The following is a 56,359-nucleotide window of genomic DNA, read 5'->3' as shown; positions in this document are numbered from 1 at the left end:
TACTTTAAAACATTTTCAAGAATATTTGATGCCCATGTTCATTAGAGTATTAAAAACATATTAATTTAAGATAGATAGATAGATAGATAGATAGATAGATAGATAGATAGATAGATAGATAGATAGATAGATAGATAGATAGATAGATAATTGACAGTAAAATACGTGATTTATTATTGGGGAGATTTATTTGATATTATGAGGTCCGTTCATGCAAACTATGCTAACAACAACTATAAAGGCGTTTTATTTTCTAAAAATAAGATTAATATGATTATGTTGACAGTAGAACCGACTCTGCGAAATGAATCATTTTTGAAGGAGCCGACTCTCTCTTGACTCGCTCATTGCTGCTTAGGAAGCTTTCCGGTAATTACAGCGAAACCAGACATCAGCCTGAGCCATGCAGGAGCGCGAGCTCGACAGCCCTTAAACCCCCAGTTACGGTTCTGGCGGTAAGTCTGCTCTATTTCACATGGGTATCCATTCGGCTTGTTTCAGCTGGAACAGAACGACAACGCTGCTGTCTTCTTCTTTGGCCATTTTATGGCGAGCCGCAAAAGGACAAGGTGGAAGACATTTTCTGTGTTAAACCCTGCTCATGGATCAGCAGGCTGGATCTGCATGGTCCTGCAGTGTATTCAACCTATTCTGTGTGTGTGATCAGAGATCTGCGTTATGCATTTCAAATCAGCTTTGTTCGTGTTGGCGTCAGGTTTTAGTCCAGCTGCAAACATCCCACGCCTTTGATCAGGAATCTCATCCAGCTGCAACATCCAGCATCATCACCACCATCATAATCATCATCACCTGCCATTCCCTATTCCTAATAGCATCGTTTTTGCTTTGTATTTCATTTGCACCTTTCTGAAGCATTGTTTAAACAGGCCTGTGCTTTTTTATATTTATATTTTCATTCATTCATTTCTGTATTCATTGATACTAATCAGGGTCACAATAAATCCAAAGCCTATCTGAGATAACACAGGGCACAAGGCTGGGATACATGCTGGATGAGACAGGTTCTTGCAGGCCACCAAGCACACACACACACACACACACACACACACTCACATAACCATCTAGACCCAGGGGCAGTTTATTATTACCAGAAGAACACTGGAAAAAACAGAGGTAGTCTAGACACACAACATACAATGGAGGCAATGGAGCTGTAAGAGAGCTGTTTTCATTTAGTCTATTTATATGTATGTATGTATTTATTTATTTATTTATAAAATATTTATCAACTCATTTTCAACTGAGGGGAGGGAAGATTACAGATATATAATTTCCTTCATCCTGTGATCTTCAAAGTGTTTTGCATTTTATATATATATATAGATAGATAGATAGATAGATAGATAGATAGATAAATAGATAGATAGATAGATAGATATAGATATAGATATAGTTTCTCACAAAATTTAGCACACCCCTCAAATTTCACAACCATTTTATTATAATTTTCATGGGACATTACTATAGAAATGGAAATTAAATATACTTTATATTAATTGATGTTCAGTTTGTATAGCAGTACAGATTTACTGACCTCTAAAAAGGACTCAACATACACCCATTATTATTTAAATTACTGGCAACAAAAGTGAGTACACCCTAAGTGAACATTTCAAAACTGTATCCAGAGTGTCAATATTTTGTGTGAGCACCATTGTTATCTACCACCGCCTTAATCCTCCTGGGTATGGAATTCACCAGAGCTGCACAGGTTGTTGCTGGGATCCTCTTTCACTCCTCTATAATGACATCACAGAGCTGCTGGATGTTAGGCACATGGCGGTTCTCCACTTTCCACTTGAGGATGCCCCACAGGTGGTCACTAGGGTTTAGGTCTGGAGACATACTTCGCCATTTCATCACCTTCAGCTTCCTCAGCAAGGCAGTTTCATCTTGGCGGTGTGTTTGGGGTTAATATAGGACATTTGGCTTTGCATTTTTACACGACATACAGATGTTATTACTTAGGGTGTACTCACTTTTGTTGGCAGCTGTATTTTATACATATAAAATAAAAGTGTACATAAAAAACACTTTTTTTAATATTCTCATTAATGCCACAAAGCACGATGAATATAATTAAATGGTAATGACACGCTGTGATTTATAAAATGGGCACATAGCTAAGTGGCCATCTTAGATCTGGATGTGTGGATGAAGCTGAGAAAGTTGAATAGATTTTTGTAAATAATAATAGTAATCGATCCAATTTGTGGAGGATGGAGCTTCCAGGAACGAGGAAAAGAGAAAGGCTAAGGAGGAGGTTTATGGATGTGGTGAGGGAAGACATGCAGGTAGTTGGGTTGAAAGAGGCAGATGTACAGGACAGGGGCGTGTGGAGAGGATGATGCGCTCTGGCGACCCCTAATGGTAGAAGCCGGAAGAAGAAGAATCGTTCCAATTTGCTCTAGAGCAAAAGTAAATAATGGGTAAATTGCTGTCAGAACCAAAACAAACCAGCCTACATTTTCGATTAGGGCTGCAACTAACGATTATTTTGATAATCGATTAATCTGATACATTTTTATTTATTTATTTATTTTTGATTAATCAGATAGGAAAAAATGTTATTTGATGTTTTGCTTATTATAACTATATCAAACTCAAATTCATGGTATTTATTTTAAAGTTGTACTTAAAAAAATGCAAAAAAATGTAGAGTTTATCTATCTTTGTAGAGTTTAACTATCTTTAAATTAGACATTTTAAAGTGGCTGCTTGTTAAAGAGTGAATGGGGATTTTTTTTCCTTTAAACAAATTCACACATGCTTGGTATGCTTCTTTTAAAACTAAATAATAATAATAAAAAGAAAAAAAAACCCAGCATTTAAGTATGCAAGGTTAAGCAATTTGTAACTTGTAAAGCAACATTAGTATTGTATTTTGAAGATGGAAAATAGACAAACATTTTTTAAAAATCTATAAAATACATTATTTTGAAAATGTAAAAAAAAAATAAAATATATATATATATATATATATATATATATATATATATATATATATATATAATGTTTATTTATGAAGATATAAGAATCTAGAATTCTTGTACATTATTATTGTATAATACATTTTTCATACATACATAAATACATAATAACACAAAAATATACAAACAATGAAAACAAGCATTTGAACGTAGTAAAGCTGCAGTAAATCACGTTAGAAAACAGATCAGTTACTTATACTAGACAAATGCTATAAAAAGAGAATAGAATGGAGAAACTCCAAACAGACTTGATTAAAAAGAAAGGAAAACAATCTGCATTGGTGTACAAATGCATAGTCATTCGCTGAAAACCACAACAGTGACTAAAAAATGTGCTCGTTTATCGCCGCTGTTATTTGTTTTAATTGAACCCATCACTGTGGGAAGCGAGCTCATCCTGCAACCTGATGCTCACGAGTCACGACAGAAGAGATCCAGTGCGACTTTCCTGAAGTTACAAAACAAACAGTTTACACAATAGCGCTTTATTAAACTACACTATTTTCACATGATGAGGATTATCCAGTTTTTGCTTAACGTGCTGATGTTTTCGTGACACCAGTGTGTTTTCTTTTCATGTGCTCGTGCATCACTGTGCTGCTTCCGTCCCACACAAGCTCCGCTTTGCATAACTTCCAGGTACAGTTTTCTCTGCGTTCCAGCTGCGATTATCATAAAACGCTCCTATGCCTTGGCTGACTTGGGACACACACTTTTTCCTGATGCAGGTTTACCCTGTACTTTCCGCCAATTTTGCAAGACCGTCACGCTAACCTGTAACTTGACAATTCTTTGGACAATTCATTGACAACAAATTACTTTATCGATTATTTTGATGTTTATGATTAGTTGTTGCAGCCCTAGTTTCCACATTTATATAATAAATCTTTTCTTTTTTTTCTGATATGCAGGAATAAGCAGAGAGGAAAAATGTCGACCCCAGATCCTGCACTAGGACCTTCCCCAGGTCCCGGGCCTTCTCCTGGGCCGATGATGGGGCCTGGACCCTCACCCGGATCTTCCCATGGCATGATGGGCCCAAGCCCTGGACCCTCCACCACATCGGGACACAATGTCTCTCAACAAGGAGCAACTGGATACACACAACAGGACAGTATGCACCCCATGCACAAAGTAAGACCACAATACAGGTTTTTGGATTATATTTGCACTTGTAAAAGAGGCAAAACTTATATCTGTTTTAAAACAGTATTAACATACAGTTCTGTTTATTATACCTTATATGATGTTAGAGCTTGTCTACAAGAAATGTACACATTTGTGTGTGTGTGTGTGATTGTGCAGTCTCTGGAGGGTCTACATGAGAAGAATGTAGCGGAGGAATCTCGCTTTGGGCAGATGAAAGGCGTGTCCATGAGAGCAGGCGGACATGCTGGCATGGGGCCTCCACCGAGTCCTATGGACCAGCACTCCCAAGGTAAAAGCCATATTCTTGTGTGAGATGATGTGAGATGATGGAGTGATTCGAGAATTTACTGTATTCCTATTACTGTATTAATATTTATTATTCATTCATCAATTTCGCAACTTAATTGCATTTCATGTAGTATCACTATAGTGACTGTGTAATAGGTTTGTAAAATGAGTAAATAAGAGTTACAACTATAATATTTCAATATGTAATTGTCTGTTTCTCCTACATCTAAAGGTTACCCCTCTCCACTGGGCTCCTCGGACCACGTCTCCAGTCCTCTTCAGGCCGGCGCCCCTCCGTCCTCCGGTCCTCTACTATCCTCTTCCTGCACGTCCTCCAGTCCACTGGAGGGTGCTGACTCTCAGCCGAGCCGTTCTGGGACTCAGAGCAACACACCTGGATCCTCTTCCAACCCAACACCTTTTAACCAAAACCAGCTGCATCAGCTCAGGGCCCAAATCATGGCCTACAAGATGCTGGCACGTGGACAGCCTCTCCCCGACCACCTACAGATGGCAGTACAGGGCAAGAGACCCATGGCAGGCATGCAGCAAGGCCAGGCTATGCCAAGTCTGCCCCCTGGTGGAGGAGGAGGGCCAGGTACAGGTCCTGGTCCTTTGGGACCAAACTTCAGTCGAGGGCATGGTGAGCAAAGTTCTGATGCTATACACAGTAATATCAAAAACGATATAATGGATCAAAATGTCAAAATGCTGAAATAATGACTGTGTCTTGCATAAGGGTTTACAAAAGCCTTCCCACATGTTAGATGGAATTGAAATATTATTCCACCTGGAGCTTTGACACAGAATCTAAATCACATGGAGGTATGGGCTTTGAGGTCTGGTCCAGATTTAGTTTTTTTGTTTTTTTTTTTAACCAAATTGGATTTCCTTTTATAATGTGTACATCTATTCAACTCTCAGGAACAACTCTTTATGGACTCAGAAGCATTTTTAAACAAATCTAACCCCTGATCAGTTTCCTTTGCTAGCTATATTGATTTCCTCTTGACTGATAATCCACAGGCTTCTCAATTTTATAACGTATTATTAATTCCAAATAAATAATACAATAATTTTATTTCAATTCCAGGTTACAATGTGGCAAACTTTAAGAGGCATGAATCGCAAGACAATGGATAGGATGCACATAAAATTTTTTCATATTTGGTCTATATTCCGACATATACCGTATTAGACATATACATATACATAGACATAAAGTATAACATAACAATAATACGTAATCAAGTGCACTGAGCATTTTGGCTTAATGCTGTGGTGACTTAAGTAAAGGTTCAGTGTGTTCTGGATGCTCCTCAGTGTTGAGTGGTCCAAGTGTCCCCCCGTCTGGCCCAAACACCGTTCCCCCTGCCAATGGGCCACCAAAAACCTGGCCTGAGGGTAAAACACTTTTATTTTCTTGTACAGTAGAGGCAAAAAAAGTTTTAAATTATTAGAAATTAACTCTGATTTCTTCTATCTACTTACTGTGTTTGGTTTGGAAAGATCCCAGAGTATATTTTAATATTGTAACATATTTGCATTGCTTCGAAGGTCCCATGGTGAATGCAGCCACGCCTTCAAATGCCCCTCAGAAGCTGATTCCTCCCCAACCCACTGGTCGCCCGTCTCCGGTGCCCCCTTCTGTGCCTCCTGCTGCCTCCCCAGTAATGCCCCCTCAAACTCAGTCTCCAGGCCACCCCGGACACTCAGCCCAGCCGGCACCCACCATCCCGCTCCATCAGAAACACAACCGCATCACTCCCATGCAGAAACCCTGTGGCCTGGACCCTGTTGAGATTCTGCAAGAAAGAGAATTCAGGCAGGAGACAAGCTTCTTAGAATATAATGTTAACATCAGACCGTATATCGTTCCATATTTCACCTAAAGCCAAAAATACACAAACGGTGTAGTATTTTATTTGTAAAATAGTGTTTTTTCATCAGGCTTGAAGCTCGCATAACACACCGTATCCAGGAGCTAGAGAATCTTCCGGGCTCACTAGCCGGAGATCTACGTACGAAGGCCACCATCGAGCTCAAAGCGCTCCGACTGCTCAACTTTCAGAGACAGGTTTGCCTTCGATGGTTAATTGGTCAAATGTAGGATTTAAAATTTTTTTTGTGTTTATTACTAATGTAGTAACGAAACTGAAATTCCACTGTGCGTGTGGTGTAGTTGCGTCAAGAGGTGGTGGTGTGTATGAGGCGTGATGCGGCTCTTGAGACGGCTCTGGATGCGAAGGCTTACAAGCGCAGTAAGAGACAATCCCTTCGCGAGGCTCGCATCACTGAGAAACTGGAGAAGCAGCAAAAGATTGAACAAGAACGCAAGCGGCGGCAGAAACACCAGGTAAGCAACCAAAACAAATGCAGTAAACACAATATAATGCAATGTTTACCATAATTATCAGCATTGATAAACTATAATTACCAAAATCTAACACATTAAATAACTATTAACATTCACCAATGTTTCAGTGTTTAACCTGCATTGACCTTCATAGTGTTTATTTAAATTAAACTAAATATTACATCTGTAAAATCTGTAGTTACTTTTAAATTTTCTAAATACTGTATATCAATGTTTATTGAGACTCAATTATATATATATATATATATATATATATATATATATATATATATATATATATATATATAGTATGTATATTTTTGTATATTAGCTTGATTTATTTTATACATTTTTCTTTGCACTTCTGGTTAGATGTTACCTGCATTTTACTGGCCCTTTACTTGTACTCTGCACAATCACAATAAAGTTTAATCTAATCTAAATCTAATCTAAATATGCATATCAAATGTTTAGTGTGCAGTCTGAATTTCCCTTGATTTCTTGTTTTCTTTCAGGAATATTTAAACAGCATCCTTCAGCATGCCAAAGACTTTAAAGAGTACCATCGCTCCATCACTGGAAAGATCCAGAAGCTGACCAAAGCTGTGGCAACGTACCATGCCAACACGGAGCGAGAGCAGAAGAAAGAGAATGAACGCATTGAGAAGGAGAGAATGAGAAGATTGATGGTAAAAACACGCATACAAGTATACACTTCAAATATGACATATGTGTAGCATTAATACAGTAAATGCCTTGGTTTTTTTCACTCTCCAGGCAGAAGATGAAGAGGGTTACAGGAAGCTGATCGATCAAAAGAAGGATAAGCGTCTGGCCTACCTGCTGCAGCAGACTGACGAGTACGTGGCCAACCTAACTGAGCTGGTTCGCGCTCACAAGGCAGCCCAAGCTCTGAAGGAGAAGAAGAAAAAGAAGAAAAAGAAGAAGAAGCTAGAGAATGCAGAAGGGCAGCCGTTAGCTTTGGGACCAGACGGAGAGGTGGGTGAAGGTTCATCTGTTTTAAGGTTAAATTTCCAAAATATGTACGTATGTATTTTCTCAGTGCAGGCGTATTATAAACTAGAGGTCGACCAATAGTAGATTTTACTAATACCAATAGCTAGGTTGGATTGTACCTTCTGATTTTTAAAATGAATACTGGATAAAAAAACAACACTCCATGTAAAATTGTATTAAACTTTATTCCAAAAAAAACCCCCACTAATAAATTATAAAAAATGTGCTAAATGAAATGAATATGAATGTATTAATTATATGAATACATGTAAATAATTAAATAAATTATAATTATTGAATATAATATAGGGCTCTTCGTGCAGTGCACAGTCTCGTCGTGTGACATCGTAATGACAGCAGACCGGAAGCTGGAAAAACTATCTGTATGGATTTTTGCTGATAGTTGATAGTTCCAGCAATCGACTATCGATGCTGATTATCAGTAAAACCGATAGTTGTAGCCGACTTCTATTAGAAATGTCCGCTAATGTGCAGTGAATAATAATTACTTTGATAACTGGTGAATATACTAAAAGATCGATCAATTTTGCATGTAGACAGTGTCATAGGATATTATACACATTTTATAAATTGATAGACAGCTAGATAGATAGATAGATAGATGGATATACAGTATATAAAAGTATTTTATGTAATCATAGCAAACTATCGGAAATGATGTGAGTTAAAGTACAGTGCACACATTGTCAAAGTGCACATTGTGACCAGTGTTACAGCAGAAAAGAAATAATCATCAAAGTTGCAGTTTATGTCATTTGGCAATAGTGGATGTTGAGCTAATACTAAAACTGGTTTGGTGCAGTTTAGTGAATCCTATAACAGACTCAGAGCCGTGTAGAAAATTCTAAATCTGGTTTAGAGCAATGTAGAGTGTCCTTGTGTAGAATATAACTAATTGCCAAAAGTTTGTGGACACCTGGTCATAAGTATAGTATGTGCTTTTAAAGCATCGCATTCCATGTTTAGTCCTAATTTGCATTTATAATTCCCTCCACTCTTCTGGGAAATATTACACTAGATTTTGGAGTGTGCTTGTGGGTATTGGTGTTCATCAGCCACAAGGGTGTTAGTAAAGTCAGGTACTGATGTATGTGAGGTGAGGAGGTCTGGGATGCATTTTGTGTTTAAAGTCATCCCAAAGGTGTTTGAGATCAGAGCTCTATAGCAGACCACTCAAAATCTTCCTCTTCAAACCATGTAAACTATATCTTCATGGAGCTCATTTTTGCACAGAGGCATTGTCATGCTGGAACAGGTTTCAATTTCCAAGTTCAAGTGAACATTAAATTTGATTACACCGCATCCAAAGACGTCCTATATAATTGTGTGCTTCCAGGTTTGTGGTAACAGTTTGGAGAAGAAACACATATGGCAGGAAAGGACAGGCGTTTGTATATAATCACAAACACAAAACATGACTAATCATGTTCCTCATTCAGAGATAGTAGCTACAAAAAAATTTACAGTAGTTGCTAAATAATATGCTTTAATTATGACTGAGTAATAATAAGACACAACAACTTGGAATATTGCATGAATTTTTCCTGATTTAAATCTGGTTTTATTACACTTTAAATTGTACAGTGATCTTATGTTTTCCATAGGGTATATCATAAAGTTAATTTTACACGTCATGATCCGTCCGTGCAACTTCTTTCCCTTGTAGCCGCTGGACGAGACGAGTCAGATGAGCGACCTGCCTGTGAAGGTGATCCATGTGGACAGTGGGAAGATCCTGAGCGGAGTAGATGCCCCCAAAGCAGGACAGCTGGATACCTGGCTGGAGATGAACCCTGGGTGAGCATTTTGCTAGCCTGGCTTGAGGCTTTTTACTCACGTAGCTGGTTTTATAGCAGGATGTCTTTGTTTTGAACGGTTGTTCTCTTATTGTTCACAGATATGAGGTTGCCCCAAGATCAGACAGCGAGGACACCGGCTCTGAGGAGGACGAGGTGAGGCAGCTAGTAGTGTCGTCCTGTATTTTTGTTGAAGTGATAAAATTATTATGCTGACAGGAAAAAAATGCAGTTGTATTGCTATTAAATTCAATTTCTAATGTCCATTTATATTCTCTAAAACTATTTTTTAGATATTCTAATGCAGTTAACATTTTTTTTTCCTTTCTTAAACAGAGAACATCATGACATTAATCGTTTTTTATTCTATCATCAATAGTCATATTTATTAACATTTGTTTTTTACTATGATTTTTATTTATTTTAAATTTTTTTCATATTTGATTAGATTCACAATCTTCATCTCCATCATCAAATTTTTGTTATTTATGTTTCTCCATCATTAAATATTCAGTATATGTGCCAGTCTGGGAAATGGGAAACAGTATATGTCTATAAACACGAATTAAATTTTTAATTCTTAGTAAATAAGTAAGTAAGTAAAACATTTTTTTGTTTTACCTTCTAATTAACTGAAGGAGGAAGAGGAAGAACAGCCCCAGCCATCGCAGGCTCCTGTGGAAGAAAAGAAGAAGATTCCAGATCCAGACAGTGAGGATGTATCAGAAGTGGATGCTCGTCACATCATCGAGTACGAAACCTTCAGACAGGAGAAAGCCGAATAGAAGGCACTTAGATGGTTCAAGTTAAATTAAATGTGATTAGCCATAATTCATCATCTGTCTGTGTGTGTTGTAGGCATGCTAAGCAGGATGTAGATGATGAGTACGGTGGTGCTGCGTTCGCACGTGGCCTGCAGTCGTACTACGCAGTGGCTCATGCAGTCACTGAGAGGGTAGACAGACAGTCGTCCTTGTTGATCAACGGCCAACTCAAACAGTATCAGGTAAAAACTTGAGATAGTGTAACTTTCTTTATTGTTTTAACACCTCCCTGGATAAAATCATGTCAGAAACCAAAACTATATTCCTGAATGATATACAACATAGAAATTACAGTTCTGGTTATTATATTTATATTATATATATATATATATATATATATATATATATATATATATATATATATATAAATATATATATATATATATATATATATATATATATATATATATATATATATATATATATATATTTTTTTTTTTTTTTTTTTTACTGACTTCTGAATTAAAATGATATGTGCTTTATCTAAAATTCGGAAAACAAAGGTCAGTATTATGAAACAAATTCACTTGTTAAGTTAAGAGTTGTAGTGAAAGTGCTTTTAGTATGATACACCGCGTTCCAAATCTACATGAGTAGACTGAATGTGAATAACTGAATAGAAAACTGAATTTGAATAAACTGGTTTGAATAAATTAATATTATGGTATATACTGTATGCAGTATCAGAAATCTTCAACCAGAAAGGCAAAACAGACAAACTAAGAAAAGATAACAGAGCTTAGAACATGTAACTGCTAAATGCCAATAGACATAATGTTGAACATTTGTTTAGCTTATCGCTACATATTGAGGACATATGTATATTGCATAATTCATTTCGTAGACGACGGTATTAGCAAGTTAGCTATAAAGATTAGGCTAATATATCTGTCTGGTAAAACATTTTGCTAAGATGATTTTGCTTTAATGTATAATCTGCTATAATACAATTAACAGTATTCTATTTAAAATCAGATGGATAACTTTATGGACAAAAGTTCACATATACATTTAGTCCAAACTTTCTTTGATAATAGCCTTCACTCTTCTTGGAAGAGTGTATTTGCAGAGATTTGTCATTCACGAGGGTGTTAGTAAAGTTCAGGTAATGATGTAGGTAAGGAGGCCTTGGGTACAGTCAGTGTTTCAGTTTATTCCAAAGGTGTTCAATAGGCTTATGGTTAGAGCTTTATAGCAGGCCACTCAAGACCTTCTACTTGAAACTTCATGGAGCTGGCTTTGTGCACAGGAGCATTGTCATGCTTGAACAGGTTTGGGCCTTTTAGTTCAAATTCACCACATCCAAAGACATCCTATACAATTGTGTGCTTTTAACTTTGTGGTATCAGTTTGGGGAAGAACCACATATGGCTGGAGAAGTCAGGTGTTCCAATAAATTTGTTCCATACAGTGTAGACCCTTTAGACCCTTCCCTTATATCTTTTAAATGTCAATACTCTAATCTGTGATTTAATCTGAATCCTATTCTATTCATTTTATGTATCTTCAGATTAAGGGTTTGGAGTGGCTGGTGTCTCTGTACAATAATAATCTGAATGGAATCCTAGCTGATGAGATGGGTTTAGGAAAGACCATCCAGACCATTGCGCTTATCACCTACCTCATGGAGTACAAACGTCTCAATGGGCCCTATCTCATCATCGTACCGCTTTCGTGAGTCACGCAGTGCTGTTTCAGAACCTTTTGTTTATTTCTTTGTTTGGTGCTTGATTGGAAATTTGTGTTTTTTGGGGGCAGAACTCTTTCTAACTGGGTCTACGAGTTTGACAAATGGGCCCCGTCAGTAGTGAAAGTCTCATACAAGGTAAGTGCGTCTGGAGACGAGCCTTGTATTTGGCCACAAAAATGCTAACGCTATTATGAAAACCTTATCAGACATTTAAAAATGTATATTTACGTGCTTAGGGATCTCCTGCAGCCAGGCGGGCGTTTGTTCCTCAACTCCGCAGCGGCAAATTTAACGTTCTCCTCACCACCTACGAGTACATCATTAAAGACAAACAAGTCCTAGCGAAGGTAATAAAGGAACATTTGAGTGTCCGGGCAGAATCTGAGATGCAGCTGATCTGCTGTCTGGTTTGAACTCATTCTCATGCATTTGTCACTGTGATCAGATTCGCTGGAAGTATATGATCGTGGATGAGGGGCACCGGATGAAAAACCACCACTGTAAGCTGACTCAAGTACTGAACACACACTACCTGGCTCCGAGGCGTGTCCTGCTGACGGGGACGCCGCTGCAGAACAAGTTGCCTGAACTGTGGGCGCTGCTCAACTTCCTGCTGCCAACCATCTTCAAGAGCTGCAGCACATTCGAACAGTGGTTCAACGCCCCCTTCGCCATGACTGGAGAGAAGGTCTGAGTCTTTGGGTTTTTTTTGTTCACTCCAGGCATGACATCATAAAAACAAAAGCAAGCTGGTTTAAAGCCACTTCTACATAAAAGTCTAAAACACAAGAAAACTTTAAAGCAAGTAGAATAATTTAGCATCTACAATATAATTTACTTCTCATTCTTGATAAACCCACATTTGGAGATGTTATGATTCATCTTGCATATTAAGTCACATGTCCTTCTTTTGTCCAATGTTAAGTAGGCTCTGGTGTGAATATTCAAAACTATGGTTGCACTTCTTAACATTAATCAATTTGCTCAAAGAGCGATTTTTCCGGTGCTACTGGATTTATCCCAGTACAACATGAAGCATTTATATACTTTGGCCTTCAAATCATTAAAACCATTTCCTCAACTATGTAGTTGGATAAGAAATAGTGGGTTTTTTTTGTATTGAATTGTAGCTGCAAAACTATGATTGCTAACAAAAGCTTGTACACAAAACCAATGTAGCATCATGCGAAAAACCTTTATGTGCGGGCTTTTACCTTAAAATAGCTTGAGATCATGAAAAAAAGACATTTAACCTGAAATGAACAAGAACGTATTCATTGTTTTTATTTTGTTGTATGAGTTAAACCCTAATTTTTTCTCTTTGCGCTCGCTACTTTTTTCTCACATACAGGTGGACCTGAACGAAGAGGAGACAATCCTGATTATTCGGCGTCTCCACAAAGTGCTCCGTCCCTTCCTGTTACGTAGGCTAAAAAAGGAGGTAGAAGCTCAGCTACCGGAGAAGGTCAGGAGAGCCTTCAGCACGTACACCTTGACATCATTTGTCCTGAAAATATACAAAATATATGAAATGAGCACTCGGTTTTCTAAAATACTTTTCTCCAGGTGTCTCTAAAGTCATAACATTTTATGTACATAACAGCGCTAACATACTTCACAATATACTGTTCCAAATAAATCAAAGCATACAAAGATGCTTACAAAATATGAAAAGTCTGAGCTTTCCGTGTTTTGTTGTATCTTGCCGCAGGTGGAATACGTGATAAAGTGTGACATGTCAGCGCTGCAGAGGGTTCTCTACAGACACATGCAAGCCAAAGGGGTTCTGCTTACTGACGGATCAGAAAAAGACAAGAAGGTAAGTAGATGGGTCATTAGTTCAGACCTTATGATGATATCTTGTATCTGAAATAAGTGCAAGAGATATTTAATTTAAAAAAAATCCATGGAAATTAATCAGCAGCTATGCTATTATTTGAGTTAGTATCACTACTCAAATTTGACACCACCATCTCATCCTGAATTTATTTAATATATTTAGGCAAATTGATGTATATAGCATTACAAGTACAAGTACAACTTATATGCAGGTATTAAATAATAATAAACACATTTCTTCCATTTAAACACCAAAAAAGCAAATATTTATATTATTTTCATACATTTTGTATGTTTCTAGTATAGTCTATGTATATAGTTACATTTACATCCACATATCATGTTACAAACCTTTTTAAGTTGCAAAAGATCTCTGTTACAAAGCACTGAGACTGAAGACTCCTTCCAAAAATAAAAATTAAACACCTTACAGAAACCATATCAAGAAGGTGTTAACACTAGCCAGTATTATTGTCCTGAGCTACTACTAGAGAAAATAAATCAACACCCTTTGACCAATCAGATTTGAGAATTCACCTGCGCTGTGTTATAACACATGTTAAAACACTGTCAAATAATGAAGCCTCAAATAGATGTAATTATAATTCAATGTCTGTAGGCTGTGTGGTTTGCTAGAAGACCCGATACACTGCAATTGCTTTATAGCTAAGTGAATGTGTGTGTGTTTTAGGGAAAAGGTGGCACTAAAACTCTGATGAACACGATCATGCAGTTGAGGAAGATCTGTAATCATCCCTACATGTTCCAGCAGATTGAGGTACTACCTGCATTAAAGCAATCGGTATACTGTTTACCAAAATGATGTATAATCTAGAAGAAAGAGCACTTGGTAGCTTTTCTATCGCATCATGGGAAGTCAGCTGCAAGCTGCTTTAGCTGCAAGTCTTTACATGGGACGTCTACATAAACAATCTTTTTCATATTTAAATGTCTAAGAGCACTGTCTGGCTTCTTTAATGTTCATACTCTTTATTTAACGCAGGAGTCCTTTTCTGAGCACTTGGGTTTCTCTGGTGGTATTGTACAAGGGTAGGTCATTTAAAACATAACATTATATAGTACATAAATAATGTAAGCACTTACAGTAACCTTTTTTAAACCTTTGACCTCTAACCAGTGCTGACCTATATCGAGCCTCTGGAAAGTTTGAGGTGCTGGACCGGATCCTTCCCAAACTCCGAGCAACCAATCACAAAGTGCTGCTCTTCTGCCAGATGACAACACTGATGACCATAATGGAGGACTATTTTGCGTACCGCAACTTTAAATACCTCCGTCTAGATGGTATGACCAGCAGCGTTCATATTTTCATTCTATTTTTCATTTTAAATGTATAATCCTTCTACTTTGTCATTCCCAGTGTCACTCCCTGTCCGAAGGCAGCCAGGCATACAATTCTGAACTACTTTGCAATGACTCATATTTATATTTTCTCTGCAAAAAATTAAAAAAATCATTACATTAAAATATGTAACACATGTTCACCTTGATACTATGATAATCCAAAATTACCACTCTTTACAACCATGGTAAGCAGAAAAGCATCTCAAAAGAGAAGAATAGCAATAACATTAGAAAAATGTAGAAAGTTTTAAAAGCCAGTTCATATCTGAGGAACCAGAAACAGATTTCGGTTAAAAAGAAATGAACATTTTAATTTGATGATTTTATATTAGTAAAATAAAATGCTAAACAAATGCATATGCAGGTTGAAAGATATATAATATATAGTAAAAGATAATAACACCAGGGCAGACAAATCCAAAAGAGTCATCCAAAACAGGAAGTCAAAAACAGATAGACTACAAACGAGATCAAAAACTGGGAAAGAAGCATCTCCACATCAACGTATTTCAAAAAGTGTCATGGCTTGGAAAAAGTCAAAAGACAAGAGTTAATGAAAGTTTATTTTGCTTTATTTCCTTAAAGTAAGGCCCTTTTAGTAGTGTGTGTGTGCATCCATGTGTGTGAGCGCCGCGTGTGTCCGCATGAAATATGGCACACCTGTGCTTAATCAGTTAGAAGGAGAGTCAGAGCAGGAAAGTGTGTTACATAGCGATACATAGCCAATGATACCATACATTAAAGATACATATGAAACACAGATGCGATGTGATACGATTCGCCCCTATTACAATCCACTGTGATCCGATTTCGATTTGAGTCAACACAATGCGATATAAAGCAATACAATGCAATGGTATAGATGCAAAATACCAGGCTTTGCAATTTAATATGGTACAAATAGTTTAATTTTATTGCCTTGGTTTAGACAAACATAAATTAAACATAAATAAAAACATTTTAACCCATGGAAATATGTTAAAAATGATGCAACGTGATACAAATGATAACTTTTATCCGATGCAAATTTTGTTTGCACATCGTTAACTTTTATGGTGATGCACCAATGCGAATCGATTAATCTTACCATCCCTAATGCTCTACCTGTTTTGATGTTTTATACATAGGAACCACTAAGGCAGAGGACCGCGGTATGCTCCTGAAGACGTTTAATGATCCCGAATCGCAATACTTCATCTTCTTGCTAAGCACAAGGGCAGGGGGTCTGGGCCTCAACCTACAGAGTGCAGACACGGTGGTCATCTTTGACAGTGATTGGAACCCTCACCAGGTACCACATTTATCTAAACATTGGGCTTTCTTTTGGTAATAGATGCATAGAGCACATAGTCTGGGTAACATTCTGCTTTGAGACAATGTTCATTGTTAAAAGCGCTATACAATTAAAAAATGAATTGTACAGTGTATTTAGTATAATATAATCTGTATTTTGAATAAATGGAAGTTCCTTAAAAAAGACTTTATTTTTGAGTATGTCATACTCAACTTTAAATGCATACAATTTCCCGTGCTTTTTTTCTATCATTTCCTTTTGTAGGACCTGCAGGCTCAGGACCGGGCTCATCGCATCGGGCAGCAGAACGAGGTGCGGGTGTTGCGCTTGTGCACCGTGAACAGTGTAGAAGAGAAAATTCTTGCTGCTGCAAAATATAAGCTCAACGTGGACCAAAAGGTCATCCAAGCAGGCATGTTCGACCAGAAATCTTCCAGTCACGAGCGCCGTGCGTTCCTGCAGGCCATCTTAGAGCATGAGGAGCAGGACGAGGTCTGAGATCTTTACATGTGCTATCTTGTTTTTTTTTTATTTCTTTTATCTTTTGTTACTAAAATATTGACTGTCATCTATTCAGGAGGAGGACGAAGTTCCAGATGATGAAACTGTGAATCAGATGATTGCAAGGAGTGAAGAGGAGTTTGATCACTTTATGGTTTGCCTTCTTTTTACATATTCAAGTGGTTCTGATTACATAGAGCTGAAATATTTTTTTTTGTGCCTCAACTCTATTGTCCTCATTTTCTTTTCTTTTCTTTTTTTTATTCCTCTGGTTCCACCATGTTTACCTAAATATTTTATTTTATACACCTACAGCACCATTATTAATGAGATGACTCAGTTCATTTCTCTGTCCCAGAAAGTAGCTCCACCTATAGGTGGATTCTCTGCACTGCCAGCCTTTTATAAAAGGCAAAGAAAGCAAAAACTGAGAGTGAAAGACTGCTCCTTTAAAGTAAAGGGTTGTACCTCATTCATGTTAGTTCATCATGCATTAGCTAAAGTGGACAGATCAAATAAAAATTAACTTAATTTAGAAATGTATTAGTAAATGTTGAAATACTAAACTTCAGTTAATGTTAAAAATGGAATCTTACTTTAAAGCTTTGTTTTGTTGTTTAAAAGTCCAGAGCATTGGAATTACATTTATTTATATGTTAGATCTTGCGATAAAGTTCAGTATTATTTTAAATGGAGTGTTATGTTTGTAAGTTTGTTTGTTTGTTTGTTTGTTTTATAATTGGTTGATTAATTGGTTATCGGCTATCGGTTAATCGAATACCATTGCCAGTTGCCTCATAAGAAATATGAGATGAGCAGCGCTTGTGTGTTGCAGCTGAGGGAGGAGCTAAAATTTCTGGGCCAGAAAAATGCAAACAATCTGAAATAAAGTGAGTCACATTATTATTATCTCAATGGTTTCTTTAACATCATTTGATTACGATAGGTCAATATTAGAAGCCACACCTGCAATAAAATGGAATAGTTTAGACTATCATCCCTTTGCGCAGCGTATGGATTTAGACCGGCGTCGCGAAGAGGCTCGGAACCCGAAGCGCAGGCCTCGACTCATGGAGGAAGACGAGCTGCCCACTTGGATCATGAAGGATGATGCTGAGGTCGAGCGGCTCACCTGCGAGGAGGAGGCAGAGAAAATGTTCGGCCGTGGCTCACGCCAGAGGAAGGAAGTTGACTATAGTGACTCGCTCACTGAGAAACAGTGGCTCAAGGTCGGAGGTTACTATGTAAAAAAAAAATGTTTTTTTTCTTTCTGGAAGAGTTTAGAAAGTACTTATTCATCACTGTCTTTCTACAGGCTATAGAAGAAGGCACGCTGGACGAGATCGAGGAGGAAGTCCGCCATAAGAAGACGACCCGAAAGAGAAAGCGCGATCGTGACCTCGATGCCGGTCCATCAACATCAGGGACACGTGGAGCTAGAGACAAAGACGAGGACAGTAAGAGACAGAAGAAGCGTGGAAGACCTCCAGCGGAGAAGATAACACCGAACCCTCCCAGTCTCACCAAGAAAATGAAGAAGATTGTGGAAGCTGTTATTAAATACAAAGAGAGGTGAGAACTAGTCACTTCCTGTGCTTTGACCTGTGCTTGACTTTTTACTAGCTATAGCTTGGACATAAATAGATTTTTCTGAATTTTGCATCCTGATGGCCTATAATTCATAAACCCATGAGTCGTTAACACACTTTCCCTGGTCTCGCAGCAGTAATGGCCGGCAACTGAGTGAAGTCTTCATCCAGTTGCCGTCTCGTAAAGAGCTCCCCGAATACTACGAGCTGATCCGCAGACCCGTCGACTTCCGCAAGATCAAGGTGACTGCACACTCCCACACATTTACATGACTTTGCATTCATTACTAACCTAGAATGATGTGTATTCTAATAACTTTAATAGTTATTTCTGGAATATATATTATATGATTAAAACACCAGCTTGATTTCAATTTAGAAAATGCAGCCTAGAAACCTTTACTTTGTGGATAATCCAGGAATATAAATCCACTAATTTATACTCTCACAACTATACCGGAGAAATTTCTATCAAGGATCTAGACTATATGTACAAAAGATTGCGGACCCCTAACTGTAAGATTCGTATGTGTGTCCTGAACACATGTAGACCCCATTTGCTCTCATAATAACCTCCTGCGAAGGTTTTTTTTGGGTTGTGCTTTTGGGGAATTGTGCTCATTCAGCCACATGGGTGTTTTAGTAAAGCCAAGCACTGACTTAGGTGTTTTGAGGAGACCTGGGGTGCAGTCAGCATTCTAATTTATCCCAAAGTTCAGTAGGGATGAGATCAGCACTCTATAGCAGGTCACTTAAGATCTTCTATGATGTCGAATGTTGAATATTATGAGAGGATTTTGAAGGCATAAACCTACTCAAGAAATTGATTTATCTTAGGAATTTAAGCTTGGAAATTTAAATCCAGAAACTTTCTCTTAAAACAATAAAGTAAGTATTTAAGTGTACAGGTTCAAGACTAGGAATTTAGGACTGGAAACTAAGAATGTAAATTTACATGCTTAAGCATAGCAGCAGCTTTACTTTAGGAAGCTTGAGATTTTAGTCTGAAATCTAGAAAACTAGGTCCTTGAATTATAGTAAAGAAACATGTAACTCCTGTAACTGTCTGTGTTCTGTGTTTTGTGAATTCATGAATTCAATTAAGAAATTTGGCTAAATGATGGTAAAAATTGATAAGAGCTCAAATCTAATCGGTGTGTATTTTGTGCAGGAGCGAATACGCAGCCACCGCTATCGCAGTCTGAATGACCTAGAGAGAGACGTGATGCTCCTGTGTCAGAATGCTCAGACCTTTAACCTGGAGGGCTCACTGGTGAGAAATCACACACCAATACACACATTCCCCTGTCTTGTAAACTGATACAAATATTCACGTATAACTTTCTTTTTTTTTTTTGTGTGCGCACGTTTAGATTTACGAGGACTCAATTGTGCTGCAGTCGGTGTTTACTAGCCTACGACAAAAGATTGAGAAGGAGGAAGAGAGTGACGGAGAGGAGAGTGATGAAGAGGATGAGGAACAGGACGAAGGTTCTGAGTCTGAGTGTGAGTATACGATATTGCCAGAGGTGCAGCGAGGATTAGGTTTTAAAATGCAAAGATGGTGGAAATGTGTGACATGCAATCCATAGGATTAACATCTATTGCACACATGCTGGTCATGTGATCACATTCTTTCATGGAGAGCCACTAAATTCTGGATTCTGAAGTGACCTGATAGCGCTCTATTCCAAAGATTTCAACATCAGTTCCAACATACATTATATATTCTCATTTAAACTGTTATAATTTGCTCCTCAGCAACTTTTCTTAAAACATTAAACTCCAGGTTCTGTGATCTACAGTGCCCAAGAATGAAGATAGTAGAAGTTGGGCATTTTAGCCGACTTTGGAGCTCAGCTATATCTGCATTTTAAATATAATTTCTCTTACGGCAAGCATTTTGGTCCAGCTTTCAGAATAATGTATGACTATAAGTCTGTATGTGTGTGGGTTTGTGTGTGTCTTATGATTGGCAGCTCGTTCAGTCAAGGTAAAGATTAAACTTGGCAGAAAAGAGCGCAGTACCGAAAGAGGAAAAGGCAGAAGGAGGGGAGGAAGAACCAGAGCCAAGCCTGTGGTCAGTGATGATGACACAGAGGAAGAACGAGAAGAGGTGATTTATACGCATCATGCATACATTGCACACATTATACAATACTCCCTCTATATCAAATTTAAATAGTCAGCCAAGACTTATTTTGGTCTTGCACTATAGGGTGAATATCACAATAATGGCGTAAGAAAAAAGACGAGTGCCGTCATAATGTTGCAATGTTTACCTAAATCTCATAGATTAGATTAGATTAGATTAGATTAAATTAAATTCAACTTTGTCATTGTGCAAGGTACATGTACAGAGCCAATAAAATGCAGCTAGCATCTAACCAGAAGTGCATAAGTAGCCTATTTACAATAAATTACAGTAGATAAATAGGGTTTGAGATACATATATATACAGGGATGAGGGTGATTAATGTACAGAAGGTGCAGTAAGTAATAATATATGGTATATATAGTAATATACAATATACTGTGCAAATGATATGCGTATACAGACATGTCAGAAGACAATATACTCAATGGCATGATATAGTTATGTACAAGTATGAGTGTATGTATGATACAGTATATACAGTATAAATATGGGTGGACTGTACAGTAGTGCAAATGTGAGTTATGGATGTTATAAACAAATAATTGCAATAATGTTTCGCTGGAAGCGGCTTAAAAACAAAGCAAGAGCTTCTTAGCTCCTATTTCTCCACATTAAAGAAAAATGAAAAATAGTGAATAGTAAAATAGTGAATATGTTGGACTCAGAGTTCCAGATGGCAGTGCACCTGAGTATGAGTTACAACAGAAAATATGACCCTGCAGTAGGGTCAAAGTTATACTTTAGATCCTTTGAGCAGAATGTAAAGATAAAAACGTGGAAAATCTGGACATATTAAAGAATTAAGAACTATTATGTTGCTGCATCACTCTCATTTATTCAGTGTAAAATCCTGTTTTCTTTTTAATAGACTTCACAACTTCACTGCTAAACAAATGTCTGATTACACAAAACATGACATACAGTCTTGCCAAGTTTGGAAACACCCAGTCTTTTATCATTTTTGAGAGACATATGCACGTTTCTTTTGTTTCTATGCAACAAACTAGATCATTTAACAATTTCAAAATTTACTTTGACCAAACAAATATATAATTGTACAGATGTTACATTTTATTTGCATTAAAAAGTCTTCCCTTAGCACTCTTGGCATCTGGACAGCTTGTTTCTCCAAACATTCAGCTGAAATATTTTGCCATACCTCTAAAACACGCCAAAGGTGTTCTTCTTCTTGGAGATTTTGTTCTGACCTTACGATCCCAGAGAAGTTCAACAGGATTTAGGCCATTCTATAATAGATGACACTTCAGCTGAGTGTTTGCTCATTGGGTCATTGTCTTGTTGTATAGTGAAGTTTGTTTCAATTAGGACTGCATGGCATTGAAGAGTGGAATGTTAGCCATGTTGGTTCAGTATTCCTTTTGACATTCAATCTATATTTAACTTACATGTATAAAATGAGTTAGCATGTTCTCTATATATAACTAATAAGTGTAACGTGAACTTTACATGTACAGTAGCTCATTCAGAACCTATTGTTTGCCAGTTTGATGAAAATTAATACAGTTAAATGACCAAGTTTGTCACATACATACATGTTCCTTTTGTTTATGTCTTTCAAAAATTATAAAAGGGTACTGTATTGAAAACCTGCAATTTAAGTACATATTATGCAGCCAAATGTCACTCGTGATCTCCTGCTCGTGTGTTTCAGGAACGCTCTAACACTGCCAGTGATGAAGACCAAGGATAGAAGACACTAATCAACGTAAACTGTGTTGTTAACGCCTTAGCAAAGTCGCATCTTTTTTTTTTGCGGCAATTATTGTACTTTTTAGTCACGATGAATTATATATTGTATCGATAAATAAATCTGAATTGATACCAGGTTAACCACACACACACACACGCACACACACACACACTGGACATAGCTAGTCTAGCAACTAGTAAATCAAATAGACAGTTGTGCTTATACTGCATGCGCTTTGATGTTGACAATTTGTAGCACACTGCCCCTTTGTGGACCCATTTGTTTTTACAATGAATTCCACATTAGTCGTACTGTATATTGTGTGTATATTAATGATGTATCCTGTCAGCTGTTTCCACACGTGAATTATGTCGCGCTTGTGTTAAATTTGTAGTGCTGTGCCGTCTTCATTTCTTTTAGCGGCATACGATTGGTGAGCGATCATTTACCATTCAACAGCATGCAAATAGGGTTAGCAATTAATCTGTCGTTATATTTCTTTCCCAGCTTGAGGTACTTGTAACTAAAAGTTAAGGCAGCCAACAAGATGGTGTGTAAGAACTTTTGAGCTCCATGTACTGTGTATCGCGTCCAAAAAACGTGTCTGACACACCATTGGCGGTCTTGACGTGTTTGTTGCTCTGGATTAGAGCAGATTTCAGATAAAACAAAAGTTGATGTTGTTTTTCGATTGTGGACAGCATGCTGATTCACTGTATGTTTTGATTTTGTAGAAACGTGATGTCAAGTAGAAGTAAAAAAGAAAAAAAAAAGAAAAAAGCTTTTTGGGGTGTCTTCTCAATGTCATTTTATGGATCTTTCACTGGTATAAAAGTAATCAGACATAAAAGCAACACTGTTTTACTTTCATAACATTTTTACATTTATGCCTTTAAAAGGACATATACAAATATATTTACCAATATATTTATAAAGTGCTATTCTAGTGAAACTCTGGTAAAATAGGAAAGTGTTAACCTGTTTAGAGTAGAAATCTGTTTTATTTGTTAACGATTCATTAAACTTCAGTGTTGCACTCAGGTATGATTGCTTTACAATGGGAATTAAATCCATAGTATTGATTTGGTCAGGGAGTGTTCGTGAACACTTACATAAATCAATAAAATAATGTAACACCGCAGTATTGTAGCTTTGCTGTACCGGGAAAATCCTTGCATTATGTAGAAATTGCCCCATATTACACACATTTTTGTTTGTAATGTATGTAAATGTCCCCCAGGTGGAAATAGGGCCTAACACACACACACACACACACACACACACACAAACCATTAACCATCACAAGACTAACACACCTTCATTCACTTCCTTCCACCCATGGCTTTAGGTGAGACATCAGGATAATCATATGCATGGTTCTAGTACTTTACTATGTAACTTTTGTTAAAAGACACCAGCATCAATATTATCATTCATATCCATTCATTTTTTTAGTTACTAATATTGATCAGAATGTTGGTTGAGAATCTTACAAAAATCCTAACAGAAAATAATAAGAAAACGAACCTTTATTCAATTTATAATATGCTGCTTATAATTTGCTTAAAATTGTTAAGCCAAATAAACCTTTACATGATTTTGTATTTAAATAACAGTGAAAGCCTGTGGTCTGATCTAAACATGAATGGTCAAATGCACAAACATGACAGTATAAAATAAATGTTCTGCATCAAGGATGGGAACGAGATTCTGAAATGTTTTTGTTTTTTTTGTAAATAAGAGTAATATTCATTATAATAGTGTTCGTGGTGTTCGTATCCCATATTGCTTTTAAATACAGGTGAATCTCAATGAATTAGAATATCAATAAAAAGTTGATTTATTTTAGTAATTCAATACAAAAAGTGAAACTCGTATATTATATAGATTCATCACGCACAGACTGATATAATGACTGATATATAAAGTGTTTATTTCTTAAAATTTTGATGATTATGGTTTACAATTAATGAAAACCCAAAAATCATTATCTCAGAAACTTTGAATATTACATAAGACCAATAAAAAGAAATTACTAATAATAAAAAAGATTGTTAACACATTAATATTGGACTACTAAAAAGTATGAAAATGTCAGAACTCAAAACTAGGTCGGGGCTCCCTTTGCATGAATCACTAGAGTGGCATGTGAGGCGATCGGTGACGCTGCTGACTTGTTATGGAAGCCCAGGTTGTTTTGGTAGCAGCCTTTAGCTTTTCTACGTTGTTGGGTCTAAAGTATCTACCTAGATTCTCCATGGGGTTTAGGTCAAGTGAGTTTGCTGGCCAATCAAGCACATTGATACAATGGTCCTTAAACCAGCTATTAGTACTTTTGGCAGTGTGGGCAGGTGCCAAGTCCTTTTGGAAATTGAAATTAGCATCTCCATAAAGCTGGCCAGCAGAGGGAAGCATGAAGCGCTCTAAAACTTCCTGGTAGACGGCTGTGCTGACCTTGGATTTGATAAAACACAGTGGACCAACACCAGCAGACCACCACTGACTGTGCAAACTTTACACTGGACATCAAGCAACTTGGATTCTATGCCTCTCTTCCTCTGGGACTCTGGGACCTTGATTTCTAAATGAAATGCAAAATTTTCTTTCATCTGAAAATACAACTTTGGCCCACTGAGCAACAGTCAACTGTCTGATGAATCTATATAATATACAAGTTCCACTTTTTGTATTGAATTACTAAAATAAATACAACATTTTATGATATTCAAATTTATTTGGATGCACCTAAATTCATATAATTCATAATTTTGTTATTAAATATTCATCTTTGCTCATTTTTATGTCAGTGAATTCAAATGTCGGTCAAAAATCTTCTTAGTTAGCAAACAAGCTAATTTGCCCAATAGCTAGTCAGCAAGCACTATTATTAGCATAATAATATCTGATATTACAGTTACTGGTAATATCAAAGTCACTGGTTGGTCGGTGTGCGTGGGTGGGAATGTGCACGTCTACGTGTATTTGAAGCTTCACTGCTTCTGGAAATACTGTGTTTGGCCAGAAGACCAACTTTCAAGAATTTCCTAAATGTATTTTAAAGACTTTCACAGAGTTAGCTGACGACCTGCTGGAACACCTGACCCATGAGGAATGAAAAAGGACAGAGAGAAGTGTCTGTGCATGACTGCTTCAGATTCTTCTGAAATAGAAACGAGAGAGAGAGAGAGAGAGAGAGAGAGAGAGAGAGAGAGAGAGAAAGAGAGAGAGGGAGAGCGTGTGTGTGTGTGTGTGTGTGTGTGTGTGTAGAAAGTATAGAAAGACCAACTATCAGTGTGTAAAATACATTGAAGACCACTCTTAAGATTTTGAGCAGCTGGGACATGTCTGGTGTTTTAAAATGTCTTCTAATATGTTTGCTGGAGCTACCAGGCTGATGTAGTCATGGAATCTATACAAAGCTATATATTTGTGTATATAACACCTAAGAGCACCTATAAAGATCTATTGTACCAGATTTCAAGAAGCAGTTTATCTTTTCTAGTGCAGATTTCTAAAGTTAATTTCTAAAGGAGACTTAATACTGTTCTGGCAGAACAGAAAAAATCAGAAAAAATCAGAATGTTGACAATATTCAAACACCTTTATTTGTAATATAACAATAACTCTGTATGGTATTTTAAAGGTGGGCTTATAAGTTATATGAATAATACAGAACTGGTAGAGTTTAACATTACACACTGCATCTTTAATATATATTTTTATTAAAACTCCAATGAAAACATTAACAAGTTTCCCCCACCTCTTTGATTTATATTATTAATCTGTGGTGATGAACAGAGCTGTTCTGGCAGCAGGTCGAGCTAATTACACAAAGAAAAAGTGTAAAATAACAGATAAATCAGATAAAGTCTATTCAGTTCATCTAAGAACTTCTTATCTTTTACATCATTTTTACAAGACTCTGAACAATCGACTTTACAAACAGAACCTTTAATGCAATGTATCACATTTGATACAATGTGGTAATGCATGTACTGGACAACCCACTACACACACATAACTTACACAACACACACATTCATCGCTTCTACAATCATTGCCAAAGGGCAAGTTGGGTCGGGCCTTGCCTCATATGTACACACACATCCGATTGTATGGATGTCTTTGTGCATAGTGTGTGTGCATAGAGTGTGATTGAGGGACTCCAGTGTTATGTGGTTTAGCAGCTTTTTCTTCATTCCATAGATGCTTTTCATCATTTGCTCTGTTCCATCAGCAGCATTAGCTCATGGGCTTCTCCTCATGTGCAAATAGGAGCACAAATGAACTTTTAAAAGCACTTGTGTTTTGCAAAGTAATTATAAATATTAATTTGCCCAGAGATTAAGAGACCATCGCACCAAGGTATCATGTAGCCATTTTCAGATGCAGGCTGGGTGATGAAAATTTGGCTTTATATCACACCACCAACTTTGCATAATTGTCATAGGTCCGGACCAGGAGTGCAGCTAGGTATTTTTCCATCCTAGCGAATGTCCAAAATGTGAATTTGTACAATAATCACTTATCTATCTTCCAAATATAATATAATTTTTTCCAAGACAAAAAATATCATCCACATACACAAGTCATAATACATATTGATTTCGGCTTCTGTTACAAGGACAAAATGACTACCTACATCAAAAAAGCAGAAATACAATTAGGCCTGTCTCGAAGATTCCCCCAGATGGAACACCACCTGGGTCTGTTCCCCAACAGGGAATAGTGTTTCTATGGGGGAGGATTTCTAGAACCTTCTAATTGCTTCCTGGTAGGCAAAAAAATGGGTGTCTCTCTCTGGCACAAGTGATGCCTGTTTAGCACAATCAGAATGCTGAGAACTCACTTGGGATTTTGTATTGAAGAAAATTCTGCAGCATTTTAAGATTATTATAATATTTTTTTAAGGGGGATGCAATGAACTTCCACAATTATCGTTATTATTGTATATAATCATAATAATTAAAATAATAATAATAATAATAATAATAATAATACTTCTTTAATGTAATTAAAATGCATTTTTTCTAATATATAATCTCCCCACTTGATATATGTATATCTATAAATGTATAAATACATATATAGGAGCATCTGTCATCATTTACATATACCTTATCTATCCATAATAGTTAAGCGGGCGGGGGGCGTGTACAAATATTATCCCTTCGTGACGTGACTGCAAACCCCGCCCCCCTACCCTGTGTTTCTTCGTTGTAAGACATCACGCCACTGGCAAAGCCACGCCCCCCCCGCCCCACCCGGCGCGCGCTTCCCTCATGAGATGGATGAGGTTGGATGCAGAGCAGCTCTTTGACTGTACCAGGACACTCAGAAGGAACTGCTACTGTAAGGAAGGAAAGCCGTACAAGATAGGCGTACTGTAATATATATTAGCGGTACATTTACAAAAATAAATTAGAAATACATTGAATAATTCGAATAAATAAACCTGTTGAGCGCGTGGGAAGATGCTGCTGAGGGAAAGCTGCGGTGTAGTTTTGAGCTGCATTGTGCTCGGATTCATCTCTCTGCCTTTAAACCGTGAGTACCATTTAATTAGCTGTTAATACTAGTGCCTTATTAATAACTTTTTATAGATATATGACTATGTACTAATAGTTAATGAAATACATATACTATAATGCTGCATGTTGATACTTTTGATTGTGGTAACTGTATTTCTACATTAATTCGATCAGAGCACTTAGGGATTAAATCTACAGAGAAAAGATCCATCATTTATTGTTTACAACACAGTCACAATGAAAATGTGCTTCAAGGGACATTCTCATTAAACTATGCTTTGGGGGTTAATGTTAAAACCTTATGAAAATCAGCCTTAGACTGGAATGAATGGGATTCAGATGGACAGATCTCATTGGCTAGACAGCGGCAGCACGTGACAGCTCATCCAATGAGGAAGAAGGCCCTGGTTTGGTTGTGTTAAGCATGATGCATGGACAACCAGTGGGTGTGATGGAGACCAGGTTCTCTGTGTCCGGTCTCTATTTCTACAGGAATCATTCGCAGATCAGTAGATCCAGCATTAGTGCCGTATATACATGGCATTTGTGCAGTGTCAGTATCTTAATATTAAAGCTCTTTTTTTTAAACATTTTTTAACATTTTATGCATTGCAATTATCTCATTCATACAACTGAGCACCAATGGGGTTAAGAGGCCCAGGACTGGCAGGTTGGTGTGGCTGAGATTTAAATTCATGACCTTCAGATTCAAAGTCTTAACCACTGAGCTACGACTTTGTTTTAAGCATCAGTTGCTCCAGTAGTTACTGTACCACCCAGATAATGCGCTGTCATTGCTTTATTGCTATTCATTCTCTCTCTCTGTCTCTAAAAACCTGTTTTGTCATCTGTAAAAGAAGTTGACAGACTTGTCTGAGCAGTGCTTCCACTTCAAGCATTTCGTTCTTGATGTATTGATAGACAGATACCCAAAACATTACAACACTACAGATGCACTGCCATTCAGAACCTTTTAAATTACATTTCTATAATACAAATCTATAACCATGAGAACAGCTGAGAGTGAACGATACAAGGGATCATTTTTTGGAAAGGAATATTACATGTTTATCGTCATACTGTGAACACACTATAAAAGGGTTAGAGTATGTTTTGCTGTTTTTTTTCTCATGATGGTTATAGAGTGGGTTAGTGGAGCTGTTCTGATTAAAAAAAAAAAAAAAAAAGCCTGTAGTAAAGAGCATGGTTGGGTTTTAAACCTGCCCTGTGGCAGAGAGAAAGACCAGCAGTCCACTTAACATTAACACAGTTCTCATGTAGAGCCATAAAAGGCAGGAGACGAGGCTAAGAGGTTTGTATTGGAAGAAAAATGAGATACAGAAACGATCTCAGACCGCTATAAGTCTGTGATAACTGAGGGCTGCACTGCGATTCTACAGTCACCGTATTGTAACAGTATATAAGTATAAATTTGCGTCTTAAATCAATTTCAATCCTAAATCAGAGATACGGTACTGTACTGTACTAGTCATTCTGATTATGGATTGTTAAGTTACATCACCATTATAATAGAAGAGCTGAGATCAGATATCTCACTGTTGAATATTATAATCTGAATCGTCAGAAAATCTTGATTCATTTTTATTACAGGAGCCTGCAAAGTGATATATTTAAACTTTAAATATCACGTTTTCCGAATGACAAATTTACACACGGACCTGTAGAGTATCATGGAGTTTGCATTGAGGAGTTGTTTATTTAGTATTTTCCTGAAAAATCTCCATTACTGCTTTCAGGCATTCAGTATAAAAATGCGAGAACAAAAAAAGTATTAAAATTAATAAAAATGAGAGCACATCTTGCTGTGCTGGGTTACGATTGCCAAAATACGAGGGCACCAAAAATAACCTTATAAAGTGTTTTGTCTTTAAGGAACAAATAAAAGCTTTTATCACTCCAAGGTTTTAGAAGCTATTTTGGGTTAGTTGAGTTTTCTTGTTTACTTCAATTTAAGACACAGCAGTGTCTTGCCAGCATGGCGTGGTTCTAGTAGGTATGCAAAAATATCTCCTGTTGACGTAGATAAAGTCTGAATGGCGTGTGGAAATTTTGAATTGTAGAAAGAGCGCTCTGTTTATTTTTGACATTTTGTTAAGAACCAGTTTTAGTAACAAACAAAAAAATATAAACCCTCGGACAAGCCCATTTTTACAATAGCACCTTTATGTTAACCAGGTGTGAGTGGAAGTAAAAAAAAAAAGAAACACCGAATGTTTTGTAAGTGACAGCAGAATGCTAAAATTCGTTGACTCAGGTGTAACGTTGCACATTATACAGACTGAAATATTATCTGTAGAAGAAATCTGCCGCTCTAAATGTACTTCATATCTAAAGGTTAGAGCTTATACTGTAGATGATATGTATTTTTTGTTTTGTTTTTTTATGAATAGAGGAATGAACCCCCCAGAGTGGGTCAGATGTGGTGGGTGGGAAACTATTTTTAACCTTTTGCTTCCTGTGTGAGTTATAATCTGGAACTTTTTACCCTTTTTCTCTTTCTCTCAATGTCTCTTCCTCAAGTCTATAAAAGTAGTTTTGCCATGCAAATTCTCCACCAGAAGAGGACAACCCTGGGATCCACATTTCTGCTTTTTAGCGTTATCCTGGTGTGTTGCAATAATGTTTTTTTTATCATTGCAAAACCATTCTGACTAATAACCTGTCTATTGGCAGTTGCCTGAGATTTTACAGGCTGCAACATTGCTACAGCATTTGTCAGTTCCCGATACTGTTTTTATCCCTGTCTTTCCCCACCTCCTCCATTGTCTGCGTAGTATTTGAATTATGCAGAGCATCCTCTGAGACCAATGAGCAACTGGTGGTGTGATTACTAAACTCCTCCTCTCAGCATTAGTCTTAAAGAGGCAGGCAAAAGTGTCATCAGCTGAAGCAACAATTATATTAGTATTGTTAAAACCACACACACACACACACACACACACACACACACACAGGATGTTGTTGTAACCTGGGTATGTCTAACCTGTACTATGAGCAATACCCAGATTTACCCTCATTCCCCTTTTCTCATCTTCTACTCATTTCATGAGACTGGGTTTTTTTGGGTTTTTCCTCTCCCTCTTTCTCGGCCATATCTATCTATTAATCTATTTATGAGTTTTTCTTCATTGTTTTCCAGTATTTTATTTCACCTGTCATACCTTGCTACCTGGTTACATTATAACCACATCTAAAAAAACCATTACAGGGTGTGTATAGGGTGTGCGTATGTCTGAACTTCAAAATCATTCGAGTGTACACAATGCATGTTATCTGTTCAGATAAATTTTGCGGCGCTTCCCATGATACAGGTTTGTGATGTGGGTAATCATTAACCGTTAAACCGTCATTAGACCTTGAGAGCTTCCTAGATGTTTTTTATTTTTTTTATTTTTTTAAAATAAGTAGAAAATATTCTTCTCAGTGTTTTTTTTTTCTTCTTTACGATAATAATGATTTCCATTCATCCCGCTGTTATTATAATTATTATTATTGTTAACCGATACCTTAGAAACAAACCTTTGCTTTACAATATTCTATTGAAGCTGCTTAAATGCAATTTTTCAGGGACAGAAATCATATATTTGGTTCTTAGAACAAAGATTCTTAGCTTTGCTGGGTTTCTTTAAAATTCATTAGTTCAGCAGAGGGATTCGGGTTGATTCAAGAAAGTGCGATGTTTTGATAGCAGGTCACCTCTCATACAGCACAGGATTAAAAAATGACGAACCGTACCTTTAATTTTTCTCTTTTTGCTGTGCTTCAGGTGTGGCTGCATGTAACGAGCGTCAGTTTAAATGTGGGAACGAAAAATGCATCACAACCCGCTGGGTGTGTGATGGGATGGACGACTGCGGAGATGGAACCGACGAGCTCGCTGCCACCTGCGGTAAATCATACACACTATTGTCACAAATAGATCTCACTGCAATGCTCTTTAAATTTATACCTGCATTCAACAATTACTCTTTTAACAATGTCCAGCTGAGAAGCAATGTCTGCCGTCGGAGTTCACCTGCAGTGAGAACCCTGTTGAGTGCATTTCCTCAAGTTGGCGTTGTGACGGAAAGGCCGACTGTAATAATGGAGCGGATGAGCTGGGCTGCGGTATGCTGTGATCCATTATGTCGTATTATAACTATTTAATCGCACGTATACATTTGAGATGTTTCAGTCATGCGGGTCAAATTTGGTCCTGTTTCTGGATCATTGTCATTTAGCTTACTTATGTAAGTACTCATTATGTAAGTACTCATTATGTAATTATAGGTTTAAATCAAAATCCCAAAGAAGTACAGTACTTTTTTTCTGCCAAAGTGCAGACACTTTGTTTCGATTGGCTGGAACGCTTTTGGCCTGCTTGGTAACTTGAGCATAAATATTATACATTTTATGACACGTAACTCTCTTTTATTTGCGCTAATAAGCCTTCTCTACAGCTAGCTAGCTAGATAAATAAAACACCAATACGTAGGTAACACATTCATAATTGTGATCCGAATTTGCAACTGTGTGATTAGCGAATGCTTTTGGAAACGAAATCATTTGTTTCATTTGACAAGTTAACAATAATACAACTATGAATTGTTGAATATAATTTTCTCCGTATTTTAACTCTCCTCAGTCCTGAAAAACTGCACCGCAGGCGAGTTCCGTTGCGCAGACGGCCAGTGCATCTCGTCCTCATTCGTCTGTGACGAGGACGCCGATTGTTCAGACGGGACCGACGAAGCCTCTTGCCCCAAGCCCAGCTGTATAGCTGGTTCTTTCCAATGCAACGACTCGGTGTGTGTTCCTCAGCTGTGGGCTTGTGATGGAGACGCAGACTGTGCAGACGGCTCTGATGAGTGGAGTGAGCACTGCGGGGAGAAATCACCTCCGAACATCTGCAATGGTCAGGAGTTTCAGTGCAGCAACGGACAGTGCGTACACAACATGTGGCGGTGCGACGGAGGCTTCGACTGCATCGACCACTCGGACGAAGCCAACTGCAGTGAGTTCAAGTCTGAGAATATGATTTAAGCATAAAAAAAAATTAAAAACTCTGTTTGTACTTGTTCTTTGTTGTGAGCATGTTTGCTTTCTAAAAGGTCGTTCAAGAAAACATTCAAGTAACCCTGTACATATTTGTTTTCACCGCTAGCTGTGGCCACATGCCGACCCGACGAGTTCCAGTGCAACGACGGTAGCTGTATTCCCGGCATCCGCCAGTGCGATGGCGAGTACCACTGCAAAGACCTGAGTGATGAAAACGATTGTGCCACTGGTGAGCTCATTTTCCCACATTTTTCTTTTCCTAAACAGTAATAGATACCACGGGTTGATATTTAATGCTCCTGCTTCTCTGCAGTAAGTAAATGCGACGGTCCGGACACTTTTCAGTGTCGCAGCGGAGAGTGCATCAGCATCGATAAAGTGTGCAACAAGCAGCGTGACTGTAGGGACATGTCTGACGAGCCCATCAAAGAGTGCAGTGAGTGCAAGCTTTATATAACCATTCACACACCAAAGTGTCCTAGTGTCCTTGTCTGTTAGTTAACAACCTCATATGTGTTTTGGATGTGTGGCTTTTCGGCTGCATTTGTTTGAATTGTGAGTTTCAGTGCTGCTAACGCCTGCCGAAATCGCTTTGAATAAATGGAAAACGTGTCAATTACTAAATAAACAGACCCTTTTTTTTTTTTTATTTGTTTTCTCTTCAGATATCAATGAGTGCCTTGAAAATAATGGGGGCTGCTCTCATACCTGTAAAGACCTGAAGATCGGATATGAGTGCCTCTGCCCTTCCGGGTACCGCCTGGTGGACCATAAACGGTGTGAAGGTAATGGCAGTGTTCTATCAGTCCACATTTGAGATCCATAATATTAAAAATCAGCCATGATTGAAATTGCTTCAGTGTTGCTCCACAGGTTTCTGCTAATTCTTTATTAAATTTAACAGCGAATAAATCAGGACGTTGTGTTTTTGAGCGTGAAAACAACAAAATGAAGAGGTTTCTCTAGGATTTTCATTTGACATCAACTTTGTTTTCTGCTTCAGACATTGACGAGTGTGCTGACCCTGAGACTTGCTCTCAGGTGTGCCTGAATCTTGTGGGCAGCTACAAGTGTGATTGTAAGGAGGGCTACGAGATGGACCCCATGACCAGAGAATGCAAAGCTGTTTCTGGTATGTCTTCATTTAGACATTTTCACAATTGCACATAATACAGGAGTAGTTATGTTTATTGACAATAGAACCGGAAATCATTTGACACCTACCGAAAACCATTAAATTGTCCTAGTAAGAAGTAGCAAAATACTGAGTACTGCAACTATAAAAATTAGGAGGATTGGGGTCAGTTTGAAACATGTATAAGGGAAGTGATCACTAGCTGGCAAACGGTGTGTGTTACTAAAATATAAAGAATATATACTTACCTTTGCAGGTAACATTCCGTACTTGTACTTCACCAACCATCACGAGGTAAGAAAGATGACACTCGATAAGAAGGAGTACACGTGTCTGATCCCGCAACTGAAGAATGTGGTGGCACTCGACATGGATGTGTCCAGTGGGACGATCTTCTGGTCCGATCTCTTCCACAAAAAGATCTACAGGTGAGCGAGTTTTATCGCATCGAGTAAGGAAAGCAATGGAGGAATAGCTTGTATAATGTCATTTGTAAAAATGAAAAAAAAGCTCAACGACCATCAACACTCATCAAATCATAACTTTATCTTTTCAGATCATTTTAAATGTGAATTCGTTCAACTGGTTCATATCATTCCCACGTTTCTGGTCATTAATCTATGAAAAATGTTTCAATCAACAAGCTTCACTAGTTTGTTTAAAGGAATAGATCAGACTGGCGAGCCCTGAATGTTTTTTACAGATCCACAATGCAAAATTGAGCTTTATTTGCTTATTCAAATTTAACACACTTTGATTTATTTTTCAAATTCTGCATTTGTACTTGATGGAATAAACACAGTGTCAGATGCACATTTGACCATTTTGGAGCAGTTCAAGTAAATTTCTGGTTATAAAACACTTTTTCTTCTTTCCTAGCTCTCCCATAGACAAGGCTGCTTATCCATCCAACCACATCACCCTGATCGGCAACCAAAACTCCTCTCCTGGAGGCTTGGCTGTCGACTGGATACATGGCAACATCTACTGGACCGACAGTTATTCTCAGAGCATTTCTGTGGCCAAAAAGGACGGGTCCAACCAAAAGACTCTTATCAGAGACGGGTTGGATAAACCACACGCTATTGTTTTAGATCCAGAGCGCAAGTAAGTTACTGTTCAAGAGCTATAACATTTCCCTTTATATAAGTGGTCCCCAACCCCCAGGCCGCGGACTGGGTCGCACAGTCAAAATACATAACTTACATTATTTCCATTTTTATTGATCATCTGATTCTGAACGATGTTTTATTTTGGAAAATTACCGGATTCTCTTCGCCACATCTGTCTATGACTCACTCTTGATGCATGTCATGATGCCTCGGTCACATGTCTTACCTACATCCACTACCTTCCTAAAGGAGCTGCTCCGGCCGCTAACACATAATACATTAGCGCTAAATTGAAACCCCCAAGCTCGCAAAATGAACAAAAAACCAACACAGTGGATTCACGTTTATTATTATATTTAGAAAATACCAGTTTTTATGCCGGTCATATCATTTTGTTTTGTTGTATTTTTTTCTGCCACACCTTAAAGGCCGGTCTGTGAAAATATTGTCTGACATTAATCCGGTCCATGGCACAAAAAAGGTTGGGGACCGCTGCTCTATATCATTAAATGCGATGAGTGACTTGATAAAGCAGTCTTTCCTAACACACCCGATCCAGTTCCATGAGCTGGATCAGGTTTTTTGGGAGCTGAGGAAACTCAAAACTGTGTGAGAATGCCATTGGAGAGCCCCTTGGTCTATTAGGTTAATGGCTTGTGTATTTTTTGCCACTGTAGCTTCATGTACTGGACCGACTGTGGAAATAAGGCCAAAATAGAGAAGAGTGGTTTGAACGGGGCAGATCGTACTGCTCTGGTCACTGACAACATTGTTTGGCCCAACGGCATCACATTAGGTGAGTAAGCATTTTGCGTTTACTTTAGACCTTAATCATACAATGCCATAATCGAATGAATGCTCTATTGTAGTCTTGTTTTAAGTACTCTATAACGATGATCTGTATTATATTGAGTACTGCTTCTGGCCTCGTTCTGGCTTTGGAAGTACATCTGAAACGGGAGTTTTACATGAAATGGTACATGACAGTCTGCAATATGAATATCTATGTGTTTATGTTCAGACTTGATGAACCAGCGGCTGTACTGGCTGGACTCTACACTGCACACACTGTCTAGCGTTGGCGTCGACGGCGGTTTGCGTCATACGCTCATCGTCGATGAGAGGCACCTGGCTTTTCCACTTTCACTGACTGTGTTTGAGGTGCGATCGTGCATGCTGTTTCAAAAGTATATACAATAAATTAAGCTGTGTGTTTAAGAGATGATCAGCAGAATAAAACTTTTACCTCTTAATCCTGAAAAAATTCAATTACAAAATTCAAATTACAGATTTTCTTTTACTTTTTCTGTACTTGTAAAATAATTAAATAAATAAGAGCGACGTCATCAGCTACCGGTCTACAAATATACTCAAGTAAAAGTAAAAAGTAGCTTGTTTGAAATGTACTAATATGTCCTGAGTTGCTTTTGTTTTGTTTTATTTTGTTTTATTTTATTTTTTTTCCAATGAGGGTGGGGTGAGGTATTCTAGATTATTTAAAAAAAAAAAGAACAAGGGGATAAAAATCACAAACTTTCTTTCTCGTTCTTTAGTGCGCTTGTTCTTCCACCCATTTTTCCCCATTGCATTATTTATATATTTTTTTATTTTATATTTTTTTACTCTGTAATGGATATGATTTAAAATGTAGTTAAGTACCATACTTCAAACAAAACATACCTAAGTAAAATTAATATTACAGATTTTCAAAACTACTTTCGAAATTAGAATTACACAAACAAACTACTCAATTTCAGTAACGCAAGTAAAGTATTTTTGAGAAATTTATATATTTATTTATGTTAATTAAAAAATTCTAGCTTGTACACTAATGGATTTGTCATACTTATGTACATATTATTGACCCTGACTCTTGCGTTACTCTGTTATACAGGAGAAAGTGTTTTGGACAGACTTGCCGAGCAGAAGCATCCTGAGTGCAAATCGTCTGACGGGAAAAAACATTCTGAAAGTAGTAGAGAACCTGGCGTCTCCCAAGGACATTGTGGTGTTCCACAACTACAAGCAGCCCAACGGTAAGCGATTTCGACCTACAGTCACCCCAGAAGACAACCGAAGTCTCTTCTGCATGTCTCTTTAATTGTTGGTTTGCTCTACAGGTACGAACTGGTGTGAAGCAGGAAACCACGTGAATGGTGGCTGTGAATATTTGTGTCTGCCGGCTCCACGAGTGACTCCACATTCACCAAAATACACATGCACCTGCCCCGATCACAAGATCCTTGGCCCTGACTTGAGAAAGTGTGTGGAAGGTATGTATGCCAATTATGAAAAAGTTCTCAGCAAGAAAGTGTTTTTTTGAAGAATTGCTTCAAAGTATCCTAATGATGGTTTGGCAAGAAATCGACCAGATTACGCCTTCTTTTCAATGTGACCAAAAATCAGTCGGTGTCTGATGTTGCTTATTGTATTGGTCTTGCATTGTATCGGTAACATTTGTAACGAAACACGGCTACAGTTTAGTGGATTTGTGTTCAAGATAAATTGAGGGCATGAAGCATAAATAGGGACTTTAAAATGGTTTATTATACATATGCATATAAAAATGCCATTTACGATTAAATAAATATTTATAAATAAGGTTGTATAACTCGTCATTTGCAGAAAAGCATTATTTGAATAAGACTTTAGACTTTAATAACAATAGAATTGCAATGTTTCCTGAACAACTTTTGACTTTTCAGCAATGTTTTACATGTTTCCACAGTTGTAAAGCCAGTAACAACGTCAGCAGTGGTTCCACCTGCAGTTCCAGCTAGTACTCCATCAAAACAACCTGACATACAAACCACCACATCAACAACCAGAAGTACAGGCTCCATGACTTCCTCAGACGCTGCTGGGTCTCGAAAGAATGCCCCCGCAACCGAGACTGAGATCAAAGCTCAGGAAGGTAAAAGACACTTTTTAAATGTGCGTGTGATACGGAGCTACTCGGTGCCATGCGGAATGCATGTCATTGTTGTAAGTGCTATTTTTTCTTTTTTTTCTGTAGGATCAAACGATGTGTACGTTGCAGTCTCCAGCCCGTCGCAACACTCAGTCGCTCTCTACATCATCCTTCCCATAGGTCTGTACATGATCTTAATGCTGGATATATAAGAAATTAATAAGAAAATATATATATTCATGTAGTCTATACAAACTTTTTTCCTCGTTTTCTTATGCTGCTCAGTGGCGATATGCCTGACTGCATTTGGCGCCATGCTGCTGTGGCGTCATTGGAGACTGAAGAACACCAACACCATCCACTTTGATAACCCTGTGTACCAGAAAACTACAGAGGACCAGGTGCACATCTGCAGGAGTCAAAGCCAAGACGGTTACGTCTACCCTCCAGTAAGATCGCAGAATTGTCTCAATTGTCACAAGGTTGCAATTTACTGTAAAAACAGAACAAAAAAAAGTTGAACTATAGTAAGATTTATGGTAATATAGTAATTATGTTTAGTTTACAGTAAGGTACTATGTTTCAAATCTCATCAATGAATCAAACACCCCCATTTATTTGTTTTTTTTTTCAGCACCAGATGTTGTCTTTGGATGATGAGGATGAGGACATTGCATAATGGTTCTCTCAGAAAAACACAAACAACCCAACAGGAGGTCAAATCCGAACAACAAAAGTGTCTCAAAGTTTAGCAGGAACTTTAGCTGCTGCTCACATATTTTGAGGTTGTTTTTTTTTTTTTTGCTGCACAAATCTGAATGTGAACGAAAAATCCACAAATGAAGCATGGGCACAGAAGAATGTCATCATCCCTAATTTATAAAAAAAAAAAAAAAAAAAAAATGACCACTAAATATTTAACAATATTTTAAAGCTTTTGGACCAAAGTCCTGACAGCCATCAGATTTCCACGTCTTTTGCAGATGCATGTTTACGCGATAAGCAACAGGTCTTGCAGCCAAAATTACGATAAGATTAAAGCCAGTAAGAATCGAAACTCAAATGAAGGACCTTCGACAGCATTTTCACCTTGAAAGATGATTGTATATGTTTCGGTAAAACTTTTTTGAGAAGCCCCGCGTAAGGACCCGTGTGACACGTTCATACATTTTAAGCAGCAGAATGTACGAAGTGATGAAGAGCCTTTGCTCTGAAAGCATCTCCCGCATATTAAGGGAAGTATATTAAAGAAATACTTCAATATTTTTCGCCGTCATCTGTAAGATATGCGTGATTACGGTTCTCGGTTTTATAAAGAGAACAGAAAATCGAATTCTTATTATTATACAGACTTTGGGAGGTCAGTTGCTGTTATTATTATTACAGATTCGAATGCTATTCTCGATGAAAGATTCTCAAAAACACTTTCGTGCGCGTTACTGATTCCCTCGAAAGCTGAAAATATAATGAAACTCTTGCTTATGATAAATACACACGGAAATGACATACACTACAGCTAAGATTAGAGTTGAATAATGCTGGAGTATTTCTTTAATAGAGCGTGCGAATATTGCACAGTATAAATGTCTGTGGTTGTCCATAGGCATTTATATCGCTACTGAATGCATTGTGTTTATATCATAGCCATCGCTGGGCTTTACAACAAAAGTGTTACCTGTAGTAAGACGTTACTGTAAATAATATTCGCTATGTGGAGTTTTACTTTTCCTTGCACTACAATTTTATTTTTAAAGATTTGGGTTGGATTTTCTGAATGACGAACCAGATTGGAGTACAAATTATTTTTTGCACAGTAAGGAGAGCTCTGGTACAGAAAGTGAAGAGAGATCTGAAGCATCATGAGCCATGACAGCTTTTTTGTTTAATATCCGAAGGTCACGATACTACGATCGCCTTTCCAAAGAACTATTCAGGGAGAATAAAAATAACAAAACACATAAATCAATATAGGTTTGCATTGCTGGCATTTTGCACTTGAAGACAGAACAGCTTGTTACCTCTTGTTGATGAAGAATGCAGATACGGTAGCTTTACGATATTTTGTTGTGAATGACCAACAGCATCTTTGTGCTTTCGGGTAGCTATGTACCTGTAGCGATGTCTTCTGTAGATTAGCTAGATACGTGGCTTATCTGTTTGTTCTCGTTTGAAACATGCCTTACGATGAAAATAATATTTGTTGCCTTAACCCTCAGGTTTCAGAACATACACTTCCTCTATATAACTGGCCAGAAATATACAACCTGATAACTGTTAAATGGGGGACCTTTTTTTTTTTCTTCACAATGATATTTAAGAGCATGTAATCAGCATCAAATCATGTCTATCGACAACGCTGCTGTTTTTTTTTCTTTTGTACACTCCATGAATTGCGCAAATATCTATTTTGAAACAATGCAAATGAAGTCATAACCTGAAGTTAAATGTAAACTGTAAATAACGCCTGTGTATATATATTTTGTGTGTCTTTGTCTTTTTTTTTTTTCTTTTTTTTTGGAGTTTGTATATTTCAAACCACAGATTTGTAAATAGGAAAGAAAGTGCTTTATTTATTGTAACATATCTATATAATGTGTCATTTTGTTTTCTAGCATCTTCATTATTTGGGCTGTTCTTATAACAAGAAATATCGTTCACACTTTATTTAGTCTCTAATCCCCTCTCAGACATAGTTAAGTCGACGGTATCACCCCACTTACTAGGTATAGTACCTTTCTTTTTCTCTGCAATTACTGAAAATACCTGCACTGTTCTAGATTACACGACATGTCATTTAAGACTTTCTTTCTATTTGATAGTGCTTTTCATTTTGTCAAAGTTAAGAGTATAAGTAAATGGACAGGTCCTGTGTGAGAAATTTTCTGAAAGTTCATGAAAATATGGTTCTTTATGTGCCACTATAATCCATATGTAACAACATTGTTGATATTTTGCTTGATGTTAATTGAATATGGGACCAAAACTATCTGATAAAATGGGCCATGCTAACATCCGAAATGTAGTGTGTAAATTTTATCGAAGACGACACTAACAAACTCAGAAACTCATGCAATGTATTGCTCATTATAATATTTGTGCCTTGAAGGGTTGATATTATTATTATTATTACTGTTATGTTTTTGTGTGTCGAAAGTTGCAAAATCTTGAATGAAACAATACACTTGCTTTTGTTGTGTCCCTTGAAAAAAGAAAGATTAGTCCGTCATAGACAACTGCAGTAGATCTGAACTTTTAATAAAGACAAGAAAACAAATGAAGCAAAGAACACAAACTAAATTGTGTTTATTTTCTGTTATTGTTAAATAAATGTTATCTTTTAACATGACCTTTGACGTCTTAATTTATTTTATATTCTAGTTCTTTGAAGGTAAAATTGAAGTGCCGCTTTGAAACCCATCATGCATTTTATAGTTTTTTTATTATTTATATTTTATATTTTATTATTTTTATAGTAGGTTAAAAGGTCGTTTTCTGGCCACATTATAGCGTCGGCTGTATATTTTTAGTTGGTGGTCTGATTTCCAACCAAATAATGTTATAATGTTGCATCTTGCACTATTTGTTATTTTTAATTTTGTAGCTCCAGTGCAAAATCAAAGAAGCAAAATCTGTTCCAATATTGAACACGCCTGGATTATTGAATTTGGTGTAATTCCGACTGTTTTGGAGGAAATTGTGTAAATTGGTTTGGTAGACGTACTATCCCTGTAATCTTTCATCAGCATGTTTGGACACCTAGTGCTTCCTTCAGTGTGTTCCTTGGCTTCGATTAGTGAATTTTGTACTTTTCCATGACGTCACAACTATACACAAATCTAATGGTAAATCTGGAATTTATCTGAAAACTTTCAAACAACACAATGAGCCTCGGCTTGAAGTGAAAGCCACCTGGCAAACCTTTTCAGCTGGAAAGTTCTATCACACAAGCTACAAAGAAGCTCATCTTTCAGGTTTTGTTTAAACACTTTTGTGTACACTTCTACCTGTTTCACAACGTTTTTAGGGCTGAATACTTTAGTTAGTATCAGTAGCACAGAATTACCATCACATACACCAGAAACTCATTCCTTTCTTGAACAGAGTAGAAAACCTTGGCTTCAGCCTAATGGCACCGTGTGAAACGCTAATGAATAATAGAGAGATAAGGGGATGTTGATAAGATAGATGCTGCACCATAGGGACACTCCCAGAAACTCAGAATGATGAATCCCTTTCCACCCACCCCCAACTTTTTCCTCTTCGTAACCAAGAAAACTGTAAAAGAATGTTAATGATAATAGTACAGAGATTTTATAATAATTAAAATGCAATCTAGCACCGGATCCTGAATGAACTGAATCTTTTGGGGTTTTTTTCTGACTAGAATAAGATAGGGCGGAGGGCCAGTGAATCATCACTAAGGGTTTCTCTGTGTGTTTCTTTGGCAAAACATTTTACCAGCATACTCTTGTGTCTCTATTATTCATGAGGTACACATACAATGCCATTAGACTGAACCACAGCTTTTCACTTCGTGCAGAAATGGAAGAGGCTTCACAACTGCTTCTATATTCTATAGCAATTATGTTTGAATCAAAATCCGAATCAGAAAGAGCTTTATTGCCAAGTATGTGTGCACTTACAAGGAATTTGTTTTGGTGACAAGCTTTCAGTTGTACATTTTCTTAAAAAAAAAAAAAAAAAAAAAAATACGTTAAAGCACATTTTTTTTTATAAAGAAAATAAAGAGTATTTTATAAATAGAGAATTATTAGGCAATTAGGGAAGTATACTAATAAAGAAAAATGTGTAAAATTGCTATAAGTATATTCAAAAATTGTTTTAAATTGGTTAATCTCCAAAATAAACATCTTTGTATATCATAGTAAAAATGTTTCATTTTTCACTTTAATCAATTATGATTTTTTTTTTTACTACATAATATTTGGTGAATGCTGTAAATCATTTTAATTCATTAATATTCAATTTAATAGAATTTCTACCCTATTTTTATTTTATCTATCGTGTGCCATGATAAAAAGATCGAAATTTCACTGTAGGTTTTACTGTGAATGGTTGTGGATGTGACGAAATAAAAACGACTTTTAAAACTAACAAAAAAAATGCAACCTAAACAAAAACCTGTCTTGGTCTATTGTCTAGGAAATTATTTCAAAAACATCGACATGCATGAGTCTGGACGGGTCGCTAGCCTTAGCAATGAGCAAATAGACTTGAAAACAAAAGACACATACCCACACATTATGCACTTGTGACGAGTTGGCTATGGCGGTCTGTTTGTCTTTTCTAAGTTGATACTGCTGGACCAATGTGCTTTGTGAAAATGGTCCTGTTTGGAATGTAGTCTGACGAGAATCAAGACTTTCAGGGTTTAGCGAGATGAGTCACACATATTTTCAGATACTGGGTCAACATTCTTTTCAGAAAACTTTTGCCATTCTTGCTAATGGATAAAAAAACCCCAGATACTCAAATTTCCTACACCGTCAGCAGATGTACTGATATACATCAACTCTAAACCCATACAGGTGGATGGTGGCTTCATCTTGTTCAGCATTCCAGAATCATTTAGCATCTGTGGCTTCATTTAAATATTCAAATGTTCTCCTTCGCTGATTGGCCTGTTTCCTGGTCATGGGCAGCTCTTAGCAGTCACGCCACTTTCAAAGGTGTGTGTCATTCACTGCCATGGCAAAACAACACTCACACTTTAGAGATCAGAGATAAAAAAAAAACAACGACTACTAAATAATACAACTTCAGTCTTCATATATTACCCCCCCCCCAAAAATAAATAAATAAATAAATAAATAAACATTGAACGATGATGAGTAAGTGCAATGAATAAAACAATAGCCCTTAGTTGATGTTCACATACTTTTCCCAGAAGAATATTTACCCTAAGCATTGCTGTGAGTTTGTAGTTGCTATAGAGGTGTGGAGTTATGAAAAGCAATCGTGCGCCTGGTGGCCATCCTATAGGGATTGTCAATGCATTCAGGGAAATTGAACTCGACCCCAGCAGCCCGACTGAGACCCGGCTTAAGTTTCAGTGTCTCTGAAATGTTAATTACGGTTTCTATGGGCACACCGGTAACAAACCGATAATATTAGCAAGTCATTTACTGTACGAGTTTACCTTCAATGCATTTTCCTTCTGGTCTCAGAAGTCATTGGTTAGTTAGAGTAGTTAATCTATTACAACTACAGATAAATATTTGCAAAGGGGAAATTTGGATACTGCAGCCATAAACCAGCACTTCATATTACAGTGTGATATTAATACTTGTGTATTAAAACATAAAGGTTCAGAAATCTTCTGTTCACAATTGAAAAGATATATAGATCTAAAGAATTTAATGCCATAACAGTGCAGTTGATTCATACATTTTTAGATAATAACTGAATGGAATAAAACAGAAAATGGTAGGTTATGTATGTAACTGTTTGCTTCTAGGAATAGACAACTACTAGTCAAGTCAAGTAGCAAGTAGCACATTGTGTTCTTACCAAATAAATAACTGGCAGTTGAAAACAGTTGCTAAGTTGCATTTACACTAATCTCAGACCTTCTGATATCTCTTGTTACTTGGATAGTGTTGCATGTAAGAGTCCTCTACCTACTTACCTCTCTATATACTTCTATAGTTATGGGCATGATCTCTTTACTTACAACCGTTATTCACTAAAGCATCATCTACAGCAAAAATTACTGTTTTAACTCCGTAAAATAAATATATCACTAATATACTAATGTACATACTAATATATCACTAATGTGATGTGCCAATTCTGTACCCTGACTCATCAATCATATCATAATCTCACTCTTTGAGATACTTTTAAATGCATAAAACCAAAGGATATACAAAAGATCTTCAAAATTGAGCTTATATTAGAACATATTATGGACTATTGTGCACACAGTTGATTGGTTGGTTTCGGTTTGTATTCTACCCTGCATGCATTTATTTATACCTATATTTTTTTGTGTATTTATTTTGTGGCATTCTTTGTGGACAGCAAATTAAGAATTTATTTGTATGAGGGAACATGTTTCTTTACTGTGCATATGAAAATATATAATAAACTAAACTAAACTAAACTATATTATATTATATTATATTATATTATATTATATTATATTATATTATATTATATTATATTATATTATATTATATTATATGTCAGTTTGCCAATTACAGTGAGACTCCTGCCTGTTTGCACAGTGCAACACAAATAAAAACTCCTGGGAAACTTGATCCATGTAATATATTGGACATCTTTTGCATTTAAATGCAGGGAAACTGGACTATAAATAATTGAGAAGTTATAAAATTTGCTTAAGCAATGCATACAGAAATAAAATATGATGTGTCATGTCCTAGGACTATATATATATATATATATATATATATATATATATATATATATATATATATATATATATATATATATATATATATATATATATATATATATATATATATATATATATATATATATATATATATATATATATATATATATATATATATATATATATATATATATATATATATATATATATATATATATATACAAACCCCACACTTTTACACTTTTACAAACAAGTTGTTTTGGATATTTAGATTTATGAATGCACTAAAGACTGTAGTTTATGACTCTTTATCAAGGTAATCATAAAGTAATATACGCCTCTGCAGAAAAAATGAGCCACATGCTTATCTCTGTGTGGTGGAAGTATGTTCACCTGTTACATCAAGGATATTTCTTTGTGACTAATATTTCACATCCGCTCTGGGAGCTGTCAGTTATTTAATTTAGGATAAGGTTTATATGTTCAAACAAAACAATTTATATCATTTACTCAACATCAAAAAATCTAAATACAATCTAACAAAGTGCCCTTGTATTGTAAGTCCTCCACATTAAAAAAAGGAAATATATATATTAGAATTTGGAGATGTTTGAATGAAGTAATTAAGAGGTTTGGTCAGATGTAGTGATCTCAGACTGCATAAAAACATTAAAAGTACAGTGGAACCCGGTTATGTCGATGTCCTAGGGGGTCGCCAAAAAGCATCGAGATAACCGATGATCAAGATAAACGAAAATCAAAATAGCGGCAATAAATTAACGTGCTTGAAATTTCTTTATGTGCATGATGTGCATTAATAAATGAGAATGTGCATGCACGTGTTTTTGAAGGGTTTTTTTACACAACAGCGTTGCCGCGATTTGTTTGATGAAGGCATGCTATAAAAATACATACAGTACATGTTTATCTGTCAGGAATCCACCTGCCACGCCCCCTTCGGCGCCCCCTTCAGCGTGTCAGGTGCTTTCTCGGCCGCTTTCTCTGAAGCTCCCGGATTCAATCGCGCACATATGGTGCTCGTTTAGCATCATCACCAGCTCCTATTTAAACTTCCACACTCTCACTGTCCGTTATTGTTGGTATATGTTGGTTCACGGCGGTCGTTGTTATCGCTCATGTGTACCGGCACTCTCTCAACGGCTGGTCTTTTCTTCCCAAAGTGCACCGCGGATTCCCCCCCGACCCTGCCGGTGTTCATTCTATGCTTTTGCTGCTCATCCCACGTTGAGCAGGGGGACACATCTGATTTGCCCACCTTTTGTTAAATGTTATGCGATGAACGGGACGCCTCACGTTCATCGCATAACATTTAACATAAAAAGGCATATGTGCACTAACTAACAGCAGAGATTCACCAGTATACAATACAACACCTGTAGCAGCTGTAAGCCTTGATTTTTCCGCCACTTCCGCGAGTTCTTCTGCGGCTGCACCGAGATAACCGACGTTTAATGGCAAATTTTTCCCCCCTTGTGCTCGAGATATTAGGGTTCGGCGACATAAAAAAAGTCGACATAACCGATAAAAAATGCTTAGAAAAAGCGAGAATTTGGCGGTTCCACTTCAAAAACTTTTTAGTTTAGTTTAGTTTAGTTTTTTTTTACTTAATAGGGTTGTCGAGATAACCGAGGGCGAGATAACCGGGTTCCACTGTATTTTGGAAAATGTTTTACTTCAACTACATCTGTTCAATCAATTCAGTGTTTTTTGGACTGAATGGGATTTGTAACAAAACACTGCAACCGTGTGGACATTTAGATGTACTACAATACTCAACAAAATACTACTCCTGTTATAACTTAGGTTAAAATGTCGAAAATATATATTTTGACATTTTGAAAGAATGAGAGTTTCATAAATTGAATGAGTGAATTTATCTTTTAAATCAGAAATCGGTGTTGTAGAGACAAAAATATTAATTTAAAGTGAGAGCCATTTTCCTAGAGGTTATTATTATTATTATTATTATTATTATTATTATTATTATTATTATTATTAATTTATTTAATTTGTTTGTTTGTTTATATATTTATGGCAGGGATACATTTTTATTTCAATAAATATAGCATTAGATATTTGGAAATGCTTATTGCTTTAGCTTAAAGAGCAATCCACAGGTGCCAAAACTGAAGAAAAAAAGTTATGTTTTTGCTGTACCAAGCAATGTATTAATTATAATAAAATACCTGGACGTTAAAAAAATTGAAAAAACGAAAAAACAAAAACAAAACAAAACCCAGCATCAATAAGAACAGTTTACATCTTTCATCAAGCGTCAGTCTTTCGTGTCTGTATGAGTATAAATAGATTTGTGTTGATAATGAAAAACAGTTGTCAACAATTAATCGTATATAACAATCAAACGTATTAAGCAAAGATAAACAATAAATAAATTATTAAAAAAGCATGTTTATATATATATATATATATATATATATATATATATATATATATATATATATATATATATATAAAATTAAGAACATAAGATTCCAAAATTATATAATATAAAAAAATATATGCAATTGGTAGACCACCCCCAAAAGAAAAAATATATATAATAAATAAAAAAAAGCACAACATATCTACATTTTTATGGTATTAATATTAGATTAGTAGTTGTTTTATTGCTTTATTTCTTTATGTTTATTTATTCAATTTTCTTATTGCTTTGATATTTTAAATATTCTGTATATCATTTAAATTCTCTAAAAAAAAAGGTATTTTCCATATATTAGATTATGCAACAATTATTACATGATTATCAACGTGTTGTTAATGATGACATTATTCAATTAAAAAAACACAAGGTATAGAGAGACGCTGCAGTTATAAAGTTATACAAATCATTTCATTAATATTATTTTCTATGTACATAAAACAAATCCATAAACAAACAATAAAACAAAGCAACATGGAAGTGAGCGCGAGCGCACTTCCGTCTCCGCCGTGACGTAGCGCCCTGTCGCACGCGCGCTACAGGTACGCTCTGTAAATGGTTTACCTGACGTTAGGGCAGTTTGACGTCATCACGCAGCAACGAGGAATAAAAAAGGAACTGAGGAATTCACGTTCTATTTATAGTTTCGCGTTAAATATAGTGTTCTTAATGGACTTATATTGTTTTTAAGTATTTAAATAAACCAGTTTTTGAACTATTATAGTCTTTTTTAGCTAAGTTTTGTAGAACAGGTTACAGGTTTAGGACATGTCTGCTTCAGCGGTCTTCATCCTGGACCTCAAAGGCAAGGTGAGGACTCGGTGTAGTACTTGTGTGTCCTATTTTTAATAAACAACAGATCTGTATATCTAAATACAAATTTCTAAAATGTATATATTTATTCGCATATTAAGTTACCGGTAAAGCCTTTATTCTTTCAGGAGTTTTTTTTTTGAGATACTTGTCATTTATGTAACATGGCGGCCGCTGGTACATTTGTGTTCTTGTTAAAGATAAATAAATGTACTTTGAAATGTTTTATATGATTAACCGAAATATCTAGTATTTTTATATTTATTTATAATATTATTGTAGTGGGCCCCGTCCTAAACTACCGCACAAACATGGCATACCAACTTCTATTCTAATGTCCTGTACTATATAGAACACTCCCACTGTTTCCATCTCAAACAGGTGACACATACAATCATACAGTGCTATAACTACTATATAAATAAATAAATAAATAAATAAATAAATATATATATATATATATATATATATATATATATATATATATATATATATATATATATATAGGGGTGTAACATACACAAGATTCATGGTACGATTAGGCAGAAGAAATGCAAAACAGTGGCTGCTTTTTCTTCACTCACTGGTCCAAATCCCCCCAAACCATCTCAACTGGATTTAGATTGGGTGATTGTGGAGGCAATGTCATCTGGTGCAGCACTCCATCACTCTCCTTCTTCAACAAATAGCTCTTATATAACCTGAAGTGTGTTCTGGGGGTCATTGTCCTTTTGGAAAACAAATGATGATCCCACTCAGTGCAAACTAGATGGGATGGCATATCACTGCAAAATACTGTGGTAGCGTTCCCCCCCTTTTTATTTAATTTAATTTAATTTATTTTATATTACTAAATCAAGGTTCCCTGGTGGTCTAGTGGTTAGGATGCAGCGCTCTCACTGCTGCGGCCCGGGTTCGATCCCCGGTCAGGGAACCAAACCCAGCCACTCATAGTGCCGCTCCCAAGCCCGGATAAATAGGGAGGGTTGTGTTAGGAAGGGCATCCAGCGTAAAAACATGTGCCAAATCAAACATGCGGATGGTCTGCTGTGGCGACCCCTAACTGGAGAAGCCGAAAGAACGTTTTTATTTTACTAAATCACCAACAGTGTCATCAGAAAAGTCCCCTTACATATATAGTTAAACGGAACTATAATCTAAAATGTATTCAAATATAAAGCACCTTTTTCAAAAGTGCCAATGACAAAGAATTTTTTGGCTGTTTATTAAAGCGTGTCTTTGTTCCTTTAAAGCGTACCTTTTTGAAATTATATATACACATTTATTTACATTACCAGTTAAACAGACTGAAAAGTACAATATAAGAACTTTATTATTCAAACAAAGGTTGTATTGTCATTTTTACTTCTGTAATGAAAAAAATGCAGACCTGCTGACCTGGTGGATCCCAGGGAGAAACTGGCTATGTGAAACTTTCCAATTTTGTAAAAAATTGTTGTGTAAGATAGAAACACTTCAATTTCCAGCACTGTTATGACGATGTCTGCTGGATTTGTAACGTGAGATGAGTTGGCTCTGTTTCTTTCACAATGGGTTAAGGAGGGCAGACAAGAAAACAGAAGGGAGGCGTATTCTTTACAGTAACCTCAATTGCACATAACCCAGTAATTCAGTAATGTACAGATACAACTCTTTTGTTTAAGACAACATTTACTAAGAAACATTTATCACTAATCTAAACTTGAAAAATCTGACATTTAAAAATGTTAGGGTTGTGCTGACAAAAGTAATATTTAATAAAGCAATCTTAGTATTTGAATGTGAAAATGCTTTTAATAAACTTTTAATAAACATAGATACAAAGTCTTATCCACATATTTTTTATTTGACTCTTTTCAGGTGCTGATATGTCGCAACTATAAAGGCGATGTGGACATGTCAGAGATTGACCACTTCCTGCCGCTGTTGTTGCAACAGGAAGAGGAAGGGCTAATGTGCCCTGTTATTTCACATGGCAACGTCCACTTCATGTGGATCAAGCACAGCAATCTTTATTGTATCCTTTCATCGGGGGGTTTAAGCACACACAAATTCTATTATGCAATTCAATTCACTTTTATTTGTTTAGAGCTTTTAATGATTAGATGTTCATACTAAGCAGGTTTACAAAGATAAATAGAATCAGAATCTTCTTTATTTTCAAGTTTCATGGGTTGCATGTACAAAGAATCTGTCATGGTGGGGTGGTGCTATAATAAAATATATGAAAATAAAAAAAGGAATAAATAAAGAGTAACTATATAAGAGTATAGAGTAACTATATAATTTGTGCAGGGTATCTAAAGATAGAGAAAGCATATAACTTTATCCCTATAGATTTATCTCTAATGAGTAAGCCAAAGGCGACGATGGCAGGGGAAAAACTCCCTTAGACAGTATAATTGACTATAATGATAATAATGGTGTTAAAAATTCATGCCAGAGCAGGTTTGTTAGTGTTCCAGCATGGCGAAGCACTGATGTAGGAATAATAAAATGTACAGCTGCGTTTACTGTAAAAGTATGGTCAATGACTAGTTGCCCCCTGGTACAGCGGTGGTACATCTGTTGTATCTTTAAAAATACTTTATTGTGAACAATTGCACCTCGTCCCCAGAGTGGTCCAGAGTTTGTGGGTCAGTAATAATGGTCCGTGTGGAAACACAGTGCTCTGTGTGTAGATAAATTGACTAAACAAATTACGTAAAGAATCGTTTCAGTCCTAGAAAGATGCATATCACAGGTTACACTTCAGTCAAGAAATATAACCTTTTATTTTTGAATATAGTCTCTCATACTGAAGTACAGCCATTCCTAAATTAAGAGATTATTGTAAGATAAATAAAATTTAGATAAATAAAACAAAAGAATATTGTGCCTATGAGACTTAACATGATCTTACAGTGCTGGCTACTACGAACAAGAACTCCAATGCATCTCTGGTGTATTCTTTTCTGTACAAGCTGGTGGAGGTAACAAACTGCACCCTGCACCCAAATTTTATTAATGTCGAGTTTATTGAATATCTGGATTCATTTCAACTTCAGTTAAGGAGCATGTGCATATTTGAATAAGACGTTATTGATGGAATTAAGCTGTGCCAGAGGGTTGATACTCAAGCCAGAGATGAACTGCCACGCTCTGTGATGAATCTTGTGTCAAAGTTGTTTATTAACTAAAACTGTAATAAACCTACAAATATTTTTTACACTGGACTCAAAGTAATGAAAATAAATTCACAATTATGTACCTGAGCACAGTAATGTTAGAGGCAGCCATCTTGGAAAATCACTTTCCATAAGCCCAATTTCACAGTTGATATTCACTTTGCAGGTTGGGTTTTACCAGAAAGATATAATAATTACATTGTCATAACGACAAAATATAACAGGTTATATCTCTCAATCTCTGCCTGTTTTTTAGCTATAGATGAGCCTCGATATTAATACTTGTTAGCTGCATTAGACAGAGATATGGTGGAATGCGAGTGTAAAACAGCAACAACTTATTCAAAAACACAGCAACATATAACAAATAATAGCCTGAAAAATGTAGGTCCGTATTGAACTTGCTTTGCTTATTACTGATTACTGACAGCATGCATCCTTCTGAGAGTCAATGAAATACAAAGAGCTGGAGGAGTTTTACAGTAAAAGGAAATATGAGCCTAAGTGAATCTACTAATGCTTTTATATATATTTCTTTTTATCAAGGGCATTCTTTTTCTATTAAGGTGGACAATGAGTGTATGGTTAATTAGATAGCAAAATAAAGTGTCATTATTTTAACCTGTGATACCTGCATACTTGCAAGCAACCACCCTGTAATGTTTTGCACCAGTGCATGCCAAACACTGTTTGCTTATGTATGTGTGTTTTCTGTCCAGGTGTTCACGGAATACTTTAAAGAGCTGGAAGAAGAGAGCATACAGGATAATTTTGTTGTGGTCTACGAGCTGCTGGATGAGCTCATGGATTTCGGTTTCCCTCAGACCACGGATAGCAAGATCCTGCAGGAGTATGTGCTCATAATAACTTCTGTTCCTATCAACACCCCAAACAAGGATTTAAATCAAACAAACTGGTTACAGTCAATGCTGCTAAATTGCCTTGCACCGTTGCGGATTTGTTTTCCAGGCTAGACATTATGTCAGCATATTAGTCTTAGCTATTGCAGTGTTGTGGTCTGGGAATGTAATCCTGTTCAATATGTGCCAAATGTGATGTCTTAGCATAGCTGTGGCCTTAGAGATTGCAACAGCCAATTTATCAGTGAGCTGGGTGTGATGAACTATAGTTGTTTGGTCTTAACAATACTTAATTATTTTTAGATACATCACACAAGAAGGGAACAAACTGGAGGTCACTAAGGCCAAAGTGCCCACTACAGTCACCAATGCCGTTTCATGGAGGTCGGAAGGCATTAAGTATAAGAAGAATGAGGTTTTCATAGATGTCATCGAATCCATAAATGTCCTGGTGAGTGCTCAGTTTCCTCAAGAGAATGCTAGAAATAATGCAAAATAAATGTAAAGATTTGAAACGTATTCAATGGATTTTTATAACACAAAGATATTTGCTTACTATAGATATGCCACTTGTATAGTTCCTGTTTTTGCCATGGGAGTGCCAAAGCTTGTGGTTATACTTGCATATGAATTTTTTTTCTCGAGTTCAGCACAGAGTATGACTTTATAGAAATGAAAATAATCTAAAATGCACAAAACATCACACTGTAGAGGTAGTTTTGTTTGTTTAATAATATACATTAGAGAATTTATGTGTTCATCTGGGACAGTAGAAATGACTTATCTTTCCGTTGCTGTTTTTTTTGTTTCTCTAATGATGAAATATTGCTTGAAGCATAAATAAGGGTTTGGTTATCTCCAATGCAAAACAAACAAAGCAAGTGTTAGACGAAGAACAAGTCATAGCTGATTTGGGATATTTGGAAAGTACCAATGCTTCCTCACAGAACCATTACTTTAATACTTTTGTATTTTTTTGACAGCTTGGAATGTTAAGAACTTGATTGGTTGGTATTTGACTCAACAGGTGAATGCCAATGGGAGCGTAATGAGCAGTGATATTGTGGGCAGTATTAAACTAAAGACGATGCTCTCTGGAATGCCTGAGCTCAGACTGGGCCTCAACGACCGTGTGCTCTTTGCCCTTACTGGCCGTAAGCAACAACTTTCCTTCACACAGTCTTTTGTATCAGACAATCTCATGAAGGGCTTAAATAGCATCATAAAGTACTAAGCTAACTTTAGACATGAAGAAATTAATCAGTTATTTCTGAAGCACTGTTTAATTTCTTATTAAGAAATATATAGAGCATACACGGCCACCTTGTTTTTTCTGTGTTTTCTCTCAGGAGACAAAGGGAAAACTGTATCCATGGAAGATGTAAAGTTTCACCAGTGTGTACGACTCTCACGCTTTGAGAGTGACCGAACTATCTCATTCATCCCTCCAGATGGAGAGTCAGAATTGATGTCTTACCGCATCAATACACATGTGAGACTCCATTCCATTGTATTTTACTTACCACATTAAGAGTATATTATTATTATTAAACAAATGGTAATGTTACTAAGAACAGTACTAACAAAAACTCCACACTAAATGTGATTATACAGGTGAAACCTCTGATCTGGATCGAGTCTGTTATTGAAAAGTTCTCTCACAGTCGAGTGGAAATCATGGTAAAGGTGAGTCGATCGCAAGCAAATGCAGTGTTTTCTTGCCGATCATCTCCTTAGCAAAAGTGATGCTCTTTCATTAGAAATTTTCTTCAAGGAGTGGAGTATAATTCTAGGTTTACCCTCAGTACCAGAGCGTTAATGTGTTAATAGGGGTAACATGTTAATTCTTGTTTATAGTAATCACACCTACGCCTTGAGCATAATATCATGAGTATCAGAATAATGCACTTTTTTAAGTCGAATGCAATCTCCCTTTAGGCTAAAGGTCAATTTAAAAAGCAATCTGTGGCTAATAACGTGGAGGTTCGTGTTCCTGTTCCGAGTGATGCAGACACCCCAAAGTTCAAAACTAGCACCGGCAATGCAAAGTACGTTCCTGAGAAGAACATGGTGGTGTGGACCATCAAATCGTTCCCTGTGAGTGTTATCTTTAACAGTATTGCATTCCTGATGTCATTTGTGTGGCTTTCATACCCAAATAGGTTTTATTAATTTATTTATTTCCCTGCTATTAAATTTTTACGGTTAATGGATTTTCTAGCATTATAATAGTAACATGTTATGCCTAACTGTCTATCCCTTAATTTGGTTATTTAGTTAGTGTCTTAATATTGTATGGGTGTGTAGGGAGGAAAAGAGTTCCTGATGCGAGCTCACTTTGGCCTCCCCAGTGTGGAAAAAGATGAGATGGAGGGAAAACCACCCATTACAGTCAAATTTGAGATCCCATACTTTACTGTATCAGGAATACAGGTGCGTGTGTGTAGCTATATTTCTATATTTACAGCATGCTTCGCTGATCTAATTTACACTTTCTTATTAATAACTCGAATAATCTTTATTACTGTGTATTTATGCAATTATAATGAAATGTTACGGATTTTTTTCTGCCTGCCTTACATTTCATAAGGTGCGATATATGAAGATCATTGAGAAGAGTGGCTACCAGGCATTACCTTGGGTTAGGTACATCACACAAAGTGGAGGTAAGATGGAATATTTGCATGTTTGCACATAGCAGGCCTGTATCTAGGTCAGTGATTTGCATAGAATCACAATAAAGGGTCATAGAGTGTATGTCAGTGTTAAAGGGCCAAACCAGTAAACTGACTGGGAAGTGTAATCTGAAATTGAAGTAACCTTTATTTAATCATGTCTGCATCTAGACATAAGCAATGTGCTTTTACCAGCATATCTCCAACCAAACAAGTGGTGCGTTGATGATAGAGTCAAACCACTTGCTGTGATGTCACCGTAAACTTGGGGCACAGCTTGTTTTCCTGGCAAGCTGTCAAAACACATCACTGTTCTCATCGGAGGCGAACAGGCTCACATATGTGCAAACAAAGAGGGGGGTTATGTGGTGGTAAAGGGGTATTAGAAGAATGTTTTCAGTTTCATAATGGGCAGTATATTTAAAGGAATATCTCATTCTTTGAATATCTCCTTTGAGAGTTTGCCATTCTAAACTCACTCACACCAATCCCCTATCCTTTTCTGTTATAATAACCTCCACTCTTATAGGCAGACTTTCCACTAGATTTTGAAGTGTGGCTGTGGGGATTTGCATTTAGCCTCAAGAGTATTAACGAGATCAGGCTTTCGTGTCAGATGAAAAGGTCTGTGGGTTCAGTCAGTGTT

At 36.6% G+C, this 56,359-nt stretch overlaps 3 protein-coding genes across 8 annotated transcripts in view; all 3 read left to right on the top strand.

The window, feature by feature from the left end:
- Nucleotides 1-323: 323 nt before the first annotated feature.
- On the top strand, nucleotides 324-23,393 carry LOC124403236 (transcription activator BRG1). Of its 6 annotated transcripts, none has more exons than XM_046877266.1 (33): nucleotides 324-455; nucleotides 3,923-4,145; nucleotides 4,317-4,449; nucleotides 4,681-5,091; nucleotides 5,772-5,852; nucleotides 6,006-6,273; nucleotides 6,399-6,525; nucleotides 6,631-6,804; nucleotides 7,320-7,493; nucleotides 7,582-7,803; nucleotides 9,509-9,639; nucleotides 9,740-9,794; nucleotides 10,277-10,389; nucleotides 10,497-10,644; nucleotides 11,973-12,136; nucleotides 12,221-12,287; nucleotides 12,389-12,499; nucleotides 12,598-12,840; nucleotides 13,504-13,617; nucleotides 13,864-13,971; nucleotides 14,683-14,769; nucleotides 14,995-15,041; nucleotides 15,130-15,296; nucleotides 16,484-16,647; nucleotides 16,915-17,142; nucleotides 17,228-17,305; nucleotides 18,162-18,380; nucleotides 18,467-18,723; nucleotides 18,878-18,983; nucleotides 19,912-20,013; nucleotides 20,114-20,246; nucleotides 20,720-20,856; nucleotides 22,571-23,393. In XM_046877266.1, the coding sequence occupies exons 2-33, from the start codon at nucleotides 3,942-3,944 to the stop codon at nucleotides 22,607-22,609; spliced, it is 4,812 nt and encodes a 1,603-aa protein (XP_046733222.1). In that variant the 5' UTR covers nucleotides 324-455; nucleotides 3,923-3,941; the 3' UTR covers nucleotides 22,610-23,393. The 6 variants fall into 6 exon arrangements, with proteins under 6 accessions (XP_046733222.1, XP_046733196.1, XP_046733113.1 ...); XM_046877240.1 differs by having other exon boundaries at nucleotides 18,875-18,983; XM_046877157.1 differs by having other exon boundaries at nucleotides 10,274-10,389; nucleotides 18,875-18,983.
- Nucleotides 23,394-27,893: 4,500 nt separating this feature from the next.
- Nucleotides 27,894-41,702, top strand: ldlrb (low density lipoprotein receptor b). The gene is made up of 18 exons (XM_046877359.1): nucleotides 27,894-28,156; nucleotides 31,928-32,050; nucleotides 32,146-32,268; nucleotides 32,786-33,154; nucleotides 33,305-33,427; nucleotides 33,512-33,634; nucleotides 33,864-33,983; nucleotides 34,202-34,330; nucleotides 34,590-34,761; nucleotides 35,213-35,440; nucleotides 36,123-36,241; nucleotides 36,467-36,606; nucleotides 37,340-37,481; nucleotides 37,566-37,718; nucleotides 38,174-38,359; nucleotides 38,462-38,536; nucleotides 38,642-38,805; nucleotides 38,991-41,702. Exons 1-18 carry the CDS (start codon nucleotides 28,084-28,086, stop codon nucleotides 39,033-39,035), a joined length of 2,607 nt encoding a protein of 868 aa, XP_046733315.1. The 5' UTR covers nucleotides 27,894-28,083; the 3' UTR covers nucleotides 39,036-41,702.
- Nucleotides 41,703-48,762: 7,060 nt separating this feature from the next.
- The window catches only part of ap1m2 (adaptor related protein complex 1 subunit mu 2), an 8,293-nt gene continuing 696 nt past the window's right edge, over nucleotides 48,763-56,359 (top strand). The window contains exons 1-11 of the mRNA XM_046855706.1: nucleotides 48,763-49,008; nucleotides 50,872-51,028; nucleotides 51,916-51,983; nucleotides 52,898-53,028; nucleotides 53,342-53,489; nucleotides 54,066-54,192; nucleotides 54,388-54,530; nucleotides 54,653-54,724; nucleotides 54,977-55,135; nucleotides 55,346-55,471; nucleotides 55,629-55,704. Coding sequence (XP_046711662.1) covers nucleotides 48,967-49,008; nucleotides 50,872-51,028; nucleotides 51,916-51,983; nucleotides 52,898-53,028; nucleotides 53,342-53,489; nucleotides 54,066-54,192; nucleotides 54,388-54,530; nucleotides 54,653-54,724; nucleotides 54,977-55,135; nucleotides 55,346-55,471; nucleotides 55,629-55,704 — 1,249 coding nt within the window. The 5' untranslated portion in view covers nucleotides 48,763-48,966. The remainder of the gene's footprint in view (nucleotides 49,009-50,871; nucleotides 51,029-51,915; nucleotides 51,984-52,897; nucleotides 53,029-53,341; nucleotides 53,490-54,065; nucleotides 54,193-54,387; nucleotides 54,531-54,652; nucleotides 54,725-54,976; nucleotides 55,136-55,345; nucleotides 55,472-55,628; nucleotides 55,705-56,359) is intronic.

This window comes from Silurus meridionalis, chromosome 1 (genome assembly GCF_014805685.1).
Source record: "Silurus meridionalis isolate SWU-2019-XX chromosome 1, ASM1480568v1, whole genome shotgun sequence".
In the NCBI taxonomy this organism is placed as follows: domain Eukaryota; kingdom Metazoa; phylum Chordata; class Actinopteri; order Siluriformes; family Siluridae; genus Silurus; species Silurus meridionalis.
Note: the sequence above shows the minus strand (reverse complement) of the source record. Positions and strands in the feature narration are given on the sequence as shown.

Excerpts from the sequence above, each read along its gene's own strand:
- ldlrb (XM_046877359.1), top strand. The coding sequence starts at position 28,084 with ATGCTGCTGAGGGAAAGCTGCGGTGTAGTTTTGAGCTGCATTGTGCTC. Across the intron at positions 28,157-31,927 it reads CATCTCTCTGCCTTTAAACC|GTGTGGCTGCATGTAACGAG; the intron begins GTGAGTACCATT and ends GCTGTGCTTCAG. Across the intron at positions 37,719-38,173 it reads CTTGAGAAAGTGTGTGGAAG|TTGTAAAGCCAGTAACAACG; the intron begins GTATGTATGCCA and ends ATGTTTCCACAG.
- LOC124403236 (XM_046876928.1), top strand. The coding sequence starts at position 3,942 with ATGTCGACCCCAGATCCTGCACTAGGACCTTCCCCAGGTCCCGGGCCT. Across the intron at positions 5,092-5,750 it reads AAACTTCAGTCGAGGGCATG|TGTGTTCTGGATGCTCCTCA; the intron begins GTGAGCAAAGTT and ends GTAAAGGTTCAG. Across the intron at positions 16,648-16,914 it reads GTGATTGGAACCCTCACCAG|GACCTGCAGGCTCAGGACCG; the intron begins GTACCACATTTA and ends TTCCTTTTGTAG.